At 35.6% G+C, this 71,080-nt stretch overlaps 6 protein-coding genes across 17 annotated transcripts in view; all 6 read right to left on the bottom strand.

Annotated features, from left to right (window-relative positions):
- Positions 1-4,295, bottom strand: part of LOC109103602 (sorting nexin-19-like) — a 27,707-nt gene extending 23,412 nt beyond the window's left edge. For 2 of the 4 annotated variants that reach the window (XM_042739324.1, XM_042739327.1), the window contains exons 1-7: positions 4,143-4,295; positions 1,863-3,462; positions 765-903; positions 582-682; positions 340-459; positions 147-268; positions 1-62 (exon numbers count right to left, since the gene is read on the bottom strand). The exon at positions 1-62 is cut by the window's left edge and continues 32 nt beyond it. In XM_042739324.1, coding sequence (XP_042595258.1) covers positions 1-62; positions 147-268; positions 340-459; positions 582-682; positions 765-903; positions 1,863-3,443 — 2,125 coding nt within the window. In that variant the 5' untranslated portion in view covers positions 3,444-3,462; positions 4,143-4,295. Of the gene's footprint in view, positions 63-146; positions 269-339; positions 460-581; positions 683-764; positions 904-1,862; positions 3,614-4,142 lie in introns of all 4 variants that reach the window. The other 2 variants (XM_042739326.1, XM_042739325.1) reach the window with 2 other exon arrangements.
- Positions 4,296-6,689: 2,394 nt separating this feature from the next.
- Positions 6,690-13,670, bottom strand: LOC109083881 (ribosomal protein S6 kinase beta-1-like). The gene is made up of 15 exons (XM_042739323.1): positions 13,485-13,670; positions 12,752-12,795; positions 12,442-12,562; positions 11,817-11,885; positions 11,587-11,734; positions 11,155-11,212; positions 10,833-10,933; positions 10,645-10,735; positions 10,405-10,495; positions 8,831-8,938; positions 8,627-8,689; positions 8,008-8,085; positions 7,810-7,917; positions 7,617-7,729; positions 6,690-7,538 (listed from the first exon to the last, which is right to left on the bottom strand). Exons 1-15 carry the CDS (start codon positions 13,551-13,553, stop codon positions 7,292-7,294), a joined length of 1,509 nt encoding a protein of 502 aa, XP_042595257.1. The 5' UTR covers positions 13,554-13,670; the 3' UTR covers positions 6,690-7,291.
- Positions 13,671-20,880: 7,210 nt separating this feature from the next.
- LOC109111073 (vacuole membrane protein 1) lies at positions 20,881-33,197 on the bottom strand. 3 transcript variants are annotated; one of them, XM_042739319.1, is made up of 12 exons: positions 33,049-33,197; positions 32,247-32,348; positions 31,796-31,928; positions 31,149-31,239; positions 30,849-30,959; positions 28,729-28,896; positions 27,587-27,718; positions 26,696-26,776; positions 25,244-25,360; positions 24,789-24,850; positions 22,449-22,551; positions 20,881-21,770 (listed from the first exon to the last, which is right to left on the bottom strand). In XM_042739319.1, the coding sequence occupies exons 2-12, from the start codon at positions 32,323-32,325 to the stop codon at positions 21,627-21,629; spliced, it is 1,221 nt and encodes a 406-aa protein (XP_042595253.1). In that variant the 5' UTR covers positions 32,326-32,348; positions 33,049-33,197; the 3' UTR covers positions 20,881-21,626. The 3 variants fall into 3 exon arrangements, with proteins under 3 accessions (XP_042595253.1, XP_042595254.1, XP_042595255.1); XM_042739320.1 differs by lacking the exon at positions 33,049-33,197 and adding an exon at positions 32,825-33,038; XM_042739321.1 differs by lacking the exon at positions 33,049-33,197 and adding an exon at positions 32,435-32,497.
- Positions 33,198-34,011: 814 nt separating this feature from the next.
- LOC109083877 (clathrin heavy chain 1) lies at positions 34,012-62,394 on the bottom strand. Of its 5 annotated transcripts, XM_042739314.1 has the most exons (34): positions 61,859-62,393; positions 59,990-60,197; positions 59,540-59,542; positions 57,456-57,724; positions 57,165-57,326; positions 56,948-57,061; positions 56,322-56,495; positions 53,947-54,144; positions 53,656-53,856; positions 51,739-51,891; positions 51,456-51,578; positions 51,168-51,305; positions 50,902-51,066; positions 50,561-50,741; positions 49,293-49,456; positions 49,062-49,187; positions 48,808-48,950; positions 48,030-48,264; positions 47,800-47,922; positions 47,275-47,420; positions 46,998-47,181; positions 46,674-46,866; positions 46,401-46,558; positions 45,945-46,109; positions 45,670-45,777; positions 44,368-44,535; positions 43,007-43,156; positions 42,761-42,892; positions 42,570-42,680; positions 42,292-42,462; positions 40,953-41,174; positions 38,183-38,203; positions 35,986-36,061; positions 34,012-34,909 (listed from the first exon to the last, which is right to left on the bottom strand). In XM_042739314.1, the coding sequence occupies exons 1-34, from the start codon at positions 61,898-61,900 to the stop codon at positions 34,779-34,781; spliced, it is 5,058 nt and encodes a 1,685-aa protein (XP_042595248.1). In that variant the 5' UTR covers positions 61,901-62,393; the 3' UTR covers positions 34,012-34,778. The 5 variants fall into 5 exon arrangements, with proteins under 5 accessions (XP_042595248.1, XP_042595249.1, XP_042595250.1 ...); XM_042739315.1 differs by lacking the exon at positions 59,540-59,542; XM_042739316.1 differs by lacking the exon at positions 38,183-38,203 and having other exon boundaries at positions 61,859-62,392.
- Positions 62,395-64,496: 2,102 nt separating this feature from the next.
- Positions 64,497-69,091, bottom strand: LOC109104505 (probable ATP-dependent RNA helicase DHX40). 2 transcript variants are annotated; one of them, XM_042739312.1, is made up of 6 exons: positions 68,449-69,091; positions 68,252-68,351; positions 65,618-65,800; positions 65,440-65,520; positions 64,877-65,204; positions 64,497-64,804 (listed from the first exon to the last, which is right to left on the bottom strand). In XM_042739312.1, exons 2-5 carry the CDS (start codon positions 68,266-68,268, stop codon positions 65,120-65,122), a joined length of 366 nt encoding a protein of 121 aa, XP_042595246.1. In that variant the 5' UTR covers positions 68,269-68,351; positions 68,449-69,091; the 3' UTR covers positions 64,497-64,804; positions 64,877-65,119. The 2 variants fall into 2 exon arrangements, with proteins under 2 accessions (XP_042595246.1, XP_042595247.1); XM_042739313.1 differs by having other exon boundaries at positions 64,877-65,105.
- Positions 69,092-69,224: 133 nt separating this feature from the next.
- The window catches only part of LOC109104016, a 5,863-nt gene continuing 4,007 nt past the window's right edge, over positions 69,225-71,080 (bottom strand). For both annotated transcript variants that reach the window (XM_042739310.1, XM_042739311.1), the window contains exons 5-10: positions 70,963-71,019; positions 70,017-70,046; positions 69,832-69,894; positions 69,690-69,749; positions 69,544-69,603; positions 69,225-69,428 (exon numbers count right to left, since the gene is read on the bottom strand). In XM_042739310.1, the coding sequence (XP_042595244.1) occupies positions 69,394-69,428; positions 69,544-69,603; positions 69,690-69,749; positions 69,832-69,894; positions 70,017-70,046; positions 70,963-71,019 (305 nt within the window). In that variant the 3' untranslated portion in view covers positions 69,225-69,393. The remainder of the gene's footprint in view (positions 69,429-69,543; positions 69,604-69,689; positions 69,750-69,831; positions 69,895-70,016; positions 70,047-70,962; positions 71,020-71,080) is intronic.

The following is a 71,080-nucleotide window of genomic DNA, read 5'->3' as shown; positions in this document are numbered from 1 at the left end:
TTGGTTTCATGTCAGACACGTTGAGAGCAGGGCCAGTTTTACTAGAGAACCTCATTCGAGACCTAGAAATGAAACATGTATGAGTCATCCAGGAAATTACTGACAGCTATAAACATTCCAAAAAACAAGCAGTTCTCCTCCTATACTTGGATTTCTTGTCAGTGGACGATTTCCCATCAGGCTCTGCGTCAATTTCATCAGTGGGACTCTGTGGTTCTGAGCGAGGGAAGGCCGTCTTCAGAGTGTCCACTATAGCATTCACCACAATCTGCCGAGTCATAAAAAATTTTTATATAAAGAGTTTCAGTCAAAACATACAGTGTGCATTCTGAAAAGTACCTTGTCTATGCGTGAAACAATGAAGGGTTTCTTTACAAAGGCAATTCTTGCATCAGTGTTTAGAGCGAGAAATTCTTGCATTTCCTCACTGTTGGCCGTTTCAGGAATGGCACAAAGTTGCTGTAATAAAAAAAGATGAATGAACAAAAACATGAATAAACATTTAAAAGATGTTGCGTGGAATGGAAAACTAACATTAAATATAGTCCCGTTTATGTAATTTATATATTCAAAGAACGTACTCTAAGGAATGTTTCCAAAAGACCTTTCCTGGCCTCCACTTTGTCACAGTCCATGTTTCCAAATGGAAGCTCAGGAAATATTTTCTTTGGTCCTTTCACATCTACAGTTAACAGAACAAGACAACCAATAAAACAGAGTTTTGGAAAGCTCTGAAACTGACAGCACTAATATGCTCTGCTCACTTTTAAGAATCTTGCGGAATTCTGGTTTCTCCTCCAAACGGGTCTGAAGGTTGAGGAATTCGCTGTAGCGTCGGCTGACGGTGTGATAGGCCATGGGCTGCAAGGATTCAGGATTCTCCGAGTCTATGGCTGTCTCATACTGCAAGACAAACACATCTTCATCAAGCAATCATATTGTAATGACTTTTTGCAACACTTTGTCCTTTTGGTTACTATTACTAAAGCTTTACAGAATAGCCTACAAGAATGAACTACAGAGTTTCATGAATAGCATGTTTTTTCCATACAATGTGCGCATAAAGGGCTAGAATTTATTAAATATGACTCTTGTGTGGGCTAAAATAAAATGTGACATTGTGAAGCATTTTTATCTACCATTTTTCTTTAAAGAAACTGTTTAATTAGACAGGAACATGACTAAAACGGGAAGAGACTAAAATTACAGTTGAGGCACTCCAGAGATGGACTGATAATAAAAAAAAAATGTTACCTATTATAATTACTTATGTCTGACTGAAAAATTGGATAAATATTCAAATTCTATATTTTTTTAACTAAACTCATTAAAAAAAAACTGAAATTGAAACTAAAATCAATAGTTTTTATTAAAACAACATAATAATTATGTATAGTAATATAATATTAATATATATTAAAATAATAATAAGTGTACAATATTAAAATTCTATACAGTATTGTGTAAATTAATAAAAAAAAAATAATAATAATACTACGAACTCAAATCAACTCCTTTAATTGTTTCACATGAATTTAGGCAGCCAAACATTATAACATTATATTCTGAATATATTAGCATTAATAATAATATTTCGATATTATTATGAAAAAGGTAGGCAATATATTTGTTTTAAAATTTGCCAGAGATTTTATTTAACAGTGAAATTAGTCATGTTTTAAAGATGAATGTTAACTATGCATTAGAAGGCAAAGGGAATCTAAATGTAAAATTAGCAGAAACGAGTGAGAACTATTTAATATCAAATATCGGCCAATTCTGGTAAACTTCAAACACGATTTAACTAACTTGATAACTTAACTAACATGATTTAACAAAGAAAAGTGACAGAACCAATTCACCTTCACGCTGTAGAGAGTGTAGGGATGTGAGCCAGTGCCTCGGTGCTCCTTAGCAGTGATGGTGCCAGTGATGCGGAGGTTCTGGATAATGACCGGACCCTCTGGGCTGCTGAGGGGCTCGAAGTTGAAAGGTGCCAGGGATGCCATCCCACCTGGTGAAGAAGCCTGGACGGGTGCGGTCAAAGCCAGCTCACTGGGGTACACCAGGCCTGGCTGGTCTGCACTCGAGTTACTCTTCTCCAGCGTGCAAAAGCTCGATGGCTCTTCCTCGGACACACCTGCGGAATGTACTGATAGCTCCTTCTCTTTCGTATTATTGGAAGTTGGAAGTTCATCCTCGAAGTCTAACACAGCGTCAACTGGAGTGGTGCATTCGTCAAGTCTTTCAGAAAGGGTCTCCTCTGAACCAATCAGAACCAGCGTTTCTAGGGAGCTCTGCTTGAAATCCGATAGAGGAGATTCCAAATCAGAGTCGGTTTCTTGATAGAACGGATTGGTCTTACAGAGTCTCAGATAATCCCTGGGGCTAAAACCCAACGGAAACGGTTTGGTCGACCGTGGTTCGTCTTCCTCCAGGTTGTGTGGAGAATAAAGATCAGCGGAGTCAATGACATCATAAGCTGCAAGTTCTGGAGTTGGGGCCTCCATTGCTGTAGGGGTCTCTGGGGTGACTTTTAGGGTCAGAACGCGAGGAATTTCAAGCTCTTGCAGTGTGTTTTCTTGAGGAGATAGGACTTGTGGTGGAGCTTGAACTTGAACTGCTGGTTCTGGCTCTGGGGCTGGTTCGCTGGATTTAGTGAAGATGCTTACGATCAACATGTTTAGCCAGTCTGGGTCGGACAGTTTTGCAATTAAAGGCAGCAGAACGTTGCACATTATAAGTTCGCCCACCACAAATCGACCTGTTCGGGTTTCTAAATGTGGAGGAGGTACAAGGACATGGAGAAGCAGATCTACAATGGCCCGTACGTAATTCACCTCGACAGCAGAGCTCTGAAGAGCGGGATGAGGAGGGCCGAGTTTGCTGTACGCGTCCCAGAGATCTCCATCTTTGTCCATCCCTTGATGTTTAATGGCTTCCTTGGCGGTCAAATAACACTGAAGGTGGCATCCAGATAGGTCTAAAACCCTCTGAGATAAAGCTTTCCTATCAACTCTTGCCACTCGACTCTTCAGCTCCAATGCCATGGAGATCATGGCATTGTGCACCTCATCCTCAAACTCTTTTTCTTTGGAAATGGTGCCGTGCCATGAGGTGACAAAGTCTCGTATGATCTTGCCAACTGTCTTCTGGATCTCATCTTCCAGTTGTCGCTCGCTCTCGGCACTGTGCGGGATCTCCTCCAGCCTTACAAAGCGCTCTAGGTGAACAACGCTGTCTGAGTCCAGGACAGCCTGGGAACCAAGCCAACCACCTAAGACCACTAAGAGGCTTGTGAAGACGCACAGGAGCCAAACGTTGATCAGCAGGTGGAACAAGACCATCCAGGCCAGCAGCGCCCCAAAACCAAGCAACCTCCTCTGGACCAAAAACTCAGACAAGCCCCAGGGGCTCACGTTGAGATGCTCAGGCTGAGACATTGCAGAGCTTTATGTACTCCTGTGAAGGAAAATGGAGAGACAGACCAAACAAATAATCGTGGTTCCCATTGACTTCCATTGTATGGACATTTCTCAGATATCTTCGTCCATTTTCCACCAAAGAAAGCAAGTCATTTGGTTTTGGTAGAACATGAGGGATGACCACTTATCTATAACAGAGATATGTATCAGTGAGGATTTTTGGGTGAACTGTCTCTTTAAGAATCGGATCGTGAGAAACCAAACAGATGGACTAGTGTTTTAACATTGTTTCTATACTGAACTAAAACTGAGGTAGCTTGACATTAGCCAACACTGAAATCTAAATAAGAAATTAAACAATTATATAAATGTTAAAATAGAATAGAATATAATATTGAATTAATGTGGTTTCACACTAGTGAAAGAAGGAACTATGGTTACCATGACAATTGTTTATTTAGAAGGTCTGTCTAATGATCAGTGTGCAAATATCGATTTGATATCAAATTCACTTGAATACTGTAGTATTATGCATATTATTAAAACACGCAAAAGACCAAGCTTAATAGAAAAGAGTAGTTTGACTAATCTAGGTATCGTGACTTCATCTGTGTATAATGACGATGCTGTATGTTTTGATGGATATCAAGCGTTTCGTAATTGAAAAAAAAAAAAACGTCGTCACTGTAAAATATTAATGAATTAAAATTAACTTACCTTAACAGCATATGTAAAGAATTTAAGGTGCAAGTTTGGATCATAACCAATACATGTTTAAATGCCGACTCTAAGGGCCTTGCAGTGTTTTGACAGCTTCTTCCTCGTCGTCGGCTCCGCCTCAGATGATGAAGTGCAGTCAGTGTTCTGTCGCCCTCTACAGGTCACACTGATCCCTGCAGCGCTCTATTGACAGCCTCAGACAACGTTCACTTTCATTGTATTTTTTCCACACAGTGAATGTGAAAGTGAAAAGGTCGCTCTGGCTCATATCTCCTTTTGTGTTCTACAGAAGAAAGTAAAACATCTTTCTAAAAGACATGAGGATGATGTATAGTTAATTGTTTTTTTTTGTTTTTTTTTAAACGTCTCTTTTGCTCACCAAGGCTGCATTTATGTGAACAAAAAATATAGTAAAACCAGTAATATTGTGAAATATTGCAATTTAATTTATGTTTTCTATTTAAATATATTTTTAGTATCTTCAGTGTCACATAATCCTTCAGAAATCATTCTAATTGTTATTTTTACTACATTGTTTTTAACTGTATGATCAAATAAATGCAGCCTTGGAGAGCATAAGGGACTTTTTTTTTTTTTTTTAAACGTGTGTATATGTGTATAGACAGATAAGCTGCAAAATCTACTTTCAACAATGATGATAATAAGCATTATTAATAACTTAGAACCAATAATATTTAAACAGCAAATCAGCATATTAAAATGATTTCTTAAGGATCAAGTGACACTAAAGACTGGATCAATGATTCTGAAAATGCAGCATTGCCATCACAGAAATACATTTTTAATACATTATAGAACATTGTAATAGGCTATTTGACATTATAATTTTCCACAATCATTTATTTTTTATTTTATTTTACTATATTTAGTAAAAAAAACAATAAAAAATTTTAATGATTCCAAACTTGAGTGGGAAAAAATATATAAAATAAAAAGAAAATAAATACGTTTTATACATGTATATGTATATATGTATATCTATATATATATATATATATATATATATGTATATATGTATATATATTATATATATACACACAACATACACACACACACACACACATAAGGTGCTGCCATGGAAGAACAATTTTTGGTTCCCAAAAGAACCTAAGATCCATTTTAAAGAACATTTTAAATATCTAAAGAATCTTTTTCCACTATAAAGAACCTTTTCTGCATTTGAAAGGTTCCGTGGATGTTCAAAGTTCTTCATAGAACCACTGATGCCAATAAAGAACCTTTATTTTTAAGAGAGTAGTGTAATAGAAAAACTACACTAGTTATAAAAAAGTCAAATAAAAAAACGATTAAATAGTAAAAAAAAAAAAAAAAACCTTTAAAAGCGTTTAAAAGCAAAAGCAGCCCCAGCTGCCTGTTCTTAACATAGATGAATCATCCAGTGCTGTTAAAACTTAGTCCTGCTACAACTGATGTTCAACATCTGTTTCCTCAGAGACAGACAGTTATTTCCGTTATGCTGTAAATTTTAGGGAATCCCCGGGAAAACAGATGAGACAACCATATTGTTTGTCATATGCAAATATCATTAATGTTCTCCCAAGATTGTACTTCCTCTAATAGACAGTGCAAACATCGTTCAAGATTTAAATACACATTTGTATGCAGCCAAGAATTTCCCATCAGCCATCCACATGATTCTTTCAGCTGTTGCTGAAAAAGCATAAATATTACTAGACTTGACATGGCCAGATGACATGGCCAGGGTGAATTCAGGTAAACTGGGCCACTTTTCTTCCAGAACTCATTGATCCAGCCAGTCAATGCCATTTGGACTCAGTCCAGCTGGACAGTGACCTACAGTGCCGAACCTTCTGGTTGGCTCAGACAAGCTGCTTATGCTAGCAAGAGCACAGAAGTGATATAGAAATACATCCTTATAAACACCATCAAGATAAAACAGACAATTTTGAAGTGTGTTCTCTCTGCTGACTGGACACAAAAAAGTTTTAGCATTAAATTGCATCATAAACCAGTATTTGAGTGCTCCCTTATGTACAACTCAGACATGTTGCACAAGAGCTGCATCCTGAAGGAAAAATGTTTAAACGTATCTGTATCTGCATGAGCGTTCATATCCAAATGATTTATAACAGTTAAATATCATCAAGATTAAGAGACATTATTCATCTGTATTTGAAAAGACAGAACCTAGTTGTACACAAAGTGTGTTGCAGACAGCATTGGGAACATCTACACGAGGGGTTCTCAACTAAAGGGCCTCAAGTTGACTTGAGTAAGACAAAACAAGCATTAAAATAAGCCAAACAAGCCATGGTTATTCTTTGGAAAATCAAGATTCCCACAAGTCTTGGAAAATCTGGATATATGAGATCATTTTAAAAGTGTGATTTATAGACCTTGAAAAGTTACAAAAACTATTCAACTCCATGGACACTTCATATTAAAAATACATTTTTCTAGTTAAGCCAAGCACTGACATTTTATCAATTGTAAATTGCCAGTAAAAATATTTTTGAACTTGGAGAAAAAAAACTAGAAAGGTCATGTATTTGTTTTTATTGAGGCTCGTGTATTTATCCATCATGTATACAGCACTGTGGAATACACTCATTTAAAAATGTCTAAGACTTAAGTCAGGTTGCAAACCTCCGCTGAGTGAAACTCCCACAAACATTCTGCAATCCACAATGATTTGTACAATTGTTTAACAGCTGGAAAGCGATTCAGCTTCCCTCGGAAATACTGTAAAAACTTAAAGCATCCCACTGGAAAAAATTCCTCAACATCACTTGATCGTCTTGCAAGGATCATCAACTCATCTGCACATTTGCAAATAGTGTCTTTTTTTTAAATATCTTTTTTTTTTTTTTTTTTTTGATGTTCCTTTTATGGTAAAATCATGTAAAAAAGTTGATAATCCAAAAAAAGGCCCGATCCTGATAATCCATTTGATATGTAATGACAGAGGTTTTGGGATGCGAGGAACTGTAGCAGTTTCTTAAACTCAGTGAAAGACACATGCTCATCAGATGTGAAGGACAGTATATTGCAGATGGTAGTGACGGTGGGGACCTTTCTTATCCCCAAATGTCCATATAAAAGAAATAGAGAAAGCAAAGGAAAACTCTAAGTTGGACTAATGGTCATAGGTTCATTCGTAGATGCTCTGGCCTTTTGGAGATCACGGGGTAGGTCTGCTGTTTAAACTGGCCCACGTTGGACCCAGCGGGTTGTCTGATGGGAAGAGGGGCGGTGGCCTCGGAACTAGCCTGGACCTCCATCTGATCCATGGTGGACACGTCCATAGCGAGCTCTGTGGGGGACTGGAGGGTGGAGGATCCGGGCAAAGTGGGACCTCGTGGCCAACAATCTCCTGAGAACTTAACCGGGCTGAAAGACGAGAGGCAAATGCTTTTTAATTTGATTTTAAAAAATGTGTGACATTTACAAGTCATAAACTGTGATTACCTGACAGGCGTGCGAGGGCTCCCCAAAAAACGGCGAGGGGAACGGATTTTTGGCTCAAATGAGAACTTTTCCTTTATATTTTCCAACACAGATGGAGCTACATAGGTAAAACCCTGCAAGAATTAGAAGAAAAGATAAAGGAAAGCCCAGCAAAAATCTCTCTAAACAGATAAGCAGGACTTGGCTGCCTTACCAAAAAGACCTGATTTGCACTTTCACTCAGTGTGGAGTCATCAGGACTGTCAACGGGAGTCTGGCTGGTGAACTTTGAATCAAACTGGCTCACGTCGTCAGCAGATTGCTGTCGTAATTAGACATCGGGTCAAGTAATTCATATATACTCAATTAACACATTAGATGACGGAACACCACAAAAACTGACTATAGTTACCAAGAAAGGCTTGAATGGTGGTTCTACTTTACGCGCAAGAAGGTCGTCCCAATTAACGTGTCGGAAGAAGGGATGAGTCTAGAAGACAAACTCAGGCTAATTAAAACTAAAGCCCAGCACTTCTTTCTGAATTCTAGTTAACCATTAAAACAACCAGAAAATCAATAGTGAAAGACAGTCTTCACCCTATAAAGCCTATTTTTCATTTGATACACACGTTTTTAAGGCCTGGAAATTATCAATAAGATCAAAACTTGCTGAAAAACCTGTTGTACACAATCTACTACATGCCTTCTTCCATCTGGTTGACAGTTTACACTTTTTTAACAAGTAAAAGGTCTTCAAGTATAACTCGAAAAACTCTTTCTTTTCAGGTCATGGGATGCATGTCTTTATGCTTTGAAATCTTTAATGATGTTTTATACAGTAAATATAAGAATAGTTAATATATTCTTAGCAATACTTCAAGATGAACACTTACCAGATGGAAGCAACTTGGTTTTACAGCAACTGCAATATTTTTTCTAAATATCAAAATAATTTTTTTTGACTATTATTTCATGTCAGGCTTTACAGGGTAAAGATGTTGACATTAACATTAACGTTGATGAAAACAGACCTGTACTTCTGTTGCATCTCCAGGTCCAGCCCCAAGCCGAGATGAGGCATTTCTTTTCAGTAGCTGAACACAGTAAAATTATTATTACAAAATAACAGAAAAAGACTTAAATTAAAACATTATTAAATTAAAACAATTAAAACATCAATTACACAACACACAATACGTGTATTACTGGGAAAAATAAAATCGGTGTACACCTACCCTTTTGAGAAGGTCTCTGGCTTCTTGTGTGAGGTAGGGTGGGAGGTTCAGTTTGCATTTAAGAATTTTGTCAATGGTTTTTTTCCGGTTCTCTCCTGTAAATGGGGGCTAGGATGGACAAAAATGATGTTAAAAAATAAATAAATAAATAAAACTTCTAAATTGACTAGATCAAGGGTTAAAGGGGTCATCGGATGCCCATTTTCCACAAGTTGATCTGATTCTTTAGGGTCTTAATGAAAAGTCTGCAACATGGTTTGGTTAATATTTCTCAATAATAGCGTAAAACACCCCTTTACCCTGTCAAAAACAGCTCTTTTCAGAGCAAGCATTCTCCTTTAAATGCAAATGAGTTCTGCTGACTCCGCCCCCTCTTCCGAGCCACTCTCTGAGAGACTGTAAACTTTAGCCACATTCATCGTGAAACTTGCTAATTAGCACATTATTAGGAAAGTCAATTTGCAAAGATTCATCAAGAAACATTACACTTACTTCTTCTGGATGTTAAGCTGGATCACGAATGATTTGCATGAACATAGATGCATTTAGGTAAGATCAGGGGTGCATTCCCTTCAGAAACAAACATAATCCACTGCGTCTTCAGCGGCTCAGATGTCGGGAGTAAATGATGACTGCTATGTTCATTATTACATCCAACAACAAAACAGTCTGTGTTGAAACACTACTGTCAATCAAACTATCGTGGGAGGGGCCTGCCTGTGTGACGTCACATGTGAGATAGGCTCGATTTGAGAAAAGGAAATGATTTAATGAGATTAAAAAAAAACACTAAGTGGATTTTTATCATTATAGGTTGGTTGTGTACACACACTGCCAACACACATTTCAGTTCAAACAACATGTAAAATTGCATGAAGCATCCGAGGACCCCTTTAACAAACTTTTTGATGCTAAGAACCACAAATACAGTAATACCATTGTGACAAGCCTTGCTGACAAATATAAAGTTAACTATTTTATTATCACTAAAAAAGTGCAATAAGTTGTGACAATTATTAATTTCAGAATTAAACTGGCTTATAACATTGTCATTACACTAAAATAATTATATTAAAAATATTTTTTAACTGTTGACCGTGAATGAAAATTAACTGGAGGAATTTATTTAGGAAAAAAAAAAAATCTGACAAACTTTTTAATTTTAATTTTGTCTTGACCAGTCTTTAGAAATCAGAATTAAGTCTATTACATTTAGGGAATATGAATATAACAAATAATAATAAAAACAAATCCTTAACACTTTAAGAGCACACATTATTGTTGGGGGGGGAAAAAAACAATTTTCATGGACTCCTTGCGGCCCCTAGATGGTGTGTTGCCTAAATAACTAGCTGATTTAAGTAATCGGTAAAATTAAAAAAAATAAAATAAATAAATAATTAAATTAAGACGACCAATATAAAAAAAATTAGTAAAGTTGAGTAACTGGTTGCTGAAATTAATTCTAAAACATAAATACATAAATTCCAGAATGTAAATACAAAACCCAAACTGAAATATTGCAGGCTAAATTTCGCTGCACTAAGACAAATTCCCAAGACGTTTATACTCACTGCTCCAGTTAACATGTCATACATCAAAGCCCCCAGACTCCACCAGTCAACAGCTCGATTGTGTCCGCTTCTCATGAGGATCTCTGGAGCCCTGAAATAAAGAAACGTCTCACACTACTGTAGAATTCATCTAAATGCATGTCACAAGGGCACGCCAGGCAATGAAAAGAGACATTTACAGAACAGGAAATTAGCTACTTGGACATCACAAGGATGTAAAGGTTTCTTTAAACGTCTCACATGTATTCAATAGTGCCACAGAAAGTATGTGTCACCGTGCCGTCATGAATTGACTCCTTACACAGCCCGAAATCAGTCAGTTTTACATGTCCTGTGATAAGATAAAAAAAACTGATTATTAGAATTAAAGATTTCTCCGTTCATTTTCAGATTACTTCTTTCTAAACTACCAAAAGCAGTGGCCAAACCTTGGTTATTGAGCATGATGTTCTCAGGTTTGAGATCTCTGTAGATGATGCCTTTCTGATGCAGGTGTCCGAGAGCCATAGAGATTTCAGCCAAGTAAAAGCTGCGTGTAAAAAGCCCTGAGCATCATTATCTCTGTTCATCTCATGTTGAATGTAAGGCTTATTTTATGCATGTGTCGGTGTTCGTGTGTCCTTGAAAACTGTTTAAAATTTTGACACTTCAATAAAACACTATGTTTAAAGAGCTAATCAAAATTCAGTTTTAACGTAGCAAGTTTATGCTTTAAAAGTCACAAAACATGATCAAATCGCCCTTTCTTACCAGGCGGTGTCCTCCATGAAAATCCCCTCTCGCTCAAGCTGCATGAAAAGCTCCCCACCTGCAAAAGAAAAAAGGTTTTTACCACAAACGCCACAATTTTAAGAGAAAACAGATGGACTAGATGGATAGTAAAGCTTCACCACATCATATCTCAAACATCACACACTGCAAATTTACCATTTCAGCCACGAAATGAAAAAAGTGTTTCAAACCTAGAAAAAAAATGCTTGTAAATGCATTGCACTATTAAGTTTATTATGCATTTCATAAAATGTGTAAATAAATTCCCTCTATGCGAAAAATAAAACACCACAGAAGGAATGCCTCCAAGGGAAGAATGTATTCCTAAGCAACTCCGCGGTAACAGGAGGACAGCGGAAAGAATTAGTGGCTATCCATCTCTGAGACAAAGGTTGTTCTTGAGTCACGAACCACTTAGGTATTCAAGGATGAGGTAAAGCTTGCCGCCCGTCTGAAAGGCATAGATTAGATCAACGATGAAAGGATGCTTGACTTCCTCTAAGATGTTCCTCTCTGCTTTAGTATGCGCTGTGTCCTTGGCGTTGCGTACAATCATAGCCTACAAGCAGCAGAATAGACTGACATTGAGACATTGGCACAAATGTAAATGAATGCATTCAAATTTAAGGAATTTGCTTAACCTTTTTTAAAACTTTCATTGCAAATATTTTCCCTGATCCTGCACCAGACACTTTCCGAACCTGGAAAACCTACAAAAAAAAAATAAAAGAAAAAGTTAAATTCAAGCCCAGACAGGTTCAAATGGAATACACCACAATGTTATTTTAATAATATGTAGTATTTATTTGTTTTTTGTTATTTTTAAATATTACTATTAAGGTTCAACTCATTTTAATTTGGTTTTAGTGAAATAAAAAATAAACCTAAATAGTAACATTGATCTAAATAGTTTTTATATTTATACATCATATTTTATTTTATTTATAGTGTATTTTAATCCACAAACAAAAGTTTTAGTTTACGATAGTAACCCCACTGCTCCGTATATTTGATATTGTACATTATTATTATACTTATTGATATTAGAACTTATCCAATGTTGTTTAAAGTCATATCTGTGCTCTTTTGTATTTTAACACAGGTTTGTTTTTGCTGTTTATGTAATGTACTGTAATGTTGTGTATATAATAATCGTGTTCAGTACAATGTTAAGCATTTTGGGGGTACCGTATAGTGTGGAAAGGGCTTAAAAATAAATAAAATGAAAATATTAGAATATGCTACATTAAAAAATAAATAAAATACCTTTCCATAACCGCCTTTTCCCAACACACGGAGAAGCTCAAAGCACTCTGGACGGATGTTCTCAGTGCCTTGGTTCACATTGTCCTCTGATATCTCGATCTTCTCACAGTCGTCCATGTTACTATAAGAATAAACCAGAAATAAAGCAATAATGTGCATTATGCCTCTCATCTGCATTAGAATATTGTTGTGCTGTTTGTTTTTCTAGGCAGTTTTTTTTTTATTAGAATCTGTCTAGGACACATTATTTGAATCATCAAAAATAAAAATATATTTTTTTATTATTATTGTAACCTCTACACATACTTACAACTCAAAACCACTGCACTGATCCATGATGTCATTGATCTGAGCCTGCAGAAGAGAAGTATGAAATGCATAATCAATAAAGGCTCAATTCCCTGCAAAAGTGAACAGCGTTATGTCGGGTGGAGAGATGATCAGTGCACGAGTAGATAACGTTACGAGGCAACAGTTGGCAGCAATTCTAGTCCGAACATGAAAACGTAAGGGGTCGGATTTCGCAATACTATTCCCAGAGATCCCATAAAGGTGACATGCACCATCTATGGTCTTGCATCTCCTAATTGACTGATCCTCGTAAATGATAATAATGTTAAAAAAAGCATATTAGCGAAGTCAATCCATTATTTAAAGCAATATTCATACAAAATTGTGTATATTTAAATCATGCTGCATTGCAAGTTTCGATGTTAAAGGAAACGGATACATCCAAGCCCTTTAAATTGCTATTACTGTACTGTACTGTACTGCCATGTAGTAAGCTAACATACAACCCTATTATCTCCCGCTCGTATCATTGCCTACTGCATATAAAACATATTTCAGCATGTAAAACTCAAATATCTCTGACACGTGCTGACATACAGAACACCAGTCATTCAGTAACGTATATAAAACACACTGTAGGGTAATCGTGTTAGCCTGTTAGCATAACATAAAGCAGTTCCTCGGGCCTGCGCTCAGCTCGGGGAGGTACAATCCCGCGTGCCGTTTACTTCAAAACAGCGACCGTCCTTTACCTCCTCCAGCTCATCATCGGACACATTTTCCTCTGGCTGGTCCAGATCGATGTCGAAAACGCCAGCCATCGTTGATTTCGCTGTCTGGGATCACTTCAAACCGCGTAAGGAGCTCGCGCTTCCCGCCTCATGGACATGAACGCACCGCCGCCATGACCGGCATGACGCGATCTGACACCCTCGCGCGGAGGAATAATGCAAAAAATACCCCCGCACTACTTAACAACTTCCTACATGCGTGTAACTGTCAAAAAAAAGTGTATCAGAATACAAAAGCGATAAATAAGTATATAAATAATATTATAATATATTATAATATTATTTATATAGTGTAAAATATGCTATATATATATATATATATATATATCATATTTTACACATACACACACACACACACACACACATATATAATACACATACACACACACACACACACACACATATATAAATATATATATATATATATATATATATATATATATATTATTTTACGTTTTTGTATTGTTTTATATGTTAAATATATATATATATATATATATATATATATATATATATATATAAATATATATGTATATGTATATGTATGTATATATAATTGAACTTGAATATATATTTTACAATTTACATATAATACATATATATATCTAATTTAGTAGCTACACGTTGTATGTAAAAAAAAAATTAAAAAAAAGATTAATCCAAATAATATCAGAATACAAAACGAACAATGACAATAAATACATAAAAAAGAATTCTAAATGTTTTCTATTGTGTTGTATCATAGAACTTGAAAATGACTTTGGATGTAGTAATTTAGGCTATTTATTTTTTTAAACACCTCACATCGCTTTCTTTGTGCACTTGAAGGAAATCAATTTTTATCAATGTTATTGATTGACTGAGTAATATTCGCAGAGATCAATCATTCTAACGGCCAATTCTTTCCAATATTTCTTCAAATGTAAATACATTAAATTAATGAATTATTTATTTAAATTGTAGCTTTACATCATGGTATTATTTGTTGCAATTAAATCTACAGTCTAATCTGAAGTAATGAGATTCACCACCAAGTGGAATTATTTTTTTTTTATTTTTTTTTTTTTAGAAAAATGAGCCTAACCTGCATTAAAATATAATTATACAAAATATTAATATTAAATATATTTATATAAAAATAAATAATTGTTATGCTTCATATATATATATATATATATATATATATATATATATATATATATATATATATATATATATATATATATATATATGAAGCATAACAATTATTTATTTTTAAATAATGTGTCTAATTAAATAATTAGATCATGTGTACTATATATATATATATATAGTACAGGTCAAAAGTTTGGAAACATTACTATTTTTAATGTTTTTTGAAAGAAGTTTCTTCTGCTCATGAAGCCTGCATTTATTTGATCAAAAATACAGAAAAAAAAAAAATGTAATATTGTGATATATTATTACAATTTAAAATAATTGTTTTTAAATTTATAATACTTTAAATTATCATTTATTTCTGTGATGCAAAGCTGAATTTTTAGGATCATTATCACATGATCCTTCAGAAATCATTCTAATATGATGATTCATTATCAAAGTTGGAAACAGTTCTGCTGCTTAATATTTTTTCAGAACATGTGATAGGATACTTTGATGAATAAAAAGTAATAAAAAAAAAAAAAAAAAGAAAGAAGCTATGTTTTTAAAATATAAATATTTTGTAATAACAAGATACACTACTGGTCAGTAATTTGGGGTCAGTAATTTTTTTCCTTTCTTTTTTTTTAAATAAAATCAATACTTTTATTCAGCAAGGATGTGTTAAATTGATAAAAAGTGATAGTAAAGAAAATATATTATTAGAATATATATTATTCGAATTTTTTTATTTTGAATAAATGCAGTTCTTTTTAACCTTTTATTCATCAAATATATTAGACAGCAGAACTGTTTCCAACACTCATAATAAATCAGAATATTAGAATGATTTCTAAATGATCATGTGATAGACTGGATGTTACATGTGACACTGAAGGCTGGAGTAATGATGCTGAAAATTCAGCTTTGCATCACAGGAATAAATTATTTTTTTAAAGTATATTAAAATAGAAAGCTATTATTTTAAGTTGTAATAATATTTCACAATATTACTGTTTTTTCTGTATTTTTGACAGAAAATAATTATCAAATAAATGCAGGCTTGATGAGCAGAAGAGACTTCTTTCAAAAACATTAAAAATAGTAATGTTTCCAAACTTTTGACCTGTAGCCTATATATCATTTTTTATATTTATTTATTTATTTATCGTTCTTTCTTTATTTAGTTTTTTTATTTGGGATGATCTTGGCATGTTTTCGTGATATTCGTAGAACAAGGAAGCCCGTAAAAAGCACAGACAGTAAAAGTATGTTTTGTGCGCCATCTGATGGCTGGACAGATCTTCTGAACTCTAGCTCCCATCATGCATCAGTTCCGACGCTTACAAACGTGCACCCGCCTTCAACTGTGCACAGATGCTCTGCTTTTACTTTGTAACAGTTTTCAAAAGTGGTGATTTAATGTTATTTAACATTGTGCGGTTGCATTGACTCTCCCTACAGTAAACTGAATCCAGTCTGTCGGTACCGCCGTCTCCTTGAGAAGGTCAACGTTGCTATAGCTCCAGATATTCACACAGTGCTGTCATGAGAGCTTCTGTCATATCGTTTAATGCTTAACGTCGATAGAGATGTGGGTTGTAAGCTTACAGCTGGACAGTGTGGGAATCAGACCGGACACGAGCTCTTCAGTGTACCTACATCACTCGACGTTTGAGGGACTTCCTTCGTCCTCAGTCAAGTAACATGGCCATATGGAGCTGGTGAGGTAGTGAGATTTTTGTATTTTTAAATATAATTGATACAGAAGCAGTTGGGTCAGTGATATGACATGTTTTTGTGTGTGTGCGTGTGTGTGTGGATCTGGTAACTTAATGGAAAATGGCTTCAAATAAAATTCATTCATACAATACACCTCTTCTATTATGAGCACATTGTTTATTTCTTAACTAAAATTCATTTGGTTATTTTTAGTGCTCATAAATTCGAAAATGTCTGGGTGAAACAACATGTGTCATGACATCACAATGAAGAAAAAAGCTAATTCAAATAATAAAAATCACGACAAGTAAACCTAGTAGTTTAGTAGCTTCACTGCTTAATAATAATAAAAAAAAATTGCATTTATGCAGCGTAATCAACAAACTCATGTGGTGCAAAACATGCAGAAATAAATCACAAACCTCTGCAGACCCTCATGACTGTCAAGCTGAAGAAGTTTCTTAAAATATCAGATTTGACCTTTTTATGACAACGCAAGGTTAGCTCAGTTACTTCGAAAACCTAATATTTATACATGTATAATTCATGATATTTGTCATAAGAATGGATGCATATTAAATGAAAGAATTCCACATTTGAATATATAAACATAACACTCCTGTAATACAAAAACCTCTTATTGTGCTGTGATTAATCCGCTGGTGAAGTATGGTGATATCTGTTTGTTTGTTTACCATATTTCACCAGTGATGTGCCTTTAGTGGAATAAAAGTTTTAAAACCGCATGAATACAAAAGAGTACATTCCTCCGAACTTGGTACATGTGCTTTAAACTATTTTTATCACTTTATTATTCATCCTTACACTGTCACTATTCTCTGTTTATGTTGTTTTGCCTTTCCAGGTGATTGTGCAAAACTACAACTCTGTGCTGACACCGTCACACCTCTACCAGCTGTGGCCTAACGGTTAGCGATTTGGACTTGCAACCATAAGGTCGTAGGTTCGAGTCTTGGTGCTGGCAGGAGTTGTAGGTGGGAGGGAGTGAATGAACAGCACTCTCTTCCACCCTCAATACCCATGACTGAAATGCCCTTGAGCAAGGCACTGAACCCCCAGTTGCTCCCCGGGTGCTGGATATAGCTGCCCACTGCTCCGGGTGTGTGTTCACTTCTCACTGCTGTGTGTGTGCACTTGGATGGGTTAAATGCAGAGCACCAATTTCGAGTATAGGTTACCATACTTGACAAATGTCACGACTTTCACTGATGCTATTCTGGTTCACGAGAATGACACTGTGCACATAATCTACATCAGACACATCTCCATCAGCGGTCACATCTGGAGGAGAGAGTGACTAACAGCAGGCATTAAAACTTCAACGTATCACTTGCTAATCTTCTAATACTGCGGGGGAAAGATGTCTCTAATGCAGTTACAGGTACAGTAAGCTGATCTCCGAGATACTGTCATTCCTTAAAGAGATAGTTCACCCCAAAAATTTTTTTTTTCCTTCTGTTGAACACAAAAGAAGATAATTTGAAGATTGTAACCAAACAGTTGCTGCTCCCTGTTGACTTACACAGTATTTTTTCCATACTATGGTAGTCAGAAGAACCAACAACTACCTTTTGTTCAGAAGAAAGAAACTCATACAGGTTTGGAATAGCATTAAAGGGAGAAAATGATGAAAGAATTTGCAGTTTTGGGTGAACTATTCCTTTAACATTCATTTTTAATGGAAGCCTTTAACCATTTACTGTTTGTTTCGAGATCAGTTTGTTTAACCTAAAAACAAACTTTTTTCGTTAAAATGTAATACATTTAAACAAGACAAAAATTCTTCTAAATTCCGCACTATTTTATTTTATTTTTTTTTCTGAATGACTGAAAGGTTAATGACTTTTTTATTATTATTTAAACCCACAAAATATATATATGGCACGCTAGAGACCTGAAGTAGTGTACAAGCAGGCTTTTTATCGGAAAACATGTTCTTGCAATTGGAACAACTTTTTAACATTTTTTAAAATGTATAGAAAACTAACATGCAAATTACTTCAAAGAACAGATGGTTTTAAGGATCCTGCATTATAACAGAAAATAGTTTCAGCACATGGACCTCTCCTGTCGCCTTCAATGGATATGAAAAGCCAGTCCCTTTTGAAACCCCTGGACGATATAGTCAGGAAGGCTTGGAATATGTTTGCATCAAGGTAAGAAATACAGTAACATAAATATTGGACAAAATTTTGTATTGTTTTATTGATTTTTTTTCCCTGTAGAGCCTATGTTCATCAGTATACGAAGTTTGGAATCTCTGAGGAGGATTTTCTGGACAGTTTTACAGCTCTAGCAGCTACACACACCTCTGATTTACCTGATCATACACAGCTCATCATAAAGATTGTGACAATACTGATTTCATGATGTGCCTTTCCTGTAACTGGAGAAATTTGTTAAAATAGGGCAGTTAAATTCTTCAATTTGGCATACAATTATTTATTTTTGTCTTTCAAAGCTGCAAATATATATTTTCTGTATGATTTGAAGATAATGAAATAAAAGTGTGTTCATCTAATCTCGCTGTATAAAGTTATCGTCATCCCTTCTCCACCTTTTCTTTTCATCTGTTTCAGTCATTTGAATTTTCCAGCACATTCGCTATATTTACTGTATGACCATCAGCAGGACAAATACTGAATGTGAAGACATATCATCAGAGATACCAAGAAAAAACAAATGCACCTGATTAGATCATTGAAAAGATCTCAAGTAAGCAAAGACCCCACCAAAACAATCTCTGGACTGTGAATTAATTATATATAAATGTCTGCAGATGTTAGGTTTGGTAAAGACGGATGCATGTTATCACTCTTTTTGCATTTTTGTTTTTACCTATACCAATACTTAACTGTTGGTTTAACCTTAAATTTATGAGGCTACAAGAATACTTTTTGTTTGCAAAGAAAACAAATACTCCCATGAACGTGCGTCGAAGACTGACAGGGACAAGAAGAAATTGTTTTTTATGTGCGTACAAAACGTATTGTCATAGCTTCATAAAATGAAGTTTGAACCACAGATGTTACATGGACTATTTTAACAATGTTCTTACTACCTTTCTGGGCCTTTAATGTTTCGGTTGTGCTGTCTATGCAGGGTCAGAAAGCTCTCGGATTTCATCAAAAATATTTGTGTTATGAATATAAACGAAGGTCTTATGGGTTTGGAAGGAGTAATTATGACAGTATTTTAATTTGTGGGTGAACTATCCCTTTAAGAGGTTTATTGGGTTTTAACGGATGACTTATAATTAGCAATCGAGTTTTTAGTAAATTTTTTTTTTTTTTTTTGTATATTGGTGAATTTGTCGGTCTTTTTCCTCTTTCTCTGATATTTATGATTTCATATAATCCGAATTGGTTGAATATATAAATTATAAAAAGTGTAATACATTAAATATAAATGACTATAATACTAAATCTTAAACATAAGTGCATATCACAGACAAGGACGGTGGAAACACTGTCGCAGCTCAGCTAACATTCTCTAAAGACGGATGGACTCAAATACAGAAAAATCCTGAAGGAATCTGCACGTACAGCTAGAAAATGAAGGATGATTCATCTTACAACAATTTCGACCCACAACAAAAGCTGCGTTTAAAAGCCTCAGAAAACCCCTCGATACAATGACGCAATTGAGTTTGCACTGAAGAAGTGTTGTTCACTAATGGCCCCTGCATGCATTGCTGCCTGAAGTTTTACCATACAAAATATTCTCTTAAACTAAATCTAATTATGCCTAAATGTTTCAAGTTTAACGTGGCAAAACACATGCAAGAAGGAAACCAGAGTTTATTGTGAACAGCAGCATTTTATAGACCAACTGCAAACAGTTTTATTCTGTATAAATGAAACCCATCTTAATAGATAACATTTTTTCGCTTAAACAGCTGAATCTAATGAGAAAATGGCAACCAGAAGAAACCTATTACAGACTAATAGACCTAGAAAACAAATCAAGAGTTAAAGAAGAAAAGCTAAACGTTTCAGTTAGCCTAAACATATTTACATATGACCTTCTTAATGAAATAATTAGCTATTCAGATCCATTGAGCACTGCAGAACACAATCATTAGTTAGTAGCCTAAATAGTTCAGGTAAACATTTCTATTACAAAATTCAGCTTCAAAATATGCAGATGGTGACTAAGCCCAAAATTTCAGGCAGCCTATTAGACTGATGTTGCCATATGACTTACAGCCAACACCAGTCTGATAAGCTACCTGACAGAATGGGACACTTACGACTGAATGAGCACAACACACTGAAACAGAACACTTCTTATAGCCTACATACGTGCGATTAGACAGAAAAATATAAAGCCTGATAATAGACAGATAGATAGATATCTTCCACATACCTTTTCTTTAGGCCGCATCCTCCAACTTCTGTTATCCATCGGTCCGAACCCAGATAACCGATTGTTCATGTTTTTTTTTTTTTTTTTTTTTTTTTTTTTACGTAAAATGCAAATGTAACACAAGAGATGTATTAATGAATTTAATGTCAAACAAATTATGTAACAATAGTTCTGAGGGAAATCATAATTAGCTACACAAATACTTCAGCCCAAAATAAGAGGAAAGTATGGATCAACTTATAGTTCTAGTTCAAAATGCACAAACATATGCAAATATTATGTCTTAATTTTCTTGGGTTAAAAGTTACATCCACTAGTTTGTGACATTTTGGTTTAAGACCAGAGAATTAACATCATGTGCGTATAGTCGAAACATTATTTTACAAGATGTGCAAACTATTTAGATGACCCCACGATGATCTGAGTTGATATTGCTATCCTCTTTAAACATTTAAAGAAATACAAAATGACATCAATATCGATTTAAAAAAAAAACTATCCCTGAAAATTCCAATCACAAAACAGACCTTCCCCATCCATACCTGTATGTTAGAAATTAAATAAATCAATCTATTGATTAAGAACTTTATACACTTCAATGGAAGCATGACCTCCAAATGTTGCATAAGGCATTGCAACAAATATGACTCCACACAGCCTGTTAGCTAGACTGCCTTGGTTCTGTAAATGTTAAATCTGATTTTAAATAGCTGAGCACACTACGGACAAATGAAGAGGGACTCCACATAACTAAAGGGATCTTAATGAACGTTAACATACAGAAGCGCACATAAATCAGTGCTCATGTAGCAGTTTTAGCTTAAATATTTCAGGTTCCAAAACAGGAGCATGAGATGGTTTTCTGCGAGTCCGTCATTTTGTTTTCTCTTCTGAGTACTTCTTCTGCTGGAGACGCTTGGCGTAGCTCTGTGCCATGGAGTTAATGATGGACAGAATAAAATAGCACACCATGACCAGCACCACTTTCTCAAAAACCCACGAGAGCCAGCTTTCACCCTGCAGAAAAAATACAAATTATATATAAATAATTCATAATTATAAAAATGACTCTGTGAAAACTTTTGGGTCACGTTAAATTTCTTTCATATTTGTTTAAGAATCAAGGAATATCTTTTAAAAAATAAAAACAGAATTACTTACAGATTTTTGGGCCATATTAAATTTGTCTTTCATATGTTCATACATTTATAATCAAGAAATTCAAGAAATATTATTTTTTAAAAATCAGATTTACTAAATGAAGGTTTTGGGCTATATTTCAATTTTTATTATATTTCTCATTCTTAAACATTACTTAATGAAGATTATATTTTTAGAATTAAAAAACACCAATAGAAAAAAAATATAACTTTAGTGTGTGTATATATATATATATATATATATATATATATATATATATATATATATATATATATTTTAAGATTTTTATATATATTTTTATTATTATTTTTTTTTAATCACAATATTTAATCATTATATCAGTCAGAATTACTTACGATTTTTGGGCCAAATTAAATTAGCATTTAATATTTTTAGATTCAAGTAAAACGTTTCTAAATAAATTAATAAAATGTGAGAATTAAACTGAATGAGAGTAATAAACTTTTATATATATCACATTAATAAAAAATGCAATTAAATAAATGAAATGCGAGGGCATTTGTTAATTCTTACTGCTGCTGCTCCATCGCCCGCTGGGTTATGAAGCTTGGCTCTCTGGGCCTCCAAGTACTCCCTAAAAGGTTTCTGAAGAGATGCTCCGATTCCAGGGATAAAACTGTCCGAAAAAATAAAGATATGATTAGCAAAGCCTTACCAGGAACCGAAGCCGCCAGCAGTCCACCACAGCCTTCCTTCCCCGAAGCCTCCAGTACAATGTGACAGAAGCTCTCTGAACCCTCACTTATAGCAGCCAGGCTTCTGTAGGAACTGCTCTAAAGCAATTAATGAGGAAGTGACTCAATATTGTGTCATCACTGCCATGCAGAAAGAACCGCCCATTTCTGGGTGGGTGTGAATGTCAGTGAAACCAGGCCATCATGTAGGATCAATTATAATACTTCTGCACCACATATCTTCAGTTTCAGATGCAATTCTCATATCTTTATTGCATCAAAAAGCCCAGAAATACTACTGAAAGGAACCACAATATGAAGTCTGAACATTACTGGTCTTGGTCACATGACCTCACCAAAAGAAAACTCCAACAGGCTGATGATTAACAACCTCAAGTTTGAGCGGCACATCGAATTCAAAGGATCTCGCCCAAATTATGTGATGAAACATGCTGACAGCATTCTCAAATGGTAATTATGAAGTGCTCTCAATGTGGCTTGATTATAAAGCTACAATTGTCGGGCCTCATTCAGAGATGAATAGTAGAATTCCAATATGGAGACCACATCTTTACTTTTGAGTCACTCTGCTACATCATCTCAATTCTCTCTGCAACTCACAGACATCACCATAAATGGTGAATTTTTCTCATGCTTACTAATAAGTGGCTTTAGTATGTGATGCAAATGTAGTGTTGGTGTATCTCAAGGTCTCATTTCAACCTACAATCAACTGAAAAGCATTACAAAGATCTTAATAGTCAACTACAGGTTTTTTTTTTAATGGCAATTAAGCACATCTTCCCTCACCTAAGGCTTTAGCTTTGAGCTCTGATGTACTTAAATGTCAATGTCAAGACAGAGAAACAAGAAAATCGTAATGGTCTTAAAATAGGATCAATTCACGAAACAGCATTTCTTCTTTCTTTATGATTATTAGGTGAAATGTGACCTGGAAGGATTGAGCAGTACAGAGGAACAGAAACTATATGCGTCTCTATAGATGATTCAGACTAAACAATGCTAAGAATCAGACTGTGAAAGGGGTTTGCAGGAAAGCATTAAAAAAATCTGGCCACAGCTCATGAAAGAGTTCAATGAACCCTGCTAGATCCTTTTTTTTGATTTCCTTTTGTGCATATACATGTCACAATGACAATTCTTTCTTATAGGTATAGAAATTCATCTTTATTTCCATCTATACACCACTATTCATAAGATTTTTTTTTGTTTGTTTGTTTTAAACAAAAAAAAAAAAAAAAAAAAAGCTTTTGCTCACCAAGGCTGGATTTATTAGATATTAAAAATGCAGTAATATTCTGAAATATTATTACAATTTTAAAAAGCTGTTTTATATTTGAATACATTTTAAAAATAAATTTATTTCAGTGAGGCAAAGCTGAATTTCCAGCATTATTACTCCAGTCTTCAGTGTCACATGATTCTTCTAATTATTCTAATATGCTGATTTGGTGCATTTCTTATTATCAATGAAAAGAAAAATACATATTACATAAATTTTTTTTCAAGATTCTTTGATAAAAATATTTTTATAACATGTTTACTGTCATTTTTTTTTTCAATGTAATGCATCATGTCAAACGATGAATCACAATTAATTGCATCCAAAATAAAACGTTTTTGTTTACATAATGTGTGTACTGTGTATATTTATTATATTATATTATATATATTATATTTATTATATTATATAGTATTTATTTTGAAAATATTTACATGTATATATTTATATTCATATAAATTATATCATAAATAATTATATTAAATACATAAACAACATTTTCCTTAAATATTTACATGCATTTGTGTGTATTTATATATACATAATAAATCTACATATCACACACTATTTTTTGGATGTAATTAATCGCGATTAATCATTTGACAGCACTAATTAAATTCCTTAAAAAAAAAACTTTTTAACATTAATATGTATATATATCTTTCTTGCAATTTTTTTATTCATTGTGCAAAATTGATTAATAATACAAAAACACTTTGAATTACCAGTCATAAAGCCAAAAGCAAACAAATCCATCTTCAGAATGTGCACAACTGCTATAATTTCATGCATTCTTGATTCATGTAGCTGTTGTTTATGTGTAATAATGTTTACTGTTGTTTACACAGGTAATCTCACGCTGGTGTCGTTACTCACCCGATCAGAGACACCATCTGCTCCACTATGTGCTTGCTGAATGTTATGATAACAAATAGTTTCTGAGAGAAGCAAAAAGTAGATAAACATTGTCAGACAATGAATCAGCAGCACGTTCCTCAAGGCGGCGGCTGCATGCGGCAGATCTTATGTTTTCTGTCTTTAGGAGACAGTGAGACAATAACGCTGTGATGAGACACGTGACACCCGGTGAGATCACAGACTCGCTCATGCTCATGATTCAATCATTTGGATGAAATAAGCAGACCTGAAGACATCAAATGCACCGCTGTCTAGAATCTGCTTCGTCAACATTTAAAACACAGAGGAGCTACATGCAAAGGTGTCTTTGATGATCTAGTGGCACCAGTCAACTGACTCACTGTCTATTTTATGACTTTATGAAAAGCATAAAGCAAAAGTGTTTAATAAATATGTAACATTTGTTTTCATACCTGAATGTGCATCTTAATAATGGCCTTTCCGATGAGAGTCGCTCCAAAGAAGGTCCAGAATGGAATCAGGAAATGACCACAGGTGATTCCAGCCAGGTCAAACAATGGATTTGGGATCTGAGAAACATTGTAAGCATTGGTAAACAAAGATAATATACTGGAAAATCAATGTGAAACTCAAGTATTCAAGTATTACATTAAACCCAGTGAACACAGAACATTAACTGCTTATTCACATTGGATGTGTTACTGTAAACCATTTACATTTGAAATCTGTAATTATGAAATAGGCAAAAATAAAGACATTTTATTAAAAAAAAAAAATTGTTACTTCTCACTTTTCTGACTTTCTCAATTCTGAGTTTACATTTTGCAATTCTGGCTTTTCTTCTCTGAATTCTGGGTTTGAATCTCGCTATTATTTTTTGTTTGTTTCCACACCAAATAAAGTTAATTGCAAGATTATATCTCACAATTGACCTATCGGTAAGCCCCTCCCCTCGAACACAGATGAGCCAATGGCAGTCGAGTATCAGTTGCACAGGGAGCGGAACTCAGTCATCTTTAGGTTTCAGCGCCATAAAGAAAAATTGGAAGATCCGAAGCGCTCAACGGTTTGATGGTGTTTATGCTACAAAAATGGAAAATCGATGTGCCTGGGGTACTTGTAACACTGATTCCAGTTATCCTGAGAGGATAGGCAATGGAATTTATTTTATTACATTTCCTAAACCCAAACAAAACAAAAATTTTCATTTTCTGGTTGTCACACTCTCATTAAGTTATACATTTCATCTGCTCAAGCAGAACAGCAAGGTATCTCTGGCTAAAACTAACATTAAACTTAGTGAGTCAATGCTATTACAAACCTAAATAGTGAACTGTTATCACATCATGTACAGTGTAAGTCAGTACACATAATGAAGGTTTACATTCAGTGCCTCTCCATATTAAACTGATTAAATGAACATTAATTTAATCGTACCCTGCGATACACGAACAGTGTTGATTCTACAATCGTGACGACCGTAATATGAGGCTTCTCCCACTTGCACTGTGATCTGTAAACCCTTGCTTTGAATAACCCACTGTATTTATTTTAAAATATTTTATATATCCCTCCATGGCATATTTAATTCCCACTTGAATGGTGGCCCCTTCTGTGTCCGAAATTGTTCAAAAACATTATGGGACAAGGTTTTCACTGACAGCTGTCATTATTGTGAGACTGTGAGCAACTCCGTCTGTTTGTCCGAGGGAGCAACAGTAACTAAGGGGGGCAGGGCTTACCGATAGGTCAATTCAGACTTTTCTTCTCAGAACTGAAAGTTTATTTCTTAGTTGATAGTCTTGAATATCTCACAATTCTGCGCTAATATCTCAGAATAGTGAAAAGAAAACAAAAACAAATGTGGGATAAAAAAGAAAAAAATGTTTAAGAAAGTTACTTACGGAGGCACAAGCTAGAATTCCAAAAAATCCCACTTTCTGCACCATGTTTTGCACTGCAAGCTTGGCTCTTGTTGCAAAATCCTGTAAGAAATTTGACAATTTAGGTTAAAAAAAAAAAATAGACAACTGATCTTAGGATTCACCAATCTACATGACTTTTTATTACTGCTATATAAAATTGACTATATTATTTGAAACAGTTTCTTTAAAATCTAAAATCATAACAAAAAATATTAAATAATTAGGAACTATTTGTATTTTATTATAATATATATATATATATATATAAATACATTTTATTCAGTGTATGTTGTTTTAGAATAATTTATGAAGTAAACTTTCAGTAACTCTATAAAAAGCAAAATTACAAAGAAATAAAAAACAATATTATAAAAAATATATATAATTATGCAAAATAAATAAAAAGCGTGCCATTTTGCTGATTAATCACTAAACTCTGGAGTACCAATGCACCATATTAGAGCGCTCCAATTAAAAATCTTTGTGTGAAGGCAGACCATGTGGGGTCCACTTAGACACTGAGAGGTTGTGATTAAAGAGAAGCTCTACTTCTGAGTCACCCGCCGATCAAAGGCTTTACTGGAAGTCAGGGGAGAGCCCTTCCAAGAAATCATGTGACCCATAAGTGAACCACAATAGTTAGGGCTCATGGGAATAAGACACTGGGACACCTGCCACTAACAGGATACAGTATCAGCTGCATCATGGGGGGCATCACTGTCGGCTTCATAAAGGCATGAGCACTGGAAGGAAATGGTTGGTTAAGCTTTGAACATCTACCGGAGCTCCTAACGATGATCAAAAGGAACTGCTGCCTGTGTGAAGGTGAAGGTTCAGACATGCGGGTCCAGTATGAGATGAAATCCTGACCTGTGCGCTCTGTGCCTGCTCCAGCATCTCCTCAAATTCCTCATAGTCTTCATCATCAGGATCTGCTCCAGACAGCCGTGCCGCCCGTGCCATGAAGTAAGGAGGCAGCTCTCCAATAGCTGTGCCCGCACCCTGCAAACACAGTCACAAATGATGAGCCTAATGGGGACAACATGTGATTCATCATAAAGCTTTTTGAGAATATAGGCAGACATGCAATAGACTTTCACAGCTTATCATAGTTCAAGCTTGAGATATGAATTTATATGGCAAAAGATGTCAAAAAGGATCAAAACGTGAGATTGACTTCTGATAATCAAACGCAAAGGATTTGCATAAACAGCAGTTTTAAATAATGCAAACGTAAATTAAAAAGCTGATGCAAAGCATTGTAAGCAAGTGTTTAAATTATTTAATAATTAAATAAGAATTAAAAAAATCTAAAATTGTGAGAATAAGAATATAATTCATTATTAATTCAAGCATATTATAAATACAATATTTATTATGAATATCCCAAATTATTAATATTATACCCTTGTAATGTAAATTAGTAATTTATAATATATATATATATATATATATATATATATATATATATATATATATATATATATATATATATATATATATATATATATATATGTACATTGTTAAAAAATTATATACACAAAGTCTTACTATAATTATATTTATATTACAAATATAATAACTTATAATATACATTTTTATAATATAAAAATACACATTTACAAAATATTATAAATTATTGTAATATATACATTTAAATATAAAATATATTTACATTTCAACATATTAAAATAATTAAATATCCTTACTAATTCTAAACATTGTGTTACTTTTTTTATATATTCTGCTATACATTGTAATATATATATATATATATAAATAAATATACTTTTTAGAAGCACTTTATGGGCATAATCTGTTATCAATTCAATAAACATTTTTATTTTTTAAACAGAGGTGCTGACATCATACTTGTTACAGGGTTTAAAATAAGTCCACAAAATTTAGTGTGACTGCTTTTTACACTTGGCAAGAGTTTTGACTTTCAAGAGTGCCTTAAGTGTGCAGCTTTAGTACTTGATGAAGAAAGACTGCGCTGTGGAAACACTCACCCACATGCAGGCCTCCAGGCGAACCTTCGACATGATGGTCCATAATGAGATGCTCTCCAGCAGGACCTCCTCCTCCGGACACACTATCTGGGCTGGGTAGGGCGGCTCAGGGAAATTCACAGAACCACATTCATATGCAGCCAAGGTGACAGAAGCTATATGTGGACCCTGGAGGGAATGATGCAATCACATGTTTACAGACTGAAATAATACTTCACGCGAGCATGAACATTTCTTTTCCAGGAGCGCTTTCACGTGCACAGCTTGATACATTTCTAAGACTAGTACCTCACTATTAAAATAAACAACTGTTCGTTGACCAAGTACTTAGAACTACCTCAAAAGCACTTGTGGTTCAAATGCAACAGCAAAAAACTTGTGACATCAATGCAGCGTGATGGAAAAACCGCAACACCTACTGAATGACAATTAATTTGCTAAGTGAAAACAGACATTGATGTCATTCATTCCCACAGTCGGTCGGTCCGTGGGAGATGATACGTGGGAGAGGAGACTGGACAATATACCATGTCTAGCATTTTTAACCTCTGATTAACCTTGCATAGACGAAGGAGGCAAGAATGACTCAAGTGGTACCATTTAGTGGACAGATCCATCCAAATCAACCTTAATCCATCAGAAAATACCATACAGATGCAACAAGTGATACAGAAACCTTTATTTTCCCACTTCAAACGTTGCTTTATGATGACCATAAAGCAACAAGATATCCAAAACCTGCACTAAAAAGCCTGTTTAGTGTAAATATTGATGTTAGTCTTATGTTACTCTGCTGACTGTTAGGATCTTTACAAGCAGAGGTGATGTCAGCCAGAGCCAGGACTATTTTTTTGTCATTTTCAGAGGAATGAGCTCATGACGGTGTCACAGCAAAGAGCCTGATACAGCGACTGTTTTATCTGGTTACTCATTGCAATTGAGTTTATTTCCCAGGCACTGAAACCTGACACAAGCCACTTCCCAAACTCAATCATTAGATGCAGATGATGAGAACCTGCTCGTTTTGACAGGCTGGTTTCCTTAAAACAGGGCTTTTGGTGCCAAAGACCCACCAACAATTATGTTTTTATTCAGCAGAAAGTATGCATTAAAGTGATCAAAAGTAACAGGAATATATAATGTTACAGAAATGTATTTCAATTAAACACTGTTCTGTTGAACTTTCTCTTAATTAAGAATCCTGAAAAAAAGTTTTTTTTAACATTAATAATATGAAATTTTTTATTGTGCAGTAAATCAGCCAATTACAATGATTTCTGAAAGATCATGTGACACTGAAGACTGGAGTAATAATGCTGAAAATTCAGCTTTGCATCTCAGGAATAAATTACATTTTAAAGAAAATTTAAATAGAAATCTGTTATTTTAAATTTTAATAATTTATAACAATTAATAAATTAATTTTACCAACTCCAAGGGAAAAAATTATAATATTAAGGTAAATTATATAAAAAACTATATTAAGTGTATTTTTTTTCTTCCCAAAGACAGGTGTATAAACCTAAAAAGAAGTCTTTATTATTATGACTGACTGCCCTAAAAAAAAAAAAAATATAAATATAATTATTTTATGTGCGCTTTTTTTTCTCTATAGTTGTTGTCCTTTACAAATTCAAAAAGAGTTTGACGTGTGGAAAAATGTTCATCTTTGTACAAGGGTCTGGTGGTGCACTTTCACATCCCATTCTTTCACAATGCAAAACAAACTGAGCACAAAGTACTAGAGTTCTCTGGTGACAAAGAAGGGGTGTGACTTTCACCACAGCCAGTGGAAGTGGACACACTGACCACGGTCTCGCAGTTCAGTCTGAAACTGGTGAAAGGTTGTGATGACGAGGTCTGCTGTAGAGAAGCAGAGGAGCACATGCTCTCACTGTCACACTATTAATATACTTCAGAGGAACATCGAGCACACATACACTTCCCTTTTGACAGAGGGTCCCACTTGGCCCCTGACAGTTAATTTAGGGGAATACCTGACTGTACCGAATGTAAAGAGCCCATGAGATGTGTTTCAGACCATGTTTGTAACCATTAAGGTCATATAAATGTATGTATTTACATACATACATACATAGGTCCACTTTAATAATTCTTACCAGGTACAGAAGGAAAGTGTGCAGTCCAGTGCCAAGACCGACTGAAGACAAAATACCCAGGCCTACCCAGTAGGCACACCACAGGAACTTCTTCTCCAGGTACTGTACATACTACAAACAACACAAACACTAAGTTCATAAAGAATCCAGACGCTTCAGAGTAATACATTCTCTAAATGACTACCTTATAGAAGCTTTAACAAGAAACTGATCTTAAAGAAATATTACAATAACTCAATGACATTAACAATACAACAATTCTGGCTACAATAAAAATGCTGCAGAAGCCCCTGAGCTCACCTCTTGATGTGCTCCTTCTATTGAGTAAGCCATTGAGAAAAGTGAAAAAAGGACTACAGTCAAAAATACCACACCTCTTCTCTGCCAAAGCCTGCAAAATAAATAAATAGCCACTTTATACTGATCTGTACTATTAAAAGTAGGTTTGACTCCATTACTAAAAGGTGGATCTGATTATAAATATGACTATAAATGAATTCAAATTATCCCAACTAGCCCTACAGTTCAAAAGTTTGGAGTCAAAAGATTTTTATTTTTTTATTTAGAAGTCTTGTGCTCATCAAGTCTGTATTTATTTGATCAGAAATACAATAATAACAGTAATTTTACTTTTTTTTTTTTAGTTATGCTGCTTCATTTTTTATGGAAACTGATTCACTTTTTTCATATATATATATATATATATATATACACACACACAAAATTGTAAAGAAATGGATACTTTTATTTTCTGACTTCTGACTTTCTGACAAACTTTTGAAATGCATTCAGTTCCCTCAGGAAAGACCCTGAATGATGTTGTAAATATCACTCGGTGCCATTTCACTTTTTTAGCATTGATAGGAAATCAACTTCACCACACAATGACAGATACAATGACAAATAATTTGGTTAAACTTCCCATAAACCATATATAAATTTCTTACTTCCACGTCCATTCTTTCAGGGTAATGAGGGTTTCTATGCAGAAATACTGTAGTGTGGTAAAAGGCCTCTTCCACAGCACTAAAGAGAGACGCTCTTCCCTGTCCAGCTGCTTTCTCTCTCTCAGAGATGAATCTGTGGGTACAATACACAAGCTTTTGAAATAAGATTCAATTATATTAAAAAAAAAAAAATGCAAGGCATCCATTGGTGAGCAAGTGATGCTAAATTGGCCCGAGGGTGAGTACATTTTCAGCAAAAATTTCATTTTAGGGTGAACTATTTCTTTAAGATCAGTGATGATAGATCAATCTATCAGTGACTAGGGCAGGTCCGTTTATCTCCACGGGACGTTTTATCTCTGGTCCTGACCCTTGATCAGCTCAGCTGAGGGTTACACTGAGGCTGCCAGCAGGTAATTGATTAAATCAGCTTTCTATCAGCTTAACCAACCTGTAGAACTGCCATTCTGCTTGTCTTTAGGGCTTAGTCTTTTCTGTGGCTGTTCACATTCTGCTCCATTTGCAGCCATCTCCCACTACTGTTTACAGACACCTGCACACAGAAAACAAACTTTGTAACGACATCCGCTAAAACATGACTCACTGAGGTCTTGGTAAGTTTGCCGAAGGCAGACACACATCTCAAATCAAACTTTGGAAGTGCTGATGGTGGTTTGTACTCTCAGGAAAACCTTGAGTGCATCAGTAGTTAATCTATAGGGAATAAATGTTGATTAAAAAATAAATAACAAAAAAATGTGATTATCACAAAAACTATTGCAATCAATAAAACTGACAAAAAGAAGGATTTATGATGTATTCTAGTACAAATACATTCATTTATTTCGATCGCAGGACTCTGGTCACCTGTATAGGTTGAACTAGGACCTTTAACTAGCACTTAAGCTAACCCAACTAAGCTATAACTTCATAGCAGAACATTAACCAACTGATTAAATGGGGTTATAGTATATGATTATTTTTAACACCTGTTGGGTAATAACCAGCTATTTTAAATAAACAAAATACCATTTCCAGATTCCATTTACAGGTTACATTTATTTCAAACAGTCCATGTGGGTGATGAACCGGCAAGAATTAGCGGTCTATGTTAGCTTCGTGTCCCCTATCGCTGTTTACACTGGATTTCAGACCCAGAGTCGATTACACAGTGACGGTCACATACTTTTAGGCTAAAAAGAGAGAAAAGAGTCACAACAGAGGTAATGTAAAGTGAAGGGACACCGTCATACCTGCAACCACTCTTCCGTCCTGACAGCAGCAATAAGCGACAACAGCCACAGGAAATGACTCACGTTTAGCTGGAGAACGGTGCAGTGCTTTCAAAATAAAAGTCCCAGAGAGAGACCGACTGCCCACTGGCTGGCATCTGTCGAGTCGATTTCATCACAACGCTTTAGTTTGGCTGAAAACATTTTCACCACGCTCTCAATATTATAGAAAGTTTGTTAATTTTAATTTAGTATATCGCACAGCAGCTTCGCCGTATGGCTCGGGGGCTCTGTCGATGACAAAAATAGAAAGGCTATTTTAAGATGACCAAGAAGACCACGTGGTCTTTTATTCTATTACATGCGCATCCGGGATCAGAATATCTGACCTCTCAGAGATTTTCTAGTGTACTATCGAATAACCTTTCCCGTGTGACTATGTATACAAAATGTGTTAAATTTGTGTAAAATATTTTACATTACATCAGTAGCTCAATAAATGTCGACTTGTTGCGCCTCGTGGGGATCATATGATCTGCAGATTTTTCCTTTTTGTGTAATATAATAAATTATGGCTAGCTACACAAAATATGTTTTCATTTCCTTACAATATGACGGTCATGTCCACTAGAAAAACTGAAAAAAAGGGAAAAAAACAACCACGTGCACCTATAATGGCTGCTGTGTCTGTGATTTGTAGAAAAATAAAGTGGCAAGCTATATGATGGAGAATAGATGAGTTTCATTTTAATCTTTGCCAATTTACAATCAAGCCACCAAAATCATCACAATCCTGTGAATTTATTCCCCGGTTTCCTGAATCTGCAGATCGCACACAAACCTTACAGGTGGACAAAGCATTGGCATCCATTTGCGTATTCATTCTTCTGTACACTCTGAATAGTGAGCTCGAACAGCACGACACCTGGCACACACAAACCTCAATACAAAGACTCGGATGAGTAAACACAGAAGCCAGAAGAATCAATGTATCCCTTGCTCATTTATGGAAATGGATTCACACAAGAAAGAGCACTGTATTCAATACAAGGAAAGGTCACCTGTTACACATGGAGTGAATGAGATGTTAACAACTACGAGGTCGATCGGGGAAACCTGTTTAGGCTAAGGGATTAAAATCATTTACTATATTCATGTCTGTATGCGCTTAAAATCTCCATACAGCTACATATTTGTGTAGAATATCAGATTATTACTTAGTGTTAGCTTAATGTACCCATGGATGCATACGTTCATGTTCAAATATCGTTTAACCTTTTTCAGAATATACAATAATGAAATGCATTAAACAGACTGACAGTGTAAGCTCTTCACATACAATACATCAAAATTAAGAGATTCTACATTAGTTTCCTCTCACGGCAGAGTGCAAATCAGATGCTTCACGACGTATTTTAAGGTTATTTGCTCTTCTCGACACTCCGCTTACAGACACAACCCATGCCCCCTTAAAAAAAAACAGCTCACAAAAAAAAAAAAAAAAAAAATAGAAAGAAAAACTAGTGATATAAGTAGCATTAAATATGGAATGTGGAATAACAAAAAATGTGGTCCGATTATTTTCTTTGACAACACAAATAAAAATGAAGTCCTTCATTGCATTTTAAGGAAAATAATTTAAAACTTTTTTTTTTTCTTTTTTTTTACTTTATATAACCTTGTGAGTAGACCACAATAAGCTAGTAAGGAACTTAAGGAGCGATGGATGGACAGCTGTGGGCAGGAGGGCTTTACATGCCGTAGCCGAAGCCTGGCTGTGCGGGTTGGCCATAGCCAGTCGCCGTGGGGTAACCGTAGCCGTAAGGCTGCTGTGGGGGAACTGCGACGTTGGGGCCTGCAGTGAGCATCAGCTGGGGTGTGCCTGGGAAAAATGATCAAACACAGGAGCATTAATACAAAAACTACCTACCACTGGCTGCTCGTCTCATTTAATGGGTTCAGTATGCAACTGTAAATTAATTTACACCAGACTACTCTGCATTTGTTATGCTGACAGACCAACATATTGGGTATTTTGAGGTTACTTGAAATATTTTTGAGTGAAAATATTACATTAATTGCATATGTATATAATATAATCAAATATCAATTTCATTGATACCTGCTAGCATTAAACAAAAAAACAAACAAAATACCAAAAAGGTTACTGCACATATTTCTAAGTGAAAATATTACATAAATTATATATGTATATTATGTTATTATCAATTCCATTCATACTTGTATTAAAAAAAAATAATAATAATAATAAATTAATGTGATAAGCCAATATCTGGTATTTTGAAGTTACTGCAAATATTTTATGAGTGGAAATTACATAAATTATACATGTGAATTAAATATACATGCTTGCTAGCATAAAAAAAAAAAAAAAAAAAAAAAAAAAAAACTAACCAAAACACACACACACAAAAATAATAACTTAAAATAAATGTGAAATTAAGAATTTATATTTTGGCATATTATGTATTTTAAAGTTACTGCAAATATTTTTATATGTGCAAATTAAATATAAATTAAACTCTTATATTTTGCTACTTCCTAATGTTAAACAAAAAAAATATCTATATAAATGTACAAAACATGTAGCATGATAAGCTAATATATTGTGGCACATTAGGTATTTTTGAGGTTAAGGCAAAAATTTTAGTGAAAATATTACAAATAATTATATATGTGAATTAAATATAAATCTCATTCATGCCTGCTAGTATTAAACCAAACAAACAAAACAAAAAATAACAAAAACAAAACAAAAGAGAAAAAATACTGTTAAAACAATAATTATTTTAAATAAAACCTAAAATAAAATCTAATATATTATTAAAACAAATAAGTGGCTTCTAGATATCTGTATTAGCCATATAAATACCATACTGCTTGACCAATAATTTGTAATGGAGTTATAAAAAGTTTTTTTTTTTTTCTTGTTCCTACCATAGACAATGGGTTGTGCCTCTGTGAGCTGTTCTTCCTCTTTCCTCAAAGACTCTGAAGCATCCAACTTGTCAACCTGAATGAAGGAGAGCGAGAAAGAAGGACAAGAGAGGAACAATGAGGAGAGATAAATACTCTGAAGAAAGGGGGAAATGACTGATGGATGGGACCATTCATGGGAGATGCATAAAGCCGAGCTTAATACAAGGTGCAAATGCTTTCAAAGCAGGTCTCGGGGCACAAGCTTCTTGCCAAGGCACTCAATACCCAACGACAAACACTTCCCATTGAAATAAGCATCCTATTATACTACTGGTCTATGCATTTCACATGTAATCATGGTCACTATGGCTTTGTCAAATTAATCGATAACAAAGACTTGGTACTAGCAAAGGATGGTCCCCCATACAGTCAGTCAGTATCCTGTGAATTAACAATGCATATGTAGAAAACAGAACCCTCTTCAGGTACGATCACATTAGGAAAATATTGCAGGGGAAAAAAAAGTCTATTGTCAATAGTGTAGCCATGTATAAAGCACAGCTCACACAGGAGTCACGTTCAGACCAAGCAGCTCTCTGTTGGTCAATGTGGTGAATTCACACGCACAATCTGATGAGTAAACATTTTCCACACATGAAGTTTCCTATTGATTTGACTGGAAACTGTAAATGTGAACTAATGGTCTTACTTGATGAGCTAAGAAATGCCGTGTGTATATTTAAAGTCAGAGGACGCTGCTCATTGGACAGGTTCTGTGAAAGATGTCCCTGCGAGAAAAAGGAAGTCATTGTGCGAATAACAGAAACCGAAACTTACAAAAGACCTATAGGTGCCTTACCACCATAAAACAACCAAAACCATAATATGATATACATGACCAATAAGCAAGTAAAAGCCAAGTTACAAATGTTAGACTGTTCTGGGTATCTTACCCATCCTTGAATGATTTGAATTATGATTGAAAGCAATAATTCACCTAAAAAGTACAATTCTGTCATCAATTACTCACCCTCATGTCATTGCAAATCTACTTTTTTTTTTTTTTTTTTTTACTTCAGTGGAACACAAAAGTAGACATTTTGAACAATATTCAAACTCTTCTTTCTCATATAATGAAAGTGAATGGGGACCAGAGTTGTTGATCTCCGAAGATGTCTAAAAGTCCCATAAAAGTGACTTTCAAGTCTTCTATGATAACTTTTTATGGTCATTTTTGGAGCTTGACACCATACGTCTTGTCGTTTTCAATCTATGGAAAAGAGCACCTTTGACATTCTTCAGAATTTCTCCATTTGTGTTTCACAGAAGTCAGTCAGTCATACAGGTTTGGGACATCATGAGGGTAAATAAATGATTAAGGAATTGTAATTTTTGTTTGAACTTTCCCTTTAAATGTTGTATTTGGGTTCAGTTCTCTACATAGAGCTGATGTCAACTTTTAAACGTTCAAGTATTATGTTGTTGAGCAGGCTTAAAGAGATCGGCAGGTCGAAGTTTCGTTGAGAGGAAGAAATCATGCCGCAGGTGTAGTCTGTTATTCCCATGTTAAAAAGAGTGCAGGAGAGAAAGGCAGAGTAAGAGTGAATGTGTGACGGGGTGAGAGATGGTTTAAACAGCCATTCACGGCTTCCAGAGGCAGGCAAAGCCAACAGCCACGATCCCTGACCTTTCAAGGGTGCTACTAACACGGTAAAACACATGCTTGTAAAGTATCTCCAGCATACAATGGTTTTAGTTTTGTGAAGGACCACACTTTCTCATAGCTGTCGCTAGATTGCAGCTTGAAAACAGATCGAGCAACCATGCAACTCTTAGTTTAATGCTAGTATTAACTATGAAAATGTGGTCACTTCATTTTGCCGTCATCTCATTTTGAACCTAATTACCTAAATCAGTCTACAACAGAATTAGCTGATGACCTTTACCAATTCATTATTTCAAATCGTCTAGTTGGCAATCAATGCAATTACAGTTTCATGGCATTCATCAGCTAATTCCAGCTTTCTGAAGCGGACTACCACAGATTCTGGCAAACGGATGGTCAGTAATCTAGAAGAAACTCAAGGAAAGTCTAGTTAAGGTGTGTATTTAAAAGCAGCAGAGTGACATGGGAGGGAAGAACTCATGCAGATTCTTCAAAGTTTCAGTCTTCCAAACTACAAGGGTTAAAGATGGAATAAGAGTGAACCTTCACCTTTTCCTTAATCGCATCAACCTGAAAGGGAATTTAAGAGTGGCAGCTTAAGAAAAAGCAAACTTAACAGTCCAGCATTGCAAAAAGCAGGTAGAGAACAAAAGCAGCAATCACCAGAAGTCTTCAAAGAAATTCACACAGGGGGAGAGATACAAATCAAATGTCCTCTGTTACTCCACTAGCATTTGTTTTTCACTAGATGTTCAAATGAATCAATATGACCTAGTGTGACTATAAATCTAAACTAAAAGTCTGGTTAAGGTGATGAAATATTCCTCATGATTAAATGTCTGGTCTGAACATGTTCATGAATAAAAGAGGAAACGAAACTATAAAACTCAACATGTGGTAGCATGTAGAAAAAAAAAAAATCCAAATTATACAAATATGGAAAGAAGGTACCTAGCAAGTCATCATAATATGGATGAGTAAGATTAAGATAAGAATCAATAAGATTTAAAAAAAAAAATATTTCTTTTATTCAGCAAGGATATATTAAATTGATCAAATGCGATAGTTAAGCTTTTATAATGTTACAAAATATCATATATATATATCATACATATTTCATATAAATGCTGTTCATTTGAACTTTCTATTCAAAGAATACTGAAAATTAAATGTTTCTTGAGCATTAAATAAGCATATTAAAAATCTATTATGACAATTAAAACAGGCATAATGGCTGCTAAAATCTAGCTCTGTCATCACAGGGATAAACTAAAATAAAATTTAAAAATAAAAAAAAATGTATTTGAACAATAATATTCACGATGTTAAGGTTTTACTGTATTTTTGATCAAACAAATGCAGCCTTAAGGAGCATTAGAGACATCCTTCAAAAACATTTTACCAAACTTCTGAAAGTGATATTGTTACATGAATTTTAATCTATCTGCTGATATTGAATATGTAGTTGCACCTGCTCAGCTCTCCTACTTATACATTTGTTATGACTACATGTGTCATTTAAAATTAATGATTTTAGCTTTATGTGTTTTACTTTTGATTCATTTCAAGAAAATAAATACAATCATCATTATCAATCATAAAATAAAATAATTAATGGCCAGAGAAATATTTTTACCAAAAGTTATTAATAAAAAAAAAATAGCAATGGACTGTTTTAGCAAACAAGTAGGGTGCTATGTATTTTTGTTTATTAGAATACTGCATTATTAGCTTAGCAACACGTTAACTTCAAACTTTATCGGAATCAATTGCAAGTCGAATCTATCAGAAAGCAACCGCTGCATTTATACACTAGGTTTTGGAATAGACCTAAAGCATTTCCACTGAGAAAAGGCTTAATCTAAAGCCGGGATCCTCAAATCTGGCCCACGAGATCCACTGAGTTTAGCTGTAACCCTAATCAAACACACCTGAGCTTGCTAATCAATGTCTTCAGGATCATTAGAAAACCACAGGTTGGAGCTAAACTCTGCGGCACATTGGTCCTCCAGGGAAAGATCTAAGGGCCTGTTCACACCTGGTCACTTCATGCATTTTTTCTGATCAGATAGCTATCCGATCGGGAAAAGACCAGGTGTAAATGCCCTCCAAAATGCAATCGAGACCGATATAAATCCGATCGCTCAAACCACTTCAGGAGGTGGTCTGGGACGCAATCCAGACGAAACTGGACAAGTGTAAATGCATCTGGTTGTTGAAACCACATATACCAATTTTACTCAATATTTTTACCCAAAACATTGAAATAATAAACGCGTGAGAGCGTGTTATAGGCTATATGACATTATAGTCAGATATGACAAGGTTAATGCAACACGCACTGACGCGGATGAGCAGCTGAGCATCTCTTCAGCAAGCCGACGCGCAAACTGATGCGAATAAAACAAAGTAAGATGCAGATGCTCAACACAATCATCTTCATTAAAATTAGTGTGACTAACCTATCTTTCCAGTGCTGATGCCGCGCGCTCTCCTATTGCGGGCTTTGATCTTGAAATTAGCTGATAATTAATCAAATGCAGCACTTATCTTTTGATTCCGTTGACGTGAACTCCGTTAAATTTAAATATAGCGCGGGAACTGAAGATCGGATTTATATCAATTTTGCAACGACACATGTATGTGGCCAAGTGTAAATGGAAACATTTTAACAAGTCAGATAGATATCCGATCAGCAAAAATGCATGAAATGACCAGGTGTAAACAGGCCCTATAACCCGAAACACACTGCACGATTTTCAGCTGTCCCAGACGAAAGATTGACTTCGTGAAACAACTGTGGTGATTTCTTTGATCCCAGCTCTTATTTCGTACAGTGAGAGAGGTTCAAAGACGGCCGTTGTCACGGTCTTGCGATCAAAGATGGCCTACGATACAGCGTGATCATAGCATAGTGTGCTTGCTGGTACGATCCACATTTCTGAACAACCAATAAAAATGCGACATGAAATCAACGCGACATCGCAATAAAACATGAAACTGCTTACCTCTAGCTCTTAACCCCCCCTCTTCCATAAAAACTACAACTGCTAAAGTGTGATTTATCATGCTCTTTGTTTACCACTAGCGCATGTTGATGGTGTTTTTTCTTCTGTAGTAACATGCATCGTAGCGTAAGAGTCTATAGGTGTCCTCATCGTACAGTCTACACACACACGTCGTAGCCAGGTTTATAAGATCCATGTCGCACATTTTATAAGATTGCTAAAATCGTGCAGTGTGTTTTGGGCTTAAAGCATTTACCATCCCAAACTGTGTCCACCGTCAGACCCAGAAGATGCTCTGGATGGAGGCTCACCTTGCTGAGGTATTCCCTCATGACCTGGATGAAGTAGGGCATGGAGAAGTCCATGAGGTTGTGCCTCCACGCGGTCTCCAGCACCACGTCGGGCCTCAGCAGGTCGTAGCAGGTGAACAGGCAGGCAGCAAAACACTCTTTCTTGTCTTCCTGCAAGAACCACTGCAGCAGCTCCTCAGCCAGCTCTGTGTCCTTTGACTCTGAAGCATACTGCATTGCGTCCTGCAGAGGAGAGACAAGAACAGAGATTCAGTTAACAAAATCCTGCCAAAAATTGTCTCAGTATGACATCCAATGAGGTATAATACAGGGTTTTTCAAACTGAAGGAATGTAAGCACTAGGGGGTCCATAGAAAAGTTAAAAGAAAAACAGTATTAAAAAATAAAATTTTATAAAATTTTATATATATATATATAAACTTTCATATTTTCTAGATATATTACAAGTAAAACATTTCAAATGTTCATTGACTTTCATGAGTTGTAAGCTCTTATCGTCAAAATTAAAACAAAAAAAAAAACTTTTGAAAGGTTTTACTTTACATGTAATGAATCTAGAATGTATGAAAGTTAAAATTTTTGAAAAAAAAAAAAACTTTTTCATGATATCAAATTTTTTTGAGATGCTCCTGTATGTGTATATATATATATATATATATATATATATATATATATATATATATATATATATATATTAGATATATATATATATATATATATATATAATATATATATTAGATTAATACAAGTTAAATACAAGTTACATTCAAATAAGTTGTTTTATAAATACAAGACATTTTATATATTTATTTAATAAGCAAATAAATCACTAAATAAATATGATTAAAATAAATAATTAGATTAAAATAAAAATTCATAATGTAACTAATAATAAATGAGTAAAAAAACAGACTACGTATGTAAATTTTTTTTCAATAAAATAAGAATAAGATAAAAAATACATTAGATCAATAAGTAAATAAATGGGTAAAATTAATTTAGAATGTTTAGATCAAAATAAATATATAAAATAAGATTAATCTAAATAATTCTTATAAAATTTAAAGCTAAAATTTTATTAAAATGCTACTATAGTGTACTGTGATGACTAGAAAAACTTAAAACATTTATTTCCAATATTTTAGATTTATTTATAATATAAATTTTTTACAGTATAAATTCTATTAATTTATAAAAAAAAAAAAAATAATAATAATATTGACACCTTTTAAATTCTAGCATGCCAAGTCCCTCACATAAGGATGATCATATTTGGGATCCCTGGCATCTAAAATATTTAAAAGCCCTGGTATAAGAGACGGTTGGCTGAAGGTGAGACCTTGTAAAGTTTGTCTTTCTTGCAGAGCTCCACGCTCTGCTTCCAGCGGTTGTTGCCTTTGAACAGGTAGGCAGCGATTCGCCTGAACTCGATGAGTTCGTGCCTCTCCAGGCTCTGAGCCAGAGATATGTTATCGAAGTTATCGTAGGCATCGATGGATGTGCGCAGAGCCTGTGAAAAAAAAATAAATAAAAAAAACAATAGATCGCAAAGCTGCCAACCAAGAAATTGTTTATAAAATTACAGCCTGGTTCCAAAATGATGCATTTGATATATACCTGATAATCCTCCTCCGTGATGAAGAGATTATTTAGTGCCTCATTCACAGCCTTGTTGTTGTGGTTCTGTACAGATCTCAGGTATGGTTTCACCAACGATAATTGTTTGACCTGAAAACAGCAAATCAAGCCATTTGGTTAAAACCAGCCAAACGGTGGCTGTAATGGTAAACAGAAGTCACACACAGTACCTTGCTGAAGAAGTTGACGGCACGAGTGTGGTCGAGACGCGGGGACAGTACGATCAACAGGTCATTCAGTAGCAGCGGTTTGAACTCCAGGTAGAACTGGGTGGCTTTGTAATACAGCTCAACGTTAGCAACCTGCAACAAGAGTTTACACAAAAGGTTAAATGTGATTTAAAACCTTTTCAGTCCAAACGAGTGAACAAAGTGTGACAGTCCTAAAACCAAAGTATGAATAAAATGAGATAATACCTTGGTTATGATGTCCTTGAACTGGCTCTCCTTCCAGGCATCTGAAGGATGGTTCATCATGGTGATGATGGCGTTGTCATACTCCTCATACTTATCATACAGGAAGACTAGCTCTCCCCACAGATGAGCCTGCTCTGCTGCCCTCAAAACCTGAACAGATGCATGAAATATTTCATCAATTTGTTCCATCAACCAATACATGGAGATGGACAACTTTGCTTATACAGGGTTTTGTAATTTTAATGCAAATTAGTTTAGACAAAATATAACATGGGTGCTCCGATCAGGATTTTTGAGGCCGATCACAGAAAGCAGTATCTACCGATACGATCACCGATACCGATCTTTTTAAAGCCTTATTTTTATCATGTTGAATTATTTATAGGAATACTCCAATCAGGAATTTTAGACATTTATTCAGGGTCTGAATTTCATTTTTGAAAATAGGGGGAATTTCCCTCTTATAGGTGACTCTTTTGAGAGGGGATTTTTTTTAATTATAGAGATAAACATAATCAATACATATACAAAAAACAAAAATTATATAACCAAAACACCTAAATATTCAATAAATCATTACATTATACACTTTACACTCGTGCAATTGTTGCACAATACCTTACACACAGCACAACATTTAAACATACTTTTCTTACATTATCACAAACATTCTAAATTAAAACTTACCACTGACAGAAACAGTGGTGTCACTTTAATTCAGCACGTGCAGCAAACTCTGTGTGGAATTAATCGCTGCACTGCTGCAGACTGCTCCTGTGAATGCTTTAATCCGTTAACATGAGCGTGGAAAAAATACACACAGCAAACGCACTGTGAACGCAGTATGTGCGGACCTGGCATCATCTCCACGAGACCACACGAGCATTGAATGCTTAAACACTGGCAAGAATTAAAAAGAAATGCAATTTATAAACATTAGCGACAATGCGACACTGCCTCGACTGTGCAAGTGACAATTCCTGTGTCGACTGTGCAGCTCGATTATAGACAGACGCGGTGTGGTTTGAAGCCATTTGTGCATTTTGAGAGAAAGAGAGAGTGCGCTGTGATTCACTCACGCTGTTTGTGAAATTATGTTTTCAAATTACTTTATATGTTCTTTAATGAAGAAATATGAATTGTGCTTCACCTTCAGCATCATAATTATTTTACCCGCACCGGACAGAGACTCAGACCGTGTCGTGCCAAACCTCTCACAGCAGGCGCGTCATCAGCTTGAGATCATTAATATATCGTTATAAATAATCGGCCGATAGTGATCGGTAGCCAATCAATCGGAGCAGCCCCAAAATATAAGAACTCCATTTTCATCAATCAACGTTAATTTGAAGCAGACAGACCTTGGGAATGTTGACTCTGGACCAGAAGAGCTCCAGGTGCTCCCTCATCTTCTGTGGTTTGAATTTGGAGTAGAGGATGGCCAGTTCTGTGAACATGCCCATGTGAGCGCGCTCCAGCCCCAGCGCCGCCTCCAGCATGGTGATCAACTCCTCGAAATAACCACGGTCCTGATGGAGAAATCGCAAATATCAGTGCTGCTGGACTCCAAGATGGACAGACACACTAAGGAGGTTCTTCTTAAATCATGAATTTAATTCTATGATTTTGTGTTGTTTGTGATAATTGGATCATTTTAATAGACTCCTATCTGGACAACAATTACTATTATTTTCTATATACTTTACTCTGTTTTATTTGCAATCCTGTAGTAAGATTTTATGTCTATAAATCCAATAATTATTAAACTCACAATTTCTAGTCAAAGAAATATTGCAAAATGTAGTGTTATTATACTACACTATCAACTACTATTTTATAGTAAATTCAGGCTGTCACTAACAATTATTTTGGTAATTGAGTAATCGGTCGATTATTCTGACTATTAATCGAGTAATCGGATAATTATAATAAATTTTAGTGGTAATAAAAATTAACAATAGCCTTTAAAATGACTTATACAGATATTATAGCAATGAGGCAATAATTAGTTCAAATAAAGTATCAAAAACAAGTAATCAAGGAATTTTTAAACAAAACTGTTAAAATACATTACAATGTATTATAAACAATAGAACTAATGTACACTATGCATTATAACAAATGCCTGCAGAGGGTGCCAACACCTGATGACTGTTTTCACACTTTACTGAGATGATGACAGTTTGTGTGGAGCAGCATTTACTGTTAATGGAGCTGCACTGACACACGCATATGTAACCTACCATGTAAATAATTAAAGAACACATCTTAAACCTGCATCGCATATACTTATTTAAATGAATCGAAGCATTTGTGAATTCACGAATAGCATCATGCCTTATGTTTTTTAAATGGGTAAAAATATATCATGCAGCCATGGAAAACAGTGTAATAATGCATTTCATGGATTTTCGTCTGTGAACTTCGCCACTTCCTGTATTTTGCCTATTACTCGAAACGGGCAAATTTATATTTTTAAATTGAGTACTCGAATTGAATCGAGGAATTGTGACAGCCCTATAGTAAATATTACAGCTTAAAATTTAAATCTACTATAGAATTATAAGAATTATGACATTTTTACAACTTTTCATGATTGTGGGACCCCTTTTAATATCTCGAGCTATGAAAATGTCATCAAACCTAAATTAAATCATTCTCACCTGGTAGTAGTTGATGAGCTCCTCAAGTTCATCAGCATGAACGACAATATGCAATCCACACATCTGAGCCAGACGAAACTCCTTCCCATCAACACAGGCAAAGCAAACCTACAAGCAGGCAACATCCTTGTCACAATGTAAACAGAATATATAGAGGCAAAACAACATATAGAGGCAAAACGGGATCAAAGCTATTCACATAAACACAACAAGGTAACCTACAACTTAAAATGGTTTCTGTAAGTATAGAAAAGAACAAGAATGTATAACCAGACCTCTTTCCAGGTCCTTGTGCTGTTGGCTTTGCGGGCCCCATCGACAGCAGCCTGATACTCGCCAAGATGCACCAGAGTGGAGGCCAGACGGCCAAAGTTGGATACATTGTTATAAAGTAGTTTAGCTGCCTCGTACATCTTCTCATCATAGCATCTGTCACCAACCTAGACAGAAAAAAGCAAAATAACTTCAGACATTAATCGATCAGACATTTACAAAAAACACTTAAATAAAAATATATCCAAATATAGCAAATATCGAAAATGGCAAAAATTTAAATATATCCAAATATAGCAAATATCGAAAATGGCAAAAATTCATTTCTGAAAATAAATAAAAGAATTAATTTTGGGGGAACTGTCATCCATTTTTTTATTTCTTGAAAATCTGCACTTTGCCCCTTTGATTTCTAACCAAGCAGTATAATACACTTAGCCAAAGCAGGAGACTCATACTTGTTGAATGTGTGCGTTGTTTGGCCCATTGATAAACTCCTCCAGTTCAGCCAGACGGTTAGTCTTGGCCAGGGCAAAGATCAGCTCTGTCTCTACATACGATTCACGGGCCTTCTTACGAGCCATCTGCAGAAACTTGACCAGATCCTCCCAGTTTCCTGAGGAGAAAACAACGAAAATCTCACTACTAGACCATTTCCCATATTTATGAACATCTCAATTTGGAACGTTTTGGATTTAGACAAGAATCATGCACTTTTTATTGGTTCTTACCGCTTTGGGCTGCAGCTTGTCCCACTTCCATGTAGGCCGAGGGGTCGTCAGCTTTGATGTAAGAGTCAATGGCCTCTTTCACCAGTCCCTTCTGTAGCTGTGCTTTAGCCAGCTGACTCCACACGGCCGGCTCATTACAGCGCTCAGCAAACTCATAGGCCCGGTCCAGATTTCCAATGTGCTCGATAAGAACCTACAGTCAAGAAGGACAACAAATTATTTGAGATCGCGAAATCAGGAAAAAGAAAGTAAGGGCAGGAACAACTCTATGCTTATACATTCATATAGAATATATTGAGATGATATTTGAGAGATAAGATGCACCTGCACTGCTGATGTGTTCACATCAAACTTCCTGAAGATCGCAAAAGCCTCCTCGAAGAGCTCATTGCTAATGGCGATGTTAGCGATGTCTGGGGCGTCATAGTTGTCGAGGCGGTTGATGTACTCCATGACACGAGTGCGGTCAGCTTTGATGGCCGTCAGGATCAGGAGGTTCTGCAGGTTCCTGGGACACGAATAATGAAAAAGCAAATGTTTAACAACTTTAAATCATTTATGGAAATCAGTTTATGTTCTGTCACCGCTTGGATGAAATTACCGGTGTTCGCTGAAAACGGAGTTGTCCAAAACAATCTTCTCCAAAAGTTCAATGAGTTCATTGGGTAGGTCAGCAGTCATGAAAGCTTTGACAGTAACAGACACTTCCTCAGGGTCCTGGGTCTCAGAAAGGGCAGTTTGAACAACCTGTGGTGGGCGGGAACATAAGCTGTATTTAATTTTTAAAGTTTTGAAGCATTATTACTTTCTTATATTATAACTCATCAACGTACTTGAAGTCAACATTAAATTAAAATTTGCCCCATTTTCTTTCCTAAAGCATTGGCATGGTATTTCCAGCCTTCAAAACAACAGGTTGAAACAATGTTCCTTTTCTGATGACATCACAAATGCCTAATTGTTTAGCTCCTCCCCTTCAACCATTTGGTTACATTCTAGTATGTAACCCCAATTTTTCACATAATTTTCAATAGATTTTTTTGAATTGGAAATGTAAAATTAAGGAACTAAAATGGGCTGCAAATAAAGCTTCATGTTGACTTGTATGTTATTTTCTAATTAGCACCTGGTCGATTAGGGGCCTCCTGTAAGGGTTGCTTTCCAGAAGCACACTAGCCCATAGCTCAGGGTCCTTACGACGCACAAGGTATCGGGACAGACTCTTGAAGAGCGAGTTCTCATTGCAAACCTGTGAAGGTGAAAGAAAAAAAACAGTTATAGCAATTTCCCTCCATTTTAGGAACTGGATTTATCAATAAACACTCTCTAAAAATCTTCTGCACCACTGTTCCTTACATGGATGAGCTCTTGGTCACACTGTCCTCTCTCATAAGCCACGCAGGCCAGATGGGGGTCCCTCTTCTCGCAGTACTTGCCCACCACACGGCTGTCATAGTAGGGGTTCTCTCGGAGGAAGCGCTCAGGGTTGTTGTTGCTGTCGATGTAGATCTTAGCCAGGGCATTATGGGTAGCAGGTTCCTCACAGCCCTCATGGATACGGGCCTCCAACCACGGCAGAAGAAGCTTCAGTCTGTCAAAGAGATCAAAATAGTCCATTTTAGACCAATGCAAACCAGAACCAGACTAATTTTAGCCAAATCAGACCACAACAATATAAAACACTATTACTGGCCAATATTTGAATTATGCATAATTGTGCTAATTTAGCAGATTGTTTATACATTTAGACCACCATTTAAAAGTGTTCATTCTCAAGTTACCATTCTAATGTGATGATTTGATTCTAATTTAATGGATTCATTATTTCTTAAATATTATGTATCAGTCTAAACGGTGTGAACTGTTAGTGTCACTTTTGATCAATTGAAAGCATCTTTGCTGAATAACAATATTCATTTCTTAAAGAACAAAAGTAATAAAACACAAACTTTTAGGCAGTAGTGTAAATTGTACATTATTTAGGTGTATATTCAAAAATGACTTGTCAGTGGATCACAACAATGAAACACCTTCTATATTTACATGAACTGTGTTAAATATTTTACTTATTTAGTACAATTAAAACTGCATCATGACTCAGTTTAGCTGCATTATATTGGCCAACTGTACCCACCTGTTTCTTTTCTCCACCTCGGCCACAAGCTCATCAGTAGAGAACTGGCCTCTGACCACCAGAATGAGGTTCTTAATGACGTCCTCAGAGCAGTCCACGTCCAGCAGCCCTCCAATCACCACGGGTAAACGGCTAGGGTTCACCTGACAAAACCAGTTAATCGCTCAATCAGCCACTACTACAGAAACACCACACCGAGAGCCGAGGAGATCACTTGAGAATCACAAGAGTCGCTGCAATCATGTCTCGAGTACCTTCTGAACATAGATCTCGATGTACTTCTGCAGGTTGTTGCGGTACAAGTAGAGCACAAGGTCATGGACAAAGTCAAAGCGGTCACACACAATGATGAGGGGCAGCTGGTCGGTCAGTTTTGCTTCCTGTTAAAGACAACGTAAACTGTTCTTAATAACATAATGAACTTTTTCATTTCAAGATGCTTGTTAAAAGCCTAAACAAATTCAAGAGCCCTTCAGGAGTCATACCTTGAGGAAATTCTTTACACGATCAGGATCGTAACAGTTGCTCTCTCTGCAGATTCTCTCCACTTCTTTGATTTGACCAGTTTTACAAGCAGCCTGGATATATTTGAAGTGAACCTCAGGATCCTGGCTGAAGTTCACAATGGAGCCCAGGAAGTAGAACAGACCTACAGGCCACGAGAACACAAATGCTCATGAGATCTGCTTTATTTCCATGATTTAGCTCAAACGGAAATCAAGTAATCAATTTAAAACAACTGTATTAAACTATATTGGTATCGGGCCCGATACTGCACTCATGTACTCGTAAAAATGCACCGATACCACACAGCGTCTAAACAGAGCTGTGTCCAGATAAAGCATCACTGACAAAAGAAAACACACAGAGAGTAGAATGGATTTAATAGGTGTCTATGAAGTACATGTAGGCTATGTATTTAATATAGCTAACATTAAACATTCAATATTCATGCCTGTATTGCAGATGTGCGCGAGCTGATAAGCAAAGCAAGCTGAGTGGATTGCGCACGCGGTGGCACAGATGCGCGAGCTTGTCAAGCGAATATCCCTTTCTGACAGACATCACTGGAAAGTTTACAGTTCAGTCGGATGTGTCAAAAAAACAAGTGAGTAAACCAATGCAAAAGACAAGTTACTAGAGTTATTTGTTGGTGAAGAGAAAGAGTGCACACTTCTGTTGCACGATCTTGACTGCTGTTTGCTCACTTAGCACACGCATCATTTGGATTAAAACTAAATTGTAAATATAAAACAATATTTTTTTTTAAATTAATCGGCAAGTACCAAAAATGAAAGCATCGTATCGGACTCGTTCTGAAAAAAGTGAAAGGTATCTTATCGGCGAGTACCAAAAATGAAAGCATCGGTATCGGACTCGTTCTGAAAAAAATTGGTATCGGTGCATCCCTAGTTGAAACTTTTTTTCAGGTAAGTGTCCATGTGGCACTTTATTGCAAAAACAGTAATGCACTGTTATTAAAATTATGTGGACAAGTCAGACCAAATACACAAATATGGAGGCATACAATGAATGTGGCTAAAACTAAACAAAAATAGAGATAAAATACTTTAAAGGGATAGTTCACCTACTGTTGCCAGTCCCCATTGACTTCCATTGAATAAAAAAAAAAAAAAACTATTCAAGTCAATGGGGACCAACTGAAGATGATCTATCCCTTTAAGCTGTATTGTCCTGCCCTAATTTCAGGAAAATCAGTTATGGTGCACTGAAAGCGTTTCTGCATTCTTACCCTCAAAGCTCTTGAAGGACTCAAAGAGCTCTGTGAGCGACTGGGTGGAGAGCTGCTCATGATACTTGGAGGCCACCTGGACGCAGATCTGGAGGTTCTGCCTGATGTTAGCAGAAAGCATGGCTCTCAGACACTCCAGAGAGTCCTCCACCGACAGAGCACCGAAGAAGTTCACCAGCCACTGCGACCAGAGCACAACATATTACCACATCAATAAGAGCAGAAGTACCAAAACACTGACAGCCATGAACACAACTATCAACATCTTAGAGTCTTATTCCATTCAAATAAATGATACAGTAACACTGGGTGCAAAAGTTGAAGCACATTGTGGGACATACCTCTGGATTGAGCAGATGGGTGTGGACCACGGCCCGTTTGATGTCATACAGGTCAGTGTAGTGCTCCAGAGCTCTCTGTAGAAGACCTGCCTTCTCACACAGCTGAGCCACATGGGCCCTGTCATAGTGAGTGAACATCTGGTTCCCCAGGATGGCATCTGCCACCTGAACAGGGCAAAAAAATAAAAAATACCATGTCATGATACAAAACTTTGCAAAATAGCGAAGTAAGTAAAGTGCGTGGTGCTGATGTTTGTAGCAAGCACCTGTGGGGCATGCATCAAGTTCATCTCCAACAGACGAGTCTGCAAAGGACCTTCAGTGGGGCGGTTGTTCTTCAGGGCATCCAACAGGAAAGAAGTGCACTGCTGGATCAGGTTATACTCCATAAACACATCCACAATCTGTAGAATAAGCAAAAAACATTAGCAAATTCATTTGTTATTAAAAGTTCACCTACTGTATCATCAGAAATGCTTACATCCGGTCCAAATTTGTATAAAATAAAAGAAACACAAGACATATAACTGAGGAAATACAAAATGCTATTAGACCTGAGTGATGTCAGCCAGAGGTTCCTCATCCTGAACGAGCATTTGGGAGAACTGCAGGCCTTGTTCTGGACTGATCCGCATGACGTTCCTCAACAGGAAGATCCAGTCTGGAGTGTAGCCAACCTGCACACAGATGGCCATGCATTAGAGGATGAGGCTCAAATATTAAATCTCTCACACGAACGGAGATGTTTACAGAGCAGTGTGAAATTTAGTGCCAGGTAGGGATATGTCAAATTATGCTGCGCACATGTCTAGCACCAGGAAACACATTTAAACTCACCTTTTTTGCATACAGTACAATTTTCTGGAACTGCCCGGTCTCTGCGAAACACTGGATCACTTTGTTGGGAACGTTGGCCCTTAGATAAACACTAAGTGCAAGAGTTGGATCCACAGACTTCACCAGATCACCCAACTCTTCAGAGCACTCCAGCTGTAGGAACCGAAAACAGACGGTTTTCATTATGTAACATAATACTGAATAACAAAAATGACATTAGTCGGAAAGATATAAACGGTTCCACACTTTTTGACATTCATTTCTATGACCTTTCCAGTTGTTTGTGATAAAAGAATATGATTTTAAAAATCATTGACTGATTCATTTTACATTACATTTTACATTTATGCATTTAGCAGACGCTTTTATCCAAAGCTTACAGTGCATTCAGGCTAACATCATACAAAAATCTGAATTTACACACTCTCATAAACCTCCAATACAATGATTAAGACTGATTAGCTAGTGAATCAGCCTATGTGATACGTTAAAGTGACAGTCCATACAAAAATCTGAATTTACACACTCTCATATTGTTCCAATCCAAACCTTTCTGATTGAAACAGTTTCGGGTACGGTTGATTTCCATATTTTTATCTATATAATGGAAGTCAACAAGAATCAAAACTGTTTGGCTACCAACGTTCTAAAAAAAATCTTACATCACTTCCACAATAAAAAAAATAATCATACAGATTTGAAACGACATGAGGGTGAGTAAATGACACAATTTTCATTTTTGGGTGAACTAACCCCTAAAAAAAATGAAAAGGCATCACTTTTACTCTAAAACAAATAAATATCCAACAGATGAAATATTTCACTGCACAGCATAACTAGAAAAATTTCAATTCTTCAAAGCAATTTCCATGTCTTTTCCATAATTTTATTAATTTCTAGATATGCACCGATCAACCGGCCAGGGACCAGAATTAGCCGATTTTCCGCATGATCAGCCCGGACCGGTGACCAGCCGTTCCGTTTTGACATCACACTTACGCTCACATCTGCATGTCATCGGCATGGAAGTTCTTCTGTGAGTGAAGAAGACACAAAGTTTGCAATTTGTAATATGTGTAGGGCCCAAGTAAACTGTGGAGGAACCACAGGGCTCGATTAACGCTTGTTTGGGACAAGCAGATTTTTTTAAAGGGGCAAGTGAGAGAGAATTTTACTTGCCCAATCGGACAAGAAGTCTGATTAAAATGTCAATAAGAAAAATAACTACGGAAGCACTGAAGCTTGGCCACCAAAACGTTTCAGATTTTCTTGCATTCCGTGTAAATGGCGAATGATAATGTCTTTTAACAAATCGAGTAAGTCAATGATTTAGTAACCCATTCAATAAAGACAGTCACTTGCCTCGTTTCTGAATAAATCAGCAGTTTGAATGAATGACTAAATGACTCACTCATTAAAACAGTATTTTGCTGCCACCTACTGGTGGTTTTATTTATACCCCTTTTCAGTCACAGAGCACTTTATTTTAAAAGTTGTTAAAGTGAGAGAACATCTGCAACTTAGTCCAGAGTTGGGTAATTGCAACATTTAATTTTTTTTTTTTTTTTTTGCATTGAAAAAAAGTATAGATTTTTATTTGTATATGCAGTCAATTATAGTTATTCAAAGAAAACCAGAATCGTCAAAAATCGGTATCAGCAGGTCACACTTAAAAAAAAAAAAAAAAATCGGAAATCTGATTTGGCCATTGATCTGTGCCATCTGTGCATTTCAATTCATTTCCTTTTTTTTGTCCAAGCTTGAAAAACACAATATTATAATGCTCTGATATTTCCAATTTACAAAATCTATCTATCGCTTTTGTTATATTGATGCTTTGTTAATTGCCAATTGCCAATAAAGTCATTTGAATTTAATACAACTTTGGGTCACATATTTATTCAGAAGAGGATATACCTTGTCTTCCTTTAGCCATTTCTCCAGGAGCTGTTTGCGGCCTTGCTGCAGGACGGGCCTACAAAGCTCCAATGACTCAAACTTGTTCAGCTGGCCCTGATCCAGCAGAATCCCAAAGTACTGCAGCAGGGGAGACGTCTGACCGGGCTGGGCAGGAACACTCTGGAACCGACGGATGGTGTCTGGGGTGCGCAGGATGCCCTGCAAGAAGCCAACAGCCAATCAGAAACCCCAACATTTGCCTGACAATGACTAATGAGGTGTCAGGTCATGTGATGCAGTCTGCTGTACCTTTGGTGCATTGGCAGCCACTTTGGCAGCTTCAGAGTAGTTGCCACCAGCAAATAGGTTGTTGAATTTGCGGGCGAAGAGCTCCTCTGCACCTGCCAAGTTGTTGCGGACGGCCATCCTAAGGGCCAGATCAGGGTTCTGCAGCACGTTAGTTATGTAAGGGATGATGTTTTCTTCCTCCACGCACACAGAAAGCACCTGAGAAACAATGATAGTGTCAGACACAGAATGTAGACACTGACAGCATAATTCACACTACAAATTAAACAATTACACTTTGGGATCCATAATTTTGTTTTTAAATAAATAACTGCTTTCAATTGTTATATAATTTATTCCTGTGATGCTAAGCTGATTTTTAAACACAAATACACACACACACACACACATATATATTAGTGCTGTCAAATGATTAATTGCATTCAAAATAAAAGTCATCTATTATCATCAATGTTAAATACAGTTCTGTATTGTTACAGAATTGTGTGATATTGTTTTTCATTAAATAAAAATGCATATATATACACATTTTTAGTGCTGTCAAACGATTAATTGCATTCAAAATAAAAAAAAAATTTCTTTGTTTACATAATATGTGTGTACTGTGTATATTTATTATGTATATATAAATACACACACAAACAGTATATATTTTGAAAGTTTTTCCATGTATATATTTATATCCATATAATTTATATATAATTAACATTTTTCAAGCATATGTGTGCATTTATATATATATATACATAATGAGTATACACAGTACACTTTTAAAAAATATATAAAATTTATATCCATAATCCATAAACTATATACAAAAAAAAAACAGAAAACTTAAAAAACCAATAACTTATTTCTCCAGAATTTATACTTGATACAAATAGAAACCTGAAAACTTCAAGAACTGTTTGTTTAATTTGTATATTTTTTTCTATTTTTTTAGCGAAAAAAACTTAAGAACTTAAACTTCATTTAAATTTTTTAATATTAATTTGGTTTCATTTATGAAAGACTGTGTTCCACATTTAAGTTGCTAGTGGTGTAAAAAACTCAAATTTCACAGGTATTTATACCAACTACTGAAATCATGGCAGCATAACCAGTCCCATAACATACAAGCCAACTCTGATCTCCCTTTCTGTCTATTATGCATCTTTTTAGCATCAGTAATGCTTGTTGAGAAGTTTGTTTGTCTTTCTCAAATAAACAAATCTCTGTGTGCCAACCCATAATCTGTTCCATCGCCACATTAGAGCTAAATCTGGCTAATCTCTATTCATAACCCCCTAATAATGCACTGATTGGCTCCAAATGATGCAGATCTGGACCCATGAATCACCTAAAGCGACCCCCAGGGTAATACATAAATGAATGGGCCGGTATCCCATTATACACTTATTTAAGTCTGCAGCACGGCCTGTGACAGAGCTGGTGATCAGTCAGGGACTGAAGCAGAGCGAACACACTGTAAGAGGATTACAGCAGCTGTCTCTACCTCCTCCTGAGCGGCACACGCTGTTCTCAGTATACGTGTCGAGGGATCAACAAACGCTGTTATTTACAGGGATTTCTTCAGCTACAGCATCCTAATGCATTATGGACCACAGGCGCGATTAGACAACATAATATTTCCATATCCACAATCAATTAAAAAAGCAAAAACATTAAATAGGGAAAACTTTTTTTTTATCAAAATAATATTCATATTTTCCACAGGTTTGGTTGACGCAAAGTGAAAACTTAATATTTCCATATCCACAATCAATCCAAAAATTATATATATATATATATATATATATATATATATATATATATATATATATATATATATATATATATATATATATATATATAATAATATATATATATATATATATATATATATATATATATATTGGGTAGATAGATAGATAGATAGATAGATAGATAGATAGATAGATAGATAGATAGATAGATAGATAGATAAAGCAAGACAAATACATTGTGAACATTCACTATATCATCCCACCCTAGTGTGGACTGACAGTTTTGGGTTTGATAAGGGAGGTTTCTTTAATGAGGAGGAGCAAACAAACGGGAGAGTAACAATGAGCAGGGATCACATTTCTTCTCTCTCTCTCTGCATATTTAATGACTCTTGGGTCTAAGCTCCAAAATAATTCATCAACTGATGGCATCCTGTTAAGCTTGACTTTAGTAGTTGCTAACTATAGACTAACTATATGGAAACAAACCCCTGGTGTCTGTCTGGAACTAGCTCAGCTGCTCTATTCAAATGTGCTGACCAAACAAGCCTAAATGTTCAAGCTAAAACAAAGCCAATGCACCACTTTCTTCTTTCTGTCTGCAATAACAGCAGGTAAAGCGGTCGGTACCTGTCCCTTCCGGTTCACGCCAATAATGCCAGATGTGGCTTCATGAGGAGCGGTGACAAAAATGGTCTCTCCACTGATCCTGTTCATGTAGATGCAGGTGCCCATCTCAAGGTCATACAGGTGGATGTAGCCGTATTTGGTGATGAGAAAGACAACATCATGCTTGGAGCTTATCTAGAAGACAAGAAAAGAATGCATCTTCTACATTAGCAAGAATGTATTAAATAAATAAATAAAAGACATGTTACATGTCATATACATATATTCTGTTCTAATATTATAATTATTTGAAAACATTTACATTACATTTATCAGACACTTTTATCCAAAGCGACTTACAGTGCATTCAGGCTAACATTTTTTTACCTAACAAGTGTTCCCTGGGAATCGAACCCACAACCTTTTGCACTGCTAACGCAACGCTCTACCACTGAGCCACAGGAACACCATTTAATATTATTTAGTTATTTAATTACTCAGATTATACATTTATTTAAATTATTGTTATATTTTTTTTAAAGTTCTGATTTTCATTTAAAATTTTCATTTAAACCAAACATCCAAACCAAACTCCTCCACAAATTTTTTTTTTAGGATATTCATTAAATATTTAAAACTGTGAATACCTGCATTGCGACCGGAAAATCGTTCTGTGCCTCTGGAGGGAAAAACACGTCGACTGCTTTCTTTGGAAAAGGTTGATTACCTGACGGAGGTGTTCCAACCTCAATAATGTGCAACTACAGTGGGGACAAAAAAAAATACATGAGTGACATTAAATTCACAAAAACATAATTACTAATTATTTCCAAACGGACGTTCATTTAAAAAAAATAACCAGACCTTTCCTCCAGCTTGTCCCCGAACAGCAAAGCAGAAAAGTGTGGATTCCTCAGCATTTCCCTCCATTTTAAACTGAGCAAATCCAGCAGCATGGCCTTCGATCGGCTGTGACACCTTTCTATCCACTGAGTAAAGCTGCATTGCACCCACAACGCGGTTTTGCTGACAGGAAAAGGTTTAAAAATGGCATTTCAGCAGAAAAACACCAACAACTGTGACATGCAGGTTAATGAGAAAAGATCAGGCAGTTTTTTGTGCATTAAACATCGCAAATCAAATCGTTCTTTGTACCTGTGCAGAAATTCCAATCAGAAGCAGCCATTTCTGTTTGGCGTCAGTGCGGTAGTTAATAATTTGACAGCCTGCTAAACTGGAATGCCGGTCAAAGACTTTGATGGGCTGCGAGTCTCCTTCCATACTCCAGTGATAGACCGCATTGTCTGTCACAAGTGCTACGGTATTGAGAGAGATCCACTTCCAAAATGTAACGTCCTCGGTCATGGTGTGGGCCTTCATCTTGCTCTTCATTTCAATGTTGAAAATCTGAAGGGTTTTTGCCGCTGAAATTCAGGAACAGAGGTCACTTGAATAAAACGTGTTTTTTTTGTCTAGTTCATGAATGGTGTGATTTAAATTAGTTAGCATACAGACATCAAGCGTAATGCTAACAACATGATGCATATGTTAAATCGTAAGTGTAAAGTAACAACAAAGATATGGACAACATGACAAAGCAGTTACAATGCAAAAGGAACAGCTATACACTGCAAACATTTACAAACATCAAGCCGAGTTTTAATCTGCATTTAGTTGGACAATTTTTAGTGAAGTTCTAAATCTAGCAAGCTTATCAATTATTAATTAGTTAGGAACTCATGTGTCTCTACCCTGCACTACAAAAAATGCAATGCAGATTGTTTAATGTAAAAACAATTAAAAATCATAATATTATTCTCACCTGCAATCACATGAATCATCACCTTACCTCAAGTATGTGGGAATACAATTTGCTTAAACATGTATAAACATGTTTTAAAGTTTAAGCCTAAAATGTGGACTGCAACTAGCTAAATCTGCAGAGATGTGTTATTCTTTTAATTAAAATACAGTGGCCCCAAAATGCATTGAGACACTTAAAGCCACACTTAATGTATGAATATCACTGCAATAAAAATAAAATGGTAGCATTTGTTTTAAAGAAAATTAGCAGAAGCACACTTTTTAATCAAAACAAATCATTTGATTTAAATCAAATTAAGACAAAGTATTTGGACACTTTATAGTTATAATGTCAGTCGAAACAACCATTTCAAACACTAGTTTTGAGAAAAGCTGAATTATGATTTGTTTGCACTCGATTTGATAATTTTCTCTTAATGTGACGGCATTCTGACTTTTTAAGTGTCCAAATATTTTTTGGGGGGTCACTGTATATTTGATTTGTGTTAATCACTGTTAATAATTGATTAAAAAAAAAATCAATGTAACAATGTCATGAGGGGGAAAACACCAACTAATTCTGAATATTACTAACAAATGCATATACAATTGAAACTCAAGGCTTTAAAAAAAATTAATTTCTGCACTCAGTATAAGTACACTACAATTCCAAAGTTTGGATACAGTAACATTTTGCTAATGTTTTTCAAAAGATGTTTCTTATGCTTATCAATACTGCATTTATTTATTTAAAATACAGTAAAAACTGTAAAATATTATACCAATTTAAAATAGCTGTTCTCTATTGTAATTTATTTTGAAATGTAATTTATTCCTGTGATGCAAAGCTGAATTTTAAGCATCATTGCTCCAGTCGTCAGTATCACATGAACCTTCAGAAATCATTCGAATATGTTAATTTGCTTTTTAAGAAACATATCTTATTAACATCATATATACTATATATGTCTTACTGACCCCAAACTTTTGAATGCTCATTTCCAAAATCACTATAATCATATACAAATCATCCCTGCAAATGAGACAACATTCAGTCTATCTCATTACTTTCAAGGTCATAATTCACCTTCTCATTCTTACATTTGTGTTGCAGAGTGAAATATTTCTAGAATCTATCAGTTTACAGACATATTACTCCTTTGCATTGCATTAACAGTATACTGCCAAGTGCCAACCAAAAAGAATGAAATAAAGAGCTGAACATTGTTGTTCTGTCTAACAACAACAACAAAATGCATTTAAATGTTACACTAAACAAGAAAAAAAAAACAGGCTGTTGCCATGTTACATGCATGTTAGACGATCCCAACCCCCTCCTTACATGGCTAACCTATCATTCAACAAAGGCATTCAGATTGACCCCACATTTCACAATTCAAAATCCCACAACTCAGGATAGATGAAATTGAACTCACCGTCTGCAAACATAAGAAAGCAGTAAGAAACAAAAAATAAAAAAGAACAAAAACAAGCAAGAACAGACAAAGCGTTTATGACGGCAAGACATTTCCAATGAGCATTTTAAAAGCTATTCTTAACCAAAAAATTACAGCTTTAATACGTAACGAGACAGAGATGGCTGGGAATATGAACATAAACTTGTAGAAATTATGGAGGGTATTTTCAAATAATTATGTCATTTGACATTACAAAAGTCATACATTGTTACACTAAACTGTCTCGATGGAAACATAGTCAGCTAAAGATATTGTAGTCATGTTATATATTGATGGGGTGGGAGGGGGTTGCAGGAACACTCAACCTCATTTCTATATTCATGCCAAATATTATCATTACATTTCAAAAATCCATGCCTTAATGTGTCCCCCCACTTTTCAAATGTCTTTAATGTCCCTGTGTCTTACCTTTAAGAGCAATGACTTTGCTGGCTGGGTTCATGATGGCACTGTCTGCAGAGATGGGCCTGCGGATGGGCGTATTTGGATCGCTCATGTCGATGATCACCACCTGGGCCTGTTCGCCCACCTTCTCCCGGATGCAGATGAACTTATCCGACTCCATCGTGAGGGTGCTAAACCCAATGTTCGCTGGGTTTATGCCCAGGTTTTGGAGCTGTAAGAAGTGGACAGGCATTATTTACCATTGTTAGATACAGTACTAGTATTTTTTCATTTCTGAATCAAAATGCTGTCTAGCTTGGCTTTGTTTTTTAATACACTGCCTGGAGGTCATAAATGTGTCTGCTGTAAGACTATTTCAATGTTTATGGAATGTTTTGAGACATAAATAGTGATCTATGCTCCAGTAACTGGAATTTATGTCACGAAAACAATATCACACAATAATGTTGGTAACACCATCTACACATATGTACACTATCCTAAAAGTTAGAGATTATTTAAAGGGACAGTTCACGTAAAATGTTAGGCAGAGTGGCAGCATCAGGCAGCATTGACTTTCACTGCATTTTTTTTAAACTAGGGACAGGCTGACAATATCAAATAACTGATTATACTCCATCTTTATTTTGATGAATCTATGTTTATTCTTAAGCTCCAAAATCAATAATTCAGTCTGTTTTCATTTGATGCGTGATCAAAACAATAAGCTTTGTGCTTTATTTATATGAAAAAGTCTCAGCTCAAATTCTGTCATTGTCATATCTCAAATGTCATTTTAATGTGGCAACACAGCGCACATCTCTTGCTCTTTACTACTAGTTATAGCATAGAAAAAACATGAATGAACATCAGAAGGTTTGTTGAAAGAAACAGTGCCATAATCTGTTTCATCTCTCATCGCTTAGTGTTTCAACTGTGAAAAGATGTCAATAAAACAGCTTGCAAACAATGTCAAATAACATTTACCTCAGGAAAGAAATTTTATGTCCATAAGCTAACTCTACAGAGGAGCAAATACAGTATATGCACCATATTACATAGTCATTATATTTTTACTTGAACTGCTAGTGACGTCTCATTTAATATAAGTTTGAAATAATTGAAAAAGTATATCACTAATAAATTTACATAACTGTATTTTTAGTGTTTGGATACAACTCTTTTTATTTGAGCTCTGACTGTTATATCGAAAAATAAACAGCAATCTTATTTAGATTTCTGTAGTTTACAACATTAGTAAGTTAGCGAGATTTTTCCCTTAAGAATAGAATAGAAATCCAATCAAGATCTGAATCGAATCGTGAAATCTCTGTGAATAACCACCCATATATTTTACGTCATTCTTCCTGAGCACACGATTATAATTTTTTACATTTTCGGGTTAACGATCCCTTTAAATCAGCAATAAAGGGACATTTTTCCAATGGTAATGTGGACCATCCAAGTCACGTTTTATCTGAACGACACATTTGCGATAAAATCAATCGCCTCAGATTGGTTTAATCCTCCCCCGATCGCTGCATCCACCTGCATAGGCTGTGTCCAAAAACCTAGTGACCTGCCTAACGTTACCCAGACTGCATATTTCCAGCATCATAAGCTCGTTCGATTCGAAAATCTAGTATTTTCCGTCTAAACGGCGGTTTCGAGCTTGTAAATTCGAACATCCGCCAGTTTTTAGAATTCCACACGCACAGAGTTCGACCGTTCAAAGATGCTGAGTTTTTGATACACAGCCATTGAAATGGATGGGAGGTCATTCATTGAGCTAGCGCTAAAGCTAACTAGCACTGTCACCTCTGTAACAGCACAGCCAACGATTATTAATGCTGTCAACAAGTCTCGTACGGTTTAGCCGTAGTAAAACCCCACCTGCAGATGCTCCTGGAAGCGGATAGGCAGGATTTGAGCCATGGTTTGGGCTTTCTGTTCTCAATCCTCCCGGCCGGACTCCTCGCAAAATTTCTGCCTAGCTTTAGCGAGCGACGACCTCCTCTCCGCGGACACCCCCGATTCAAAACAGATCAAGTGCAGGACTGCTGGCTTTATTAGACAGAGGATGCAAGTGTCGCGTCTTCGTCGTGTCAAGCCAATCCGCCAGATGGTTGATGTTTTTTTTCTTCCCTCTCTGCACGGATGGGACTCGTTCAGACCCGCAATGGCGGCGGAAACAGCTCAGACTGACAATCCGGAAGCAGCAGCGCGGATTTTGCGGCGGAAGAACATTCGCGATTTCAGCGATTTTGTTAATCAAGTAGTTGATGCGCGGAGCTCTGATTTGGTGTATGTGAGCGTTCGGGCGGTTAATATTTTAGATTTGATTTATAAGCGCCGGTTTGAGTAGTCTAGTCAGTATTAAATAATTCGTTTCATTTTTGCCACATCATTCAGTTCTTCATATTCTATGTACGTCATTTCCGGCTGCGCTCTAGTGGTGGTTCGTTCGTGAACGAATCGTTGTTTTTTAATGAATCTTGAGTCGTTCGCTGAATCGGTTTCTGACTAGCTCAGGCGTTTAAAAATTTAAATGCTGGTTGTTAAAGGGATACTCCACCCCAAAATGAAAATTTTGTCATTAATCACTTACACTCATGTCGTTCCAAACCTGTAAAAGCTCCATTCGTTTTTGGAATACAATTTAAGATATTTTGGATGAAAACCGGGAGGTCTGTGACTGTCCCATAGACTGCCAAGTAAATAACAGTGTGAAGATCCATAAAAGGTATGACAGTCGTCATCAGAATACTCCATCTGCCATCAGACGTGCAATCTGGGTTATATGAAGCGACAGGAACACTTTTTGTAAGCGAAGAAAACAAAAATAACGACTTCAATAATTCCTTTGTCAGCGTTCTACTCTGTGTCTCTCCATATCACTGCTGGTGGCAGATGGAGTATTCTGCCGATGACTTTCATACCTTTCCTGGACCTTGAGACTGTTATTTACTTGGCAGTCTATGGGACAGTTACAGGCCTCCCGGTTTTCATCCAACATATCTTAAATTGTGTTCCAAAGACGAACAAAGCTTTTACGGGTTTGGAACGACAAAATTTTCATTTTGGGTGGAGTATCCCTTTAAGTAGCATAATGGCATTGGTTGGATAATGTCTGGGGAATTTAGCTATTGAAAATACAACATTTTAACTCAGTCCATTTGAAATTATTTGAAAAAAGAAAAACAAGATAAAATCATTCAGCCTTCAATGTTTGTCAATAAATTAGTTTTTTTTAGTCTGAACAAGAGAACAGCACTGAAGAACCTAAGCTGAACATCTCAACATTGAACAAAATTATTCAACATTTTGTTTGTAAATTTTATGGAGTTCCTTTAATCATGGGTCATAGTGAGGGACACACCAAACCAACGGTCGGCCACTGTCAACCCAGTGTAGAAATGCTTATCGGCCCAGTTTTTGCGTTGTGTTCCGCACCCTTGGCACTAGTCAGACCAGTCTGTGGCTTTTTGGCCAAATGAGCATGTTGGATCAGCAACTGAGCCCATCAGTAAGAGAGACCAGTCTGACGGGATGTAAACGAACCAATGCACAAGAAAAAACTAAAGTGATAAATCTATTTCCCCTAATTTTTCCCTTCCAGTTATTTCCTTTCTGGCCCAAAGGACTGTGCCATGTCCAACTCATCAGACATATCTAAAGCAGCGAGTCCATCTGTGGTTAGCAAGAAAATGGTATATATCAATGCTCTGTTAACAGTTTGTATATCTGCAGTCCTAGTTTCAGTTTTCTTAATGACAAATACAGACTACTGCCACCTGCTAGTATGGAGAGTTATTTCTTCTCACACAGGGACAGAACGCATGCTTAAGTTTGCTATTGGCCATAATCTTTGTGGTGTGTTCAAGTGCAAATGTTTTGTCCCAGGCGCAGGCGAAGCAAGGCGACAACACAGCCAGCTTTCGTCAGGGCTAATTCTTTGATGTCAGCTTGGTGTTTTGGGATAATTCACCCAAAAATGAAAATTGTGTCATCATTTACTCGCCCACAAATTATCCCATAACTGTTTCTTTCTTCTGTTGAGCACAAAAGAAGATATTTTAAAAAATGTTGGTAACTAACCAAACAGTTGACGGTAGCCATTGACTTCCAAAGTATTGAAAAACTATGGAAGTCAATGGCTAACATACACTGTTTGGTAATCAACATTCTTCAAAATATCGTGTTCAACAGAAAAAATATTCATATAGGTTTGGAACAGCTTGAGGGTGAGTAAATGACAACACAATTTGCATTTTTGGGTAAACTATCCCTTTATTAAATCAGTTGAGTGAAAGATTCAATGACTCATCACCTCCTATTGGTAACCTGTAGAAAGGGCCACTGAACTAATCTTAACAAATCTTATTAGTGAAAAAACTGAGTCGAAGATTTAAGTCATTGGGATAAATGAAAACTTCCCTTCAAATGCACTGGATGCGGAACTGTTTTAAAATCTGTCATGTTTTGTCCACACTTTAAACATGTTAAAAAATAATACTCTGTATCAGAAGTAAAAACAAACCCAAACAATTTATTTACATAAAATGTTTATTACATGTTATGACTCAAGAGCCATATTCAAAATCCACAGGGACCAGAGTGCTGTGGCAGTAAACGAGGATTATGTTCTGAAAATCTGAGATTATAAAGTCTTTCATATTTGTATTCAGCAGCTGCAGTATCTGTGGTGAATATTTGATCCTCTCATATGCACTTTCTTTGCAACCGATGCTGTTTTCGCTCCAAATAGCGAGCGCGAGCCTCTGTGATTGAACTTTCATCATTTCGCTTTTCCAGCTTCTTTGTCGCATCCTGTGACTTCTGTTTAAAAACAAAACAAATGTGTTACAAAAATATGACACAATTCAAAATGCTCAGCCTCTTCAAACGCACCTGCTTGTCTTTTTGCTGCCACTTTCTTCTCCCACTGCGCCGCCTCTTCATCGGTTACCTCTTCCCTAGCAACACTACTCAGCTCATAGACGTCGATTTAATGCAGCTTCGGCAACATGTCCTTTACCCACTCGTAACGGATGGGACAAACTGTTCTCACGTACACCCGTGAGGTGACCAACACGTCATGGAAGATGATCCAATCCAGATGCAATTCTTGACCAAAGAGCTGAATAAAAGAAGTTAAAGCAAGTGTTTGGCACGAGTAAGATTTGGAGGAAGAGGAAACTCCACCATCAACCTCCTCAGCCTGGTCAGTTGACCTCTCCTGCATCAAAAAGCCGATATTAGAGCTTTAATTAGGATTATAGAACTGACAGTGTGTGTGTGTGTGTGTGTGTGTGTGTGTGTGTGTGTGAACAATACGCACTGTGTGCCATCACTGATATGTAATGTGAATATAAGCAAGACCGGGATCAGGATGGGCTTATTCTACTCTCTCAGCTGTTTCTTGCAATGTACTTAGATAACAGGCAACAGTTTGCAGGATGCGTATCACTCACCTGTCAATAGCATCATACTGATGCAGCTGCTTCAGAGCGGTCAGGATAAACCGTTCCTTTGGACAGTCCAGGTAAGGAACTCTAAATATACCACAATTGAAAAAAAGAAAACGGTCAAATTTTAATTATTGACAAACTGATTAAACAATACAAAAATAAAAATGCAGCCCAGCAATACCTAATCACATCAGGGATACCGAGACATTTCAGTGTGAGAGTGACAGATGTAAGACTGGTCCGCTGAATCTCTGGAATGGTGTACTCAGGCAAACATGTGTCCCAGAAGTCTTTACTGTAAATCCTGAAGCATTTTCCTGCTGAGGTTCGTCCAGCCCTGCCTTCTCTCTGCCGAGCCTCGCTCCTGTATGGAAACATCATCTGCACTTTTATTGAATTAAAAAAAAAAATTCTATGTTTGGACAAACCAATCAATTGTTCACTAATTTATTTATTTTTTACAAGTAGCATAACACACTCACTTTGATCATTAAATTCATGGTAGGGCTGTGCGATATGGACAAAAAAAACCTATCACGATTTTTTGATCAATTTTGCGATTTCGATTTTAATCACGATTTTGACACACACAGACATGCTTTACAGTCATAAATGCATTCAGTATAAATTTGAATTCTATTTCCAAAAAGAAAACCAATGAGAGCTTTATCAAAAAGTTGTAATATGCCTCTAGAACAGACATAAGTCAAAATAATCACGAAGTAAAGATGTCAAACAAAATGTCTAGACATATGGCAAAAAAAATAAATAAATAAATAAAATAAAACCCGTGTCCTGGGCTTTTTTTTTATTATTATTATTTTTTGCCATGCATTGGTTATAGAGCTCATTGTAGCGGTGCCTCAGGTGCTGAAATATATTAATTGCCCAAGGTTCACACGTACTCCGTCTGCAGTGCGTATACAGTATGTGTATGCGGTTCAGAAGCAGCAGCGAGAGCGCGTTATTGTAACGCGAAAGCACATTAAAATAATGCGCGAGCGCAAATCTCTCCGCTCGCACGCAGATTTCCTTTGTTTTGTTATAAAACCAGACACGCGTGCTCAGAGACAGGCTGCTCACGCCCGGAGAGAGTGCGCGCAATTAAAACATGTCTCCTCTCACTCACTCACTCACTCACAACTCTCTCTATCCTCATGCTCTAGATATTCATTATTTTCGCACCTCTCGATTTCTAACCTTTTCTGTTCACATCTTTTACCGTGTGCAGTGTGAACGTTCTTATCCATTAACATGGGCTCGGAAAAAAATACGCATGACAGACAGAGTGTGTGAACCTGGAGTTAGGCATATGCCCAGTCTGTTCTGTTCTCGCGCTCCACTTAGGTGCGCTGCATTCTGATTGGATCGGATAGCATACTGCGGGAGGTCAGGACCGCGGAAAATCGTGCTATAAAGCGATTTAGATTCGCGCACGCTCAAATCGTGATTTTATTACGATTTCGATTAATCGCACAGCCCTAATTCATGGCAACATATAATGAAACAAAAATATTAATAAAATAATTCAACATGTAATAAAAGATTAAAAATATTTTTTTTTTAAAATCTAAAAGAATCTATATTAAATTACATACAAAACATAATATGTAAAAATCATTTTAAAAATTTCAAAACACAAGCCCAGAGCTACAAACTAAAGAGGAATATTGCAATTAAATGCATATTTTTACTACTAAAAATTTGCAAAATACCGCAAAACTCTTAAATAATAATCACAATACCTTTTAAAAGTTTTGGACCAGTAATCAGTAAAAGGTTTCTTATTCAAACCAAAAAAAAACAAAAAAAATAGTAATATTGTGAAATATAACTAATTAACAAATAGTTTTACAATTTTAAATAACTGTTTTCTATTTGAATATATTTTAAAATGTAATTTTTTCCTATACTGCAAAGCTGAATTTTCAGCATCGTTATTCCAGTCTTCAGTGTAGAAACATTTGACAATAATGAGCTTTTAAAAAGGTATCGCCTTTGGTTTTTGGTTTTTGAGGTTATCCCAACTCCAAATTTCCCTTTGATTATGTCCTAGTTTACATTAACCAGTTGGGCAAGAAGTAACTGCTGTTCTTGCGTCCAGTTTGGTTTTCTTTTTTTCAGTCTGGTCTTACTATCAGTCATGATTATTCTACTCTGTTAATTAAAAGGCTGTTTATATGCATATTCACTAACTGTTTATGAGAAGCACACATGTAAGAGGCTGACAATTAGCTGAACATATACTTGTTTAATTAGTGACTCTTAGCCTGCATTTTAAAATCTTTATTTGAATGTAGAAATTAAAATTTGTATTTTTAAACCTTTATTTGAATATATAGATTTATTTATCTATGAATAAATCTCTGACAGAGACTATCAGCCAATCACTGTGTGCATAGTTAGTAAACATGCTGACATCATCCATAGCAACGAGGTCAACCCCGCCCCTTTCTCTTAGCTTAAGACTTCTGTCTATTCCTTAGTAATAGTTTGTCTCAGCAGCTTTGTGAATAGGTTTTAAGAGAAAACTCTTAGCTAAAAACTTTTACTGCTATTTAGGAGAACTCTTAGTGGTAAGATAAAATATGTTTGTGAATACGGGCCCAGTGCTACAATATGGAAAAAAATATTTTTTCGGGACCTTTAATGTACATAATAAAGTTCAAAAAATTTATTTATTTAAAAAAAAAACTGTAACATTATAAATATAAAAAGCGTAACTTTTAAAAAGGCACTGCCCCGGTTACAGCTTTTGTACCTTTGTTTCTGAGATACAAATGTTGAAGTGTTAAATAAGAGTGTAATCTCGTACCTTTGTAGAGCAGTCATCGAAGCACACCTCCTCACTCACCCTGACCCCCATCTCATGGGACACCCTCTGGGGAACCCTCCTGGGCTGAGTCACACCAATCCTGCAAAAAAACAGAAGAAAAACCACAGACATGCTGAAGAAGAGGAATAGATCCGACACAGATGCGTATCAACTCCAGTTCAATGATATAACGTTACCTGCTTTATACAAGCACTGAGACAGCTGAGTGCTCTTTCCGCTGCCAGTTTCACCTGTAACGACCAGGAAGGTGTTTTCCCTCACAGCCTGAATGAGTTTATCTTTGTGCTGATAAATAAATTCATTCTTCTCCGTTTCTCTGCTCTTCTCCGATTTTGACATGTCTATGACCGTTCATGCGCTGTTTATCCACTTCCTAACGTTGCTTAACTTTATATTTCACCTCTTGCGTTTACTAAAAGCTCAGCAGAATATTAATAAGACATAATCACACGTTCTTTTGGTACAGAGGACCTTGTTTCATCTTGTTTACAAGTTGTTAGTTGGTTTATATACAGTCAATGGTTTGAACCGAACGCATATTTCTTCTTACTCACAGCTCGCGAAAACACATTAGCGCCACCTGCAGCACAGGATGACACAGCACCGCTGCGTTCACTGCAGCTGTTAGGTAAAAATGTCTATGTGCATCAAAATAAATACAATAAAGTACATTTACAACACTTTTGATTCAAAAGAGAGAATTTTATGACTAATATGTTCGGAAACCATGTGACCACCAGATCAAAATATGCAACAATGCATTTGCTAATTTCTGCAAACTAAAATTGTATACATTTTACAGAATTTTAAAAATCTAAAGGTCAGCTTGTGACAAACCGAATGCTCTTACCAGTTATGTTTCCTGACCGAATAATATCAAAACGCACCAACTGCTGTTTGTAATATGCAAAACAAAGGAGGCAGGGGGATAATGATCATTCTGAAGCATTTGTTTTTCATTCAGTGATTTGTGTATTTCACGTAACAGATTTTATTTTAATGAAATTAATGTGATTTCCATGAACCATGTTAAACATCAGCATTTATTGAGATCCTGAACTGTCTGAAATGTGTATTCTGGATTCTGTGGCACTGGATGCTGTGGTTGACTCCTGATCTCTTCAGTCACAGTATATTGGATTTTTAAACTGATAATCTGCCGGAAAAATGAAAGAAAATAATACAATGAAGTTTTTTGGCTGTGATAATAAAACTTAATTAATATACAAAATAAATGACATTTAAGAACAATGAAAAGTTTTTTTAATTACGTTTTTGTTTTTTCCGGTTTTTGCCAGCATTTGCTGGAATGGAGAGCTCCGCCTGGTTGACTGAAAATTTTCAAATAAATTTTTGGGTTATTTCAGTTTTAGCACATACAGCTAATCTGTTTTTCCAAGCACAAATATTGCCTTACCATAATATGATTTTTGATCTGAAGGATGACTTGTAGTTGGCTCAGGAACAGCTCGGAATGCTGATTTTTTAATCAAAATTAGATTTGCATCATTTACCTTGTAAAGTAATACAATAAATAAGAACCAAAAATTATGACTCACCTCTCTGAGGATGTTGGCCCTGCTGCACAGCAGAACTTTGATTTGGAGCATGTATGTCATTTTCTGGATAAAAAAAAAAAAACACATGTATAATTTTACCCAAAATCATAAAAAAAAATTAAAACCATCTTGAAGTCCAATGTTCACACAGTGAAAACAGAACAAGTATGATACATCATTCATACCATAAACAGTTGTAGGGGCCCTCCTCACACCTTCAGAAATAAGATCAACACACAAACAAAATGTTTATTCTGAGGTAATCTAATCAATAATACCATATCATAACATCATTTATTTTTGACCAGAAAAAATTTGGTCTGTTGAAATTCCAAAATACAACACATAGTGCAAGAATAATGATTCATATATATATATATATATATATATATATATATATATATATATATATATATATATATATATATATATATATATATATATATATATATATATATATATATATATATATATGACTTGTCCTCAGTCCATCCCTGTTCTAGCTTGTACTATTCTAAACGATGTCTGAAAGTTTGTATTACAAACACTTCTTGTGTTTATTTTGTCTCTTTATAATGAATTTCTTGTTGTATTCCTCATTTGTAAGTTGCTTTGGATAAAAGCATATGCTAAATTAATAAATGTAACTGAAAAAAAAACATAATTCTGCATTTATTTGAAATACAAAATGATAATAAAAAAAACTTGTGTAGTGTCATGTCTTTATTGCTAATTTTGATACATTTTATACAAAAAAAGAGTAGTAATTTCTTTCTTTTTGTTATTTTTTAATCTTACACTGACACTGAATACTGGAATAATGGTTAATGAAAATTCAGCTTTGCCATCATAGGAATAAATGACATTTTAAAACAGAAAACACTTATAATATAAGTAATAATATTTATAATTATTAATATTTCACAATATTACTGTTTTTACTGTATTTTGATCAAATAAATGCAATTATTTTCAAGAAAACAATATGCACGTCTAACCTTGTTCTCTCTCAAATGTTCCAAGCAGCCTTGGTGTAATATTTTGTATGTAGTGCAATGACATGCATTGATTTTAAAGTGCAATTGTGTGTTTTTTAAGACCACATGCTGATAAGTAAAGCTTGTTTCTTACCCCTCTTGTTTCTATGTCCACTGCTTTCTGTATTCTGTGTTTCTTCGGGGGAATTACCTAAAGTTCATATGATTTTCACAAAGGTCAAGAAACTCCAGAGAGTGTCACTGAACATCAA

The sequence above is a fragment of the Cyprinus carpio genome, chromosome B15 (genome assembly GCF_018340385.1).
Source record: "Cyprinus carpio isolate SPL01 chromosome B15, ASM1834038v1, whole genome shotgun sequence".
In the NCBI taxonomy this organism is placed as follows: Eukaryota; Metazoa; Chordata; class Actinopteri; order Cypriniformes; family Cyprinidae; genus Cyprinus; species Cyprinus carpio.
This window is presented reverse-complemented; position numbering and strand designations above follow the sequence as displayed.

Bases quoted from the DNA above. Each gene is read 5' to 3' on its own strand.
- LOC109083881 (XM_042739323.1), bottom strand. From the start codon at position 13,553: ATGGCTGGCGTTTTCGACATCGATCTGGACCAGCCAGAGGAAAATGTG. The intron at 7,918-8,007 runs GTAACTATAGTC...TAATTACGACAG, and splicing joins CACCATTCAAGCCTTTCTTG to CAATCTGCTGACGACGTGAG. The intron at 7,730-7,809 runs GTAAGGCAGCCA...TAATTCTTGCAG, and splicing joins GTGCAAATCAGGTCTTTTTG to GGTTTTACCTATGTAGCTCC.
- LOC109111073 (XM_042739319.1), bottom strand. From the start codon at position 32,325: ATGGCTGCAAATGGAGCAGAATGTGAACAGCCACAGAAAAGACTAAGC. The intron at 31,929-32,246 runs GTTGGTTAAGCT...TTGTACCCACAG, and splicing joins GCAGAATGGCAGTTCTACAG to ATTCATCTCTGAGAGAGAGA. The intron at 28,897-30,848 runs GTAAGAATTATT...CATTCCCTCCAG, and splicing joins ACACTTTCCTTCTGTACCTG to GGTCCACATATAGCTTCTGT.
- LOC109083877 (XM_042739314.1), bottom strand. From the start codon at position 61,900: ATGGCTCAAATCCTGCCTATCCGCTTCCAGGAGCATCTGCAG. The intron at 54,145-56,321 runs GTACCGACCGCT...ATTGTTTCTCAG, and splicing joins GCGTGAACCGGAAGGGACAG to GTGCTTTCTGTGTGCGTGGA. The intron at 51,892-53,655 runs GTATATCCTCTT...CGGTTCCTACAG, and splicing joins AATGGCTAAAGGAAGACAAG to CTGGAGTGCTCTGAAGAGTT.
- LOC109104505 (XM_042739312.1), bottom strand. The intron at 65,521-65,617 runs GTATTGCTGGGC...TGGTATATTTAG, and splicing joins GGTATCCCTGATGTGATTAG to AGTTCCTTACCTGGACTGTC. The intron at 65,205-65,439 runs GTGAGTGATACG...TTTTTGATGCAG, and splicing joins CAGTATGATGCTATTGACAG to GAGAGGTCAACTGACCAGGC.